The 72,089-nt window shown below is 48.5% G+C and overlaps 2 protein-coding genes and 2 pseudogenes across 3 annotated transcripts; 1 reads left to right on the top strand and 3 right to left on the bottom strand.

Moving 5' to 3' along the window:
- The first annotated feature begins 3,009 nt into the window (after nucleotides 1–3,009).
- Nucleotides 3,010–15,940, top strand: FAXC (failed axon connections homolog, metaxin like GST domain containing). Its single transcript, XM_078607033.1, has 8 exons — nucleotides 3,010–3,201; nucleotides 5,598–6,037; nucleotides 7,052–7,239; nucleotides 8,137–8,246; nucleotides 8,869–9,080; nucleotides 9,402–9,622; nucleotides 11,700–11,816; nucleotides 13,317–15,940. Exons 2-8 carry the CDS (start codon nucleotides 5,616–5,618, stop codon nucleotides 13,577–13,579), a joined length of 1,533 nt encoding a protein of 510 aa, XP_078463159.1. The 5' UTR covers nucleotides 3,010–3,201; nucleotides 5,598–5,615; the 3' UTR covers nucleotides 13,580–15,940.
- Nucleotides 15,941–20,688: 4,748 nt separating this feature from the next.
- On the bottom strand, nucleotides 20,689–21,726 carry LOC144727896 (trace amine-associated receptor 365 pseudogene; annotated as a pseudogene).
- Nucleotides 21,727–32,203: 10,477 nt separating this feature from the next.
- LOC144727897 (trace amine-associated receptor 365 pseudogene) lies at nucleotides 32,204–33,744 on the bottom strand (annotated as a pseudogene).
- Nucleotides 33,745–40,594: 6,850 nt separating this feature from the next.
- Nucleotides 40,595–44,754, bottom strand: SMIM8 (small integral membrane protein 8). Of its 2 annotated transcripts, none has more exons than XM_078607276.1 (3): nucleotides 44,639–44,754; nucleotides 42,442–42,617; nucleotides 40,595–41,780 (listed from the first exon to the last, which is right to left on the bottom strand). In XM_078607276.1, exons 2-3 carry the CDS (start codon nucleotides 42,607–42,609, stop codon nucleotides 41,640–41,642), a joined length of 309 nt encoding a protein of 102 aa, XP_078463402.1. In that variant the 5' UTR covers nucleotides 42,610–42,617; nucleotides 44,639–44,754; the 3' UTR covers nucleotides 40,595–41,639. The 2 variants fall into 2 exon arrangements, with proteins under 2 accessions (XP_078463402.1, XP_078463403.1); XM_078607277.1 differs by having other exon boundaries at nucleotides 44,615–44,695.
- Between the last annotated feature and the right edge of the window lie 27,335 nt (nucleotides 44,755–72,089).

Consider the following 72,089-nt stretch of genomic DNA (forward strand, 5'->3'; position numbering starts at 1 on the left):
AATTTTTCATTTGTGTATCAGGTATCCGCATTTGCCATGGTTTGTACAGTGGATGCGATTTACGGTGGACCATGAGCTTCGTGGAAGATAAAACCCAGGGATCATCTTCACTTCGAGATGACTGGTGTGCCGTGGTTTGCGTGTCTCTCTCTCCATGGTCGACATGCATTTTTTCTCTGGGTCCTCCGGTTTTTCCCTCCACATTTAGAATCAACATGCATTGAGATTACAGTATTTAAATTATTTTATTGCTATAAATGTCCACATAAGCCAATTTGCTGAGCTTTCATTTGTGGCCAGGTCGCTTCTGAAAAATAAGTTAATTACCTCAGTGGGCTTTACCTGGTAAGATAAAAAAAAAAGTAAGTTGTTTTTCTATATTTTCAAAATATTTGTTGACCTTTACTTTGCATTCTTGCGTTTTTGTATTGTTTCTTGTTGTTGTAATGTTCTCACCCCGTGCTCCTTTTGGACATCTGTGAAAAAGAGCTTCATAGTTCATCATATTCCTCCAGTACTGGGACTCCTCTACTTACGAACGAGGGTAAGTCGATTTGTTCGTAAATCAAACTTTACTCCTGTCGATTGCAAACACGTTGTATGGCATGTGCACTAAACAGAGGGAATGGCTATAAAAGTTGTATAATCTGTAGATATAGATGTCACTGGTTCCTCATGTTCTGTAGATGTAGACGCCACTGGTTCTTCACGTTCTGCAGGTGTAGATGCCACTGGTTTGTTTTATGTTCTACAGATGTAGATGCGACTGGTTCTTCACGTTCTGCAGATGTAGATACCACTGGTTATTCATGTTCTGCAAGATGTAGATTCCCCTGGTTCTTTATATTCTGCAGATGTATATGCCACTAGTTTTTCATGTGCTGCAGATATAGATGCCATTGGTTCTTCATGTTCTGCAGATGTAGGTAACACTGGTTCTTAATGTTCTGTAGATGTCACTGGTTTTTAATGTTCTGCAGATGTAGATGCCATTAGTTATTCACGTTCTGCAGATGTAGATGCCACTGGTTCTTAACGTTCTGCATATGTAGATGCCACTGGTTCTTCACGTTCTGCAGATGTAGATGCCACTGGTTCTTCACGTTCTACAGATATAGATGCCACTGGGTTTTCATGTACTGCAGATGTAGATGCCACTGGTTATTCAAGTTCTGCAGATGCCACTGGTTCTTCATGTTCTGCAGATGTAGATGTCACTGGTTCTTCACATTCTGCAGATATAGATGCCACTGATTCTTCATGTTCTGCAGATGTAGATGCCGCTAGTTTTTCATGTTCTGCAGATGTAGATGCCACTGGTTTTTCAAGTTCTGCAGATGTAGATGCCACTGGTTTTACCTGTTCTGCAGATGTAGATGCCACTGGTTTTTCATGTTCTGCAGATGTAGGTGCCACTGGTTCTTCATGTTCTGCAGATGTAGATGCCACTGGTTCTTCATGTTCTGCAGATGTAGATGCCACTGGGTTTTCATGTTCTGCAGATGTAGGTGCCACTAGTTCTTAATCTTCTGCAGATGTAGATGCCACTGGTTCATCACGTGGCATCTACATGCAATTAAGACTGCTTTATTCTAGATTTGAAGTTTTCGTGACTGCAAGGATCTATACTCTTTGGTTTTTTGGTAAAGTCACATAGGTGAAAAAAAAATCACCACGTTTCGATTGCAACACAAGCAATCATCATCAGGTGTGACAACCACAGCAAGAAAATTTTACTGAAGTAAACATTTTCTTGCTGTGGTAAAAATGTTCTTGCTGTGGCTGATGATGATTGCTTGTGTTGCAATCGAAACGTCGTGATGTTCTTCGTTCTACTACAAAGTTTCAAGTAGTTTTTAATAGTTATAATTACTTTGAATATTGTATAATTATGAGAGAATTTCAATGTAATATTCTGAACATTTTCAGTTTTAGTTCGACGTTGAATATTTTCAAGTTAATTTCATGCGAAATTTCAGCTTTCCAACACCTTTTTAAATAAATGTTTTCTCCTAAAACATCAGAGTGCAGCGCCACATTAAATACGCACTACAATGACAATAGTTTAATGCGAATTGAAGCATGTTTTATTTTCAAAATGGAAATATGTTTCTGGGGGGGGGGGGGGGTGCAGAGCTTTGTGACGTCATATTTGACGGGGTCTGACTTTTTGTGACGCCGCGTGACGAGTGGGGGGAGGGGTCAAAAAACGGCCAAAACCGCGTGACGTCTTTTATGGACGGCGATGTGTTTGTGTTTCTCCCTTGTGATGGCACTTTGTAGGATGAATGTTGAGATGTATAAGGGCACGCGGTGACCAATAAGGTCTGAATTTGTCTATAATAAGGGAGTCACTGATAAGGGGTTGACAGATTGTGTTACTGTAGTTGTGTTGGGCCGCCTTCCATGACAGTCCATTCAGTGCGGTGACGTCACACGAACGGCCTCGGCCGTTGCCGCGGCAACCGCGACGAAAGCGCGGGCGCGCGATCGCTCGCCCAGTGCCCCCTCACTCCCTCTCCCACCCCCCCCACCCTCGCCCCCAAACCCTATCCCCCAAACCCCCACACTCTTTCCACCCGCTCTCCTCCCACCCTCTCCCCCAACCCCCACCCTCTTTTCACCCCTCTCCCCCCCACCCTCTCCCCCCAAACCCCCACCCTCTTCCCCCCTTTCCCCCCACCCTCTCCCCCCCCACCCTCTCCCACCCTCTCTCCCCCACCCTCTCCCACCCTCTCTCCCCCACCCTCTCTCCCACCCTCTCTCCCACCTCTCCCCCCCACCCTCTCCCCACCCTCTCCCCCCCCCACCCTCTCCCACCTCTCCCCACCCTCTTCCACCTGAAGGGAAACTCGGCGCGCGCTCCCGGCCCCTGCAGATTCGTTCCTCCTGGCCCGCATTGCCCCCCCACCACCCCTCCCCCCACCCCCCCATCACCCCCCCATCACCCCTCCCCCCACCACCCCCACCCCTCCCCCCTCCTCCTTAACCCCCCCCACCCACCGCACGATAAACACAGTCGGGGCCTGGACATTGTCCCGGTTGTAATGGCAAAAAACAACAACATTCGATTCTAAATAATACACAACCTTCAGCTCACATTCACGAGCCGCGTCCATTGAATGAGCCATCGTGCTGGCGATGGGACTCGCTTAAGGATGCTTTAAAATAAAAGCTTAATAATTGAAGGCGCCCCAAACGGTAAGAATGTTTTATTTTTGTCGTCATAATTAACGTGAAGCATTTTGTTGCAACGTGACCCGCGCGCGATTTAAAGGGCGATTCTGTACCCGTACACGAAATCTGCACGTACGTTCTAATACACGTATATAAGATACATATAAACGATACGTGTATTGCACTATAACGGCATGTTTAATATTAAACGCGGTACCTCTGTGGGACCACGACATTGCCTGCTAATGCATCCGTGCGTTTATTACGTCAGCTGCGATACGAATGTGCGGCAGAGGCCCGTACTCGGCCTCGCCGCATGAACGTGCAATTTCCATCGGTCGGTTTCAGGGGACATCCGCAGTCCTCGATTCTTTTTTCTGCCTCTCCCAGCGAGGACGAAAATCCCCGGCGCAATCGCACGAACGTGAGAGTTTTCGCACAACGCGCGGATTTGGCTCGAGAGGGTTTCAGAGACGTGAAGCCGAGAGGGTGGTTGGTGGTGGTGGTGCCTGGGGTTCCAATTCCATGGTTGAAATCCGTGAGCTGGCGCATTTAATTTAGGCGGAAACGCTTCGTAAACACGTGCCAGGATGCTGATGCTGCTACAATTGGTGATGTCAACAGTCACCACATCCCATGTGGTGCAGGAGTGGCCCCCCTGACTTCATTGTGTGAAGGGGGCAGCGTTTATTTCTTCCAGTGTGGGACTTCCTCCTCGGTATCAGAAATGTTGACGTCACTACAGAGATCTGCATAGAATTGGGTTGGCTCAGAGGTCAGAGACGTGAAGCCGAGAGGGTGGGTGGTGGTGCCTGGGGTTCGAATTCTTCCATGGTTGCATTCCGTGAGCTGGCGCATTTAATTTAGGCAGAAACGCTTCGTAAACACGTGCCAGGATGCTGATGCTGCTACAATTGGTGATGTCAACAGTCACCACATCTCATCTGGTGCAGGATTGTCCCCCTGACTTCATCGTGTGTAGAGGGCAGCTTTTATTTCTTCCAGTGTGATACTTGGAACTTCCTTCCCTACAACACAATTTTAACACGTAGGCTTTCGCGACCAATATTATCTATAATACAGATTTCTTGGATTAGATCGCGTAAATATAGATATGCAAATTTTGTGGATTTAATCTCCAACACACCGGTGTGCTATACTAGTAACGAATTGGCATGTTCTGTTTACATGAAAAAACCTTACTTATTGGCTGTGTCGGGTGGCAGTGGGTTTAACGACACATATTAATCTTGATTTGAAGCTTTCGTGACCGCAGGAATCCATACTCTTTGGTTCTTTCGGTAAAGTCACGTAGGTATAAAATTAAATAAATCACGACGTTTCGGGCGCAAGACAAGCGCCCATCATCAGGTGGGAAATTATGGCCTGCTGCTGATGCAGACTTTAAAACAGTCTGCATCAGCAGTAGGCCACGTTTTCCTACCTGATGACGGACGCTTGTGTTGCGCCCGAAACGTCGTGATTTATTTTGCATTTATATTAGCAGAAAACCTGTATAATGGATACATCAGCATTATTTTCTTGGCCTTTGTTTGGCATTATGCTTATGGATTTATGCATCATTGGCATCATGCAAAAGCCATCAACATTTCCCGAACAAGTACATTGTGGTCCTCTTGCCCTAGGTCACCGAGTAAATGTGACACCCACTGGAGAGCATCAGCAATTGACAACTTCATACTGCTTGTGAAGGCTATTGAAGGCGATCTGCAATAAAATTATATATTTAGAAAGGCATACGATAGCAGAGCAAATTTGGAGAAATTAACTTGATCGTGAAGAGTAACGTCCAAGTTTGTTGATAGATGAACGTGTTGTCAAATCAGCGTGTGATACTTGATATGACTCGTGGTTCATTAACGCCGTCATTCATACATTAAAAAAGAGCAACAAAAATAAAACATTGCATCAACGGCATCGAGAGAGATGAATGCTTGTCATGGCTGTGCATTGAAAGATATTGGAACACGTGGCTTAGAGAACATGTAGTTTAAATTCATAATACACGCTGTTAATAAAAATAAGTGGGCTTGGGTAGGGCATTGCCGATGGTTGAGGATAATAATAGAATGGTAGTTAGGCATCCACTGAAGAAATGGGGTGGTGAAATCATCTCTCGTGCAGGAACTATACGGATGTCTACACTGCAGGACCGTGAGAGGTAACAACGGCTATGGGAGGACCACCATCCAGCAGTAAATTGCCAATGGCTGATAATTATTAAGAAGCACAGTTCACCCAGTGACTTAGAGTTAGATTCTCTGCCACGGCTAACAGTCATTGGCAATCGATATCTGAGGCGGCCCTCATTAAACACGCACTGACCAGCGTGGGGAAATATCATGAATCTCCAGCAAAACTTGACACCTTGGACTCCCCCCCCCCCCCCCTTTTTACAGGTGGAGGAGCGGCTCGCAATGATGTGGACCAATCAGTGCTCGCCGTGGCCTGTGGGCGGCGCCTGGCAACGGGCTTGGCTGACGTACGAATGGGGATGGAGCTCCTGGCAGGTACCGCCACTGCAGCCCTGCTTCCTCTCGCTGTTGGCCGGCGAGAAGATTGGTGGGGTCTGTCTGGCGGAGAGCGGCGGGTGCGGTGGAGTCGGCGGCGGCGGTGGCGGTGGAGGAGGCAGCGGTGGTGGAATTGGCGGAACGGGGTGCCCTGCCACCCAGGCCGGGTTCCTGTCGCTGCTGGCAGGCGGTGGCGGCGGAGACATTGGGGGCAGCCCCCCAGCTTGCACAGGAGACGTGAGCTGGTGCCGCAAAGCACTGTGGGTAGCGGGCGGGGCGCTGCTTGCCACGGCGGCGTTCATCATCCGCGAGGTGATCATATCTACCAGGTGAAGTATTATTTTGGTCTGTTGAAATTTGAATCTGTTATCCTACTATTGTGGTGGAAAGAGTCCTTCCCCCGCTGCGTACGGTGCGAAAGAAGTGCAACATACGTACAAAGGGTCAACACAGTGGACTTTCAATCCATAGGTTTCTGTTTCGATTACATCTCCCCGCTTGGCAGTTGCAACGATGGTGCAGTTTTTTTCAATCCACCCTTCCCCGCCGCCTCTGTGCACCCAGCGGTATAAATGGGTTTACCAGAGTCGATCAGCAAGGTCACGTGTGATGGGGTGGAATAGGAGGCCAAAGTATCCTCTGGAGGGACTGCCTCGGGCTTCTTCGTAATGGAGGCCCTTCCGCCAGCAGTGGAAAGAGCAAGGCATTACAGGCCTGAAATTTTACCATTTTACGCCCAGGACGTAGCTTATCCATAGCGCTCCGATTAGTATGGTTGGCTACGTAAGGTGCGAATGAAGTTCAACATACATACCATCATCGCTATCACGAGCAAGTCAAGTCAATTTATTTCTGCTTACATGTGTGGCGCCTTTCCAGCACAAATATACCACTCAAAGCGCCATCATCACGTGAACACTCGTAAACATTTGTTCATCCGTTTCTCAGTCCGCTTGTCCTGGTGAGGGTCGCGGCAGCAGCAAGTTGAGTAGGGCGGTCTAGACCTCCCTTTCCCTGGCGACAGACTCTAGCTCTTCCTGGGGAATTCCCAGGCGTTTCCAGGCCAGTTGAGCGACATAGTCCCACCAGCTTGTCCTGGGGTCTTTGCCCAGTGGGACGTGCCCGGTAGAGTTCCAGGGGGTGTCTATTGGGGGGCTTCCTTACCAGGTACCCGGACCACCTCAACTGGCTCCTCATAAACTACTCATTAACATAAAAATATTAAATTGTATACAATGAGAAAAAATTATATACACACCAGCAACAGTTGTTTTAAACATGAAGGCAAACTGTGACTGTGAGATGGCTGTGGATGTGCTGTGTGTGCGCGTGTTGGTTACCAGGTGCACCGTGGCTGACGATGCGAGCGGGGATGTCGTGATCCTGCACCAGCACGCTCGGCCCAAGGGCGGCGCCCCCAGTCTCTACCCCGCGTGCCTCACCGCCGAGACGCATCTGCGAATGGCACGGCTGCCCTACAAGGCGAGACCACGTTTCGCGCGTCCCAACTCGGACCCTTCGTTCGGGCGCTGTGCCGCATTGTGGCACATTGGCGTGGCTGTTGAGTGTGCAGGCCGGTGCCGTATCAGAATATTAATTTGCACTGGAAGAATCCGATGAGCTGTAAAGCTCTTTTACACAGATGTCTGATATCACAGATGTCTAGTACAGAGGCGGTGGTAGCTGAGTCGGCCCCCGCAGCGCACCCTCGGCCGAGGTGGACCCCGTTCCGAACGCGCGACCGAATAGTTTGAAACGAGGCAAGCGGTGGCGGCCAGTGGATAAGGTTTCTCATAGACGGTTTCAGCACCACAACAGCAGGAGCGGTGGCACATTGCCCCAGGCACCAACATATCGAGCCGCAGCTTCTGTGTGCAGGCCATGCAACTGAATCGGGACCCAATAGGCCGGAGGAGGCCTAGGTGACAGGCTATGAAGAGATTGGGGAATTGGACAGGCTGAGGTGGTGAGAGGTGGTGGGGGGGCGATTTAATTCCTTCCACCACAGATGTCCTTTCCAAATACGCGATGCCACTAAACCGTTGGTTGGCACGTGTGACAATTCACCCATCGAATCACGAGGGTAGGAGTCAGATTTGTATTCTGGAATCACTTGTTTTTTTGTTGTTGGCTCATTTGTGTTGTGTGTCTCGTGTATGCCGTCTTGTTTGTACTGCCTGGCCTGTTTGCGCTGCTTGTCTTGTTTGCACGGTGCTTAGCGTGCTCTTTTTGTCTCGCTTGTTTTGTCTCTCATCTGCACGGCCTCATTTGTGTTGCCCGTCCCGTTAGTTTTTTTTTCGCCAAAAGTAGCATTAGCATGTAATTAGCATGTAATTTGAATGAATTGTAACTTACTTGTTTCTACATGTATGATTCGATGCTTCTATCACGAGCGTAATCTGTTATAATGAATCGATGTATTGTTAAGTGCATATTAAATTGTATCATAATTTGTGCTCCTTTGATTCGTTTCTTGTTATTGGTGTGTGTAGATGTTTCGGCGCATATGGCTGCATGCAAGATGCCACGATTGTGCAGGTTATTATATTTTTTCTATTATTTACATCATCGTGATTACTACGTTTGAGAATTATGCTATTTTTGCATTTTTTTTATTGAAGTTTTGATTTTTACGTGAATGTTTGTGTTACTGCGGTGTGATGAAGATTCTCTGCCCTTGCCTACGTAATTGTGCGTGAGTTCTCGTGCGATGTATGGCGATGTGTTTGGCCCGTCATTGGAACTTAAATTCCTTTTAAGCCCCAAAAACGTTGAAAGTTTCCCTCTGCTTAAACTGGCATGTGTTTGTGTGTCTCTCTGTGGGTCTGACAATGTTGCTGTGTATTTCTGTCCATGAATGTGACCGTCTGTGTCCTTTTTTGTGTCTGTGTTGATTCCCCGTGTCCATCAGTCCATCCATCTGTCTCTCCAATCATGTCGGTCCACCCACGTGTCCATCTGTCCATTTGTGTGTCCGTTCTCCCCCGTGTATACGTGTTCATCTGTCCATGTATTTGTCCTTCCATCCCATGCATCCATCCATGTCCCCACGTGCCTATCGATGTCTCTGTGTATCTATCCACATACCCATTTGTCCATCTGCCCGCCCGTCTGTCTGTCCGTGCGTCCGTGCGGGGGCGGTTGCGCGCGCGTCCCCTAGGTGTGCAGTGACGCGTGGCTGCCCCCGCACGCTGTCTCACCATGGCTGGAGGTCCCGTGCAGACACGGGAAGACGCAAGCCGTGCAGGGCATCGAGGCCGTCCGAGACTTCATGGAGTCGCTCAGCGGTGACTCGGCAGTTCTGCCCGCCAGCGCTCACCAGTGCGGGGTGGCGCGCGCCGTCATCAAGATGCTGGAGGACCACACATACTGGTAGCGCAAGAGGGTCATTTTGTGTTTCGCCAAGTCCAATAAATTCCATGGGGTCCGCTGCTCAGAGTTTGTGCATCTACTCTCGTCGCATTCACTGACCTTACATACAGACCCGTGTACTTACGTACAGACTCTGTGTAAATATCAAGAAAGGGGAGCCAAAGGCGGACAGGCGCGGTGCCGATCGCACCACACCTTCTCGTGCGCCCTGCCGGCCTTTGTGGGTGCTCGCTAACAGCATTTGCCGCAGCAGCGGGTCCATGCGGTAGGCTACACGGTGGGGTGGAGGGAGCGGTGTCCGTCTTGTCTCCGTGCTCGCAGGGCGCTGTGCAGCGTGCAGTGGCTGGAGTGCGAGGAGACGATGCGCCGCCTGGTGCGCGTGACGGGGCCCTTCCCGCGCCTGCACGCGCGCCTGCGCTGCGGCCTCGTGTGCGCCGAGCTGCGGCGTGAGCTGGCGGCGCACGGGCTGGCGTGGGCCGCGCGCCCGCAGGAGGCGCATCGCGCCATCGAGAGCGATATCCGCGCCGTCGCCAACATCCTGGGTGAGACGCCGGATGCGTGAGTGTTGCGTGTCGGAGTCGGGGATCTTTATTTAGGCTGCGGGAGGAATCCGATGAGCTATGAAGCTTTTTTTTCTCGCAGATGTCCATTATGGGCACGGGGTCAGCAAGTTACAACAGCAAACGATACAAAAACACGACAGGAGTGCAAATTAAAGAAAACCGTAAGCAAGTCACTAAATATGAAGCAATAATAATACAAACATGTATTATACTAGCTTTCTTGCCCGTCCAAGGACAGGTGTCTATTGCAGTAAATCTGAAATATTCAATAGTAAAATTGTTCCGCTCATGATTATTAATGAGGGGGGGGGGGGGGGTTGCCCCATGTGGAGTGACGTCACCCGCTAATGTGCGTTAGTGTAAATTTCCACGCGGGCAAGAATATTAATGAAGGGGGGGGGGGGCTCTTGCAGTGACGTCACGTACGGATGTAGCACTGTGCTGCGTAGATTGATTTTTTTACCGTCACTTTCTGTAAAGAAACGTCATATTTGAAGCGACTGCATTATAAATTATTTAATTCGGCATTACCTTCCCTGCGGTAGTGTAAAAATCCACCGACTCATGAATATTAATGAGGGGGGGGTGGGCCTCATGTGGTGTGACGTCACGCGCGGGACAGACAGACACTTCTGGGTGATTATAGTAGGTAATACGTCCGATTTATCAAGATTGGGCAAGGTTGCAAAAATAACAACAAAACTGTCCCAGACCACACCAAGATAACACGTAGTGCCTCAATTAAATGGCACGTTAACATTGAACTATTGTGCGTGTCTAGTGGGGAGCGGTGACGCAACTGCACTACAAACCCGGTGACCCGAGTTCGATTGCCGCTCACGGCCAACACAAGTGACGATCATTTGAACCGGTCCTGGGCCTCCCCTAGGTCGACTCAGCCTCAAATGAGTACTTAGCGCGGTGTGTAAATATCAGCACAATTGCCACTGGAGAGACAAAGGCGGCCGGGCGTGGTGCTGGTTACTCACCCCCTCGTGTGCCGTGCCGGCCTTCATAGGTGCTCATTAACAGCATGTGTGTGTGTGTGGCTGTGTGGGTATGTGTGCTGAGCAGGTGTGAAGAACCTGACACCTGCTAAAGCACTGGGCAGGGATGATCTCCCATGTGAATTGCTGAGGGAGTTTGTGCGCACACTGCCTAACATGAAATTATTATAACTGCTCGAACCACTGGACAGGTTCTACACGTTAGGAAGGATGCCTTGGTGGTCCCCCTTTATAAAAAATGGTGACCGTACTAAATTATAAAATCTACTCGCGCATTTCCTTCCTCAGCCCGCTGGCCGGGAAAGGTTTTTGCCAAGGATTATTCCACATTGTCTGGGGAGTGGTGGCGTAGTATTTATCTTACTGCGCGGTGAACCCGTGATCTGAATTTGATTCCCAGCCATGGCCAACATCAAATATCAGAAGTTGACTTGGCCTCCCCAAGGCCAACTCAGCCTTAAATTAGTATCTTGCTTGCTTTATATACTTCAGCACTGGTGCTCACCCCACCTGCCCACCCAAACAGCTTCTTTAAGACTATATTTGTGACCTTTGTCTTTGTGCATGTGTGTGGATGTGTGTGTTCCCATCGACTCAGCCTTAAATAAGTACCTGGTGCGGTGTGTAAACATCACCACTCGGGAGACAAAGGCGGCCGGGCGTGGTGTTGGCCATCTACCCCTTCGTGTGCCGTTCCCGGCCTTCATAGGTGTTTGCTAACAGCACTTGCCCCAACAGTCTTTGAAGACTATACGGGGATCTTTGTCTTCGTATGTTCCCGTGACGTGTGTACATTCTGGCTCTGTCCCATGGCCTGCCAGCAAACCTTTGACCTATTGTTTTATTTGTATTAATTTTAATTTCATTTTTTACCTACGTGACTTTACCGAAAGAACTAAGAGTATGAATCCTTGCAGTCACGAAAGCTTCAAATCTAGAAACCTTTGACACTTCACGTGGCCTCAGTGCATCCAACCTAGCAGGAGCACTGTGGTGACGTCACCGCCACTTAGTGGCGAATGGCGGCTGCTGCTGTTGTACGTTCCCAGGAACGAAGCGCTACATGCTGGGTGACCGACCTGGCGCTACGGATGCCTGCGTCTTCGCTCACCTCTCCATCGCGCTGTGGCTGTTGCCTGGCTCGCGACCGCACCAGCTGCTCACCGGTGAGTAATGCTGCCGCGCGATATGCCTGCATTTTTTATTTTTTGTAATGCCCGGAAAATCCCTAGAGATGGAACATCTTGTATGCAAGGGTGTCCATGGCGATGCGACAATATGTGGTATAGTGTAAACCCCGGGTCCACACCTGAGCGATCAGTTGCGCAACTCGGTTGCATGCGACTTATTTGTTTATATGTGGACGTTTGTGCCTAGTTGGCGTACCGCAGGGGTCAGTCCTTGGATCCCTGTGGTACGTAAGAGGTCAATTTGAATCAACGAATCAATTAAAAATCCCAAGCGTGATTCTGCAGGTTGGGCTGCTCCGTTGAGAATTTTTCGTCTCAAACTATCATCGCGCACTACTTACCGCGCGGGCGTCTTCAACTCTCACGCTTGGATTATAACCACCTTGCAAAAAAGAAAACACTGGTGATAAGTAGCGTGCTTCTGCGGCTGTCTGGAACGCTCTTCTTTCGGATATTAGGAAGCCACTGGAGCTATCTTTGGAATTGCTTTTTCTGTTCGTTTTCTTGTCCTTTCCCTGCACCTCCCATTAGCACGCTTGGCTACGTACGATGCGAAAGAAGTTCAACGTACATACACACACGGGCGCTGCGTGGCGAGATGTTATCTCCCTCGCCTGGTATACAGGAGATTGAGGGCTTGATCCCAACCCTGACGCCTGTATATTTGGAGTTTGCATGTTCTCCCTGTGGTCGCGTGGATTTTTCTCCGGAACCTCCGGTTTTTCCCTCCGCATTTAGAAACGTGTTTAGAGTAGATGTCTGCAATACATTTCAGGTCGCTTCTGAAAAAGAGATATACAGCTGAGTGGGCCTTACCTTGTAATATAAAAACATCACATTTACCTCTATTTAAGTCTGAAACCGGAGGATTTCTCTTCAATGATGGCTGTCGCCTGATGAGGCTGGTTGTAATTACTGGCGAAACGTCGTACTCGAATTGTTAATGTTGTGGGTTTACTCTCCAACACAGCGGTGTGCTGAACTAGTAACGAATTGGCATGTATTGTTAACGTGACAAACATTGGCTGTGTCGGGTGGTGGCGGGGTTAACAACACATTTATATTCACGCGATCTAACACAAAAACCTCTATTTAAAGCTTTCGTGACTGCAGGGATTCATCTTCTTGGTTCTTTCGGTAAAGTCACGTAGAAGGGAAATAATAAAATAATAAAAATACAACATAATAAAATACAATTCTATGGTTCTTTCGGTAAAGTGACGTAGATAGAAAAAAATAACAATTAAATAATCAGGTGAGGACGGCTGCTTGTGTTGTGGCCGAAACGTCGTGAGAATTATATTTTATTATGTTATATTTTTATTATTTTATTATTTCCCTTCTACGTGACTTTACCGAAAGAACCAAGAAGACAAAAATCTCTATTATGGAAAACAGAAATCTATTTAGTTTATTTTTTAACGTACATCCATCGTTACTTTCCTGCGCCGTTCACTCTTTGCGTCTCCGTTGCAGAGGAACTGCCGAGCCTTGTGGCGTTCTGCCACCGCATGCGCAAGCGCTACTGGCCCGAGTGGCTCCCGGACGGTGACGATGGTGGCCCCGCGGGTTGGCGCAGGGCCGACGAGAACGGCAATCGGCGAGTGGCGACGGCGACCGAGGAGGACGAGGAGGAGGAGGAGTGCGACTTCCTGAGCAGCGAGGACCCGCTCAGCGAGGAGCCGAGCCTCAGCGGGGAGCCGTGCAGCGACACCTCGCTCCAGGTCGACTCAGAGTGATCGCGAGGAGTCTCGTCCGGTGATGGTAATCGCGGGAGTAATGCTTCGGCGGCAAAAAAAAAAAAAAACCTCTCAAAGCCAGGCCCGAGTCAGCCGGAATGTGGCGGTATGCTGGAAAGGTATACCCGAAAATAAATTAGTAAACCAAAAAATGGAATGTTGTCAGAATGGGGCGTCCACCAGGATAGGCAGCGATGAAGTCAGTTGGTGCGCAGGTGCTCGGCGAATGATTACATCGCACGACCATGAGAGGTGGCAGTGTTCTTGTGGAGGTTTTCATCCAGCAGTTGATTGTTCATGGCTGATGATGATGAAAGCTAAAATATCCGACTGGATCACTTTGCACGCTAATTAGTCCGTACGCTAATTATGACAAATTGTTCTGCAGTCAATCCACGTCCGTCAGCTTACCGCGTCCTAAAGCTCAGTGCCAATCATGTGTAGGAATTCTCAAATGCGCTTATCAGCGTTGGGAAATGTAACACGCTTCCCCCCCCACCACTGCAAGAAATGCAATTGACGTGCAATAGCGTACGGGTAATTCTAAAGCGATTAAACTTATCTGTAGATTGGCATTCGTTGAGCCCACGCCCTTGGATGCCACGTGGTCTGGTATGCACTCTCTCGCTCTTAAAAAGTAACAAAAAATAATTGAATAAATTTTTCAAGCCTGTCACAAAATCTCTTCATACTTCCACATCCAGTGAGCTTCAGCTTTCTCTCTTTGCTACGTGCCGATGGTAAGCGACTCGGATAGAGAACTGTTATGAGAAAAAAATGTAAATATGATATTGTAAATCTTTGGTTAATTTTTAATTAAATGCGTCAGGTGTAAATTACACGTGTAAATGTAATTTTTGCGTTGACAATGATGTGGTTTAGTTCACATTTTTGTCAGTGTGTCTCGAGCGTCCGCCGTAACTGGAAAGGTTCTCCCCAAAAATGAGTCCGGCTTCGAGAGGTTTTGCGTTAATCGTGGTGAGAGGTGAGGTGTGATATGATGTGGCCGGGGTGGCCGCTCAGGGAGTGGGGGTTCATAATAGCCGTGTCGGAGAGACTTGAGCTGAAAACGCCAATGTCTTTGGGTTTGAATCCAGGTTTCAGCCGCCCCAACTATGATCAAATCGGGCTCTAGAGAGAGTGTCCAAGGGATGCGTCTCCCGATTTTGGCATCATCCTAAGAAAAAAAAATCGCACCTAGGTACAAGAATTGTCGAGACGAGTTTCAGATTAATCTGTAAAGGGAATGTTACGTAAGCCTCCACCACCCGACACAGCCAATTAGTAAGGGATTTGTCACGTAAACAAACGCCAATCAGTTACTACTTTAGCTCACCGTGTGTGTTTGAGAGTAAATCCACAACATTTACAATTTGAGTACTCGAGAGTAACTCCACACCGTTGGGCTGAAGTAGTAAACTAATTGGCGTGTGTCTACGTGACAAATCCCTTACTAATCGGCTGTGTCGGGTGGTGGAGGGATACGACACATTTATACTTACGTGATCTAACCCAAAAACCTTTGTTATGAATAATATTGGTCGCGAAAGCCTACGTGCTACACTGAAAAAGGGAGTTAACATCGTCAATTATGTCAATGTCGCTTCGACTGTTTTCCTCGGTGGGGGGGGGGGGGGAATGGTGGCGCCTGGTGTTGTAAGGTCGGAGGCGCACGAGTCGATAACCAAGTCTAAATGATCATCCTTGTCGATCCAAAGTTTTCATTGAAAAGCTGAGAAATGGTAAATCCGAAGTGTTTTAACGTGAAACGCTTTCCTTTAGTATCATACATTGATCTTCTTGGCCTGGTGACCAGCAACTGCACAACAAAAAGCTTATTCGCAATAACTTTTCCCTTAATTCAACTAAACCTACAGCACCAAGAACGTTTTCAGGTTTTTACATATATATTGAATGAACGTTCTACAAAGCATATGATCGGTGTTCCCTAAATCAGGATAAAGAGACCTGGTTTGTAGTGAATTGAAGTGAAAGTAGTCCTATGACACCATCTTCAGGGCCTGTTTCTAGACACAGGACGGTGCACTGCTTGCTGTGAGCATTTCATAAGGGAATGTCTTCTTCATTTGGCATAGCACATGGCACAACTTTCATACAATTGGGCAATTAGGCCAAACAATATTTGGGGAAAAGCCTTCAGTGGCTGGGTTGCTCAGACGACTTAGAATGGTCGTGTTAAAAGACCATCAGCCAGCACCATGGAAATCTTATTCTTCTTATTCTTGGTTCTTTCGGTAAAGTCACGTAGAAGGGAAATAATAAAATAATATAAATATAAAACAATAAAAATTATCACGACGTTTCGACTGCAACACAGGCAATCATCATCAGGTGTGAAATCCACAGCAAGAAAATTTAAAATAATTAAAAATAATTATTTAAAAAAATCTTGCTGTGGATTTCACACCTGATGATGATTGCTTGTGTTGCAGTCGAAACGTCGTGAGAATTTTTTATCGTCTTATATTTATATTATTTTATTATTTCCCTTCTACGTGACTTTACCGAAAGAACCAAGAATATGAATCCCTGCAGTCACGAAAGCTTTAAATCAGAATCTTATTCTTCTGTTTACATTTCACTGTTGTCTCACTGTGATGTGCATTGCCTTATCGTGTACATGTACAGCCCCTTCGTTAATCCACTGCTGGATGAGTGCCTCGCCACGCCGTGCAGGTAGTGGTAGAAGTTTGGTTTTGTTGCACTCCGTGCTTTCACTGCCACGCTATTAGAGACGCCGGGTAATTCTCGATAACGGATCGCGAACGTCGCTTGCGTCGTGATGTCTTGTGGAGTGGCCGGAGTGGCTCAGGAGTAGAGCGCTGAGCCGGAGCCGCTGGGAATCCTGGGTTCCAATGCGGGTTTCAGCCGCCTTTGACTCAGCCGGGTTTCTCAAGTGTAGCCAGTTGATGATCTCAACCCAGTTACCAATGACTGCGCGAATAAATCTGTCACATTGAATTTAGTTTTGCGCTTAATTTGGCAGAATTCCCGAGCATTGTGCGATGAACATTTCTTTTCAAGTGACAGGGTTGGGTGGGAAAGTGCTGCCCTCTGCTGTGTGTGGAACAGAAGTCACTTGAAGGGATCTCTGGGAGAGTTCCAGTGCTCTGCACGAGACCCGAATGGATTCTTTCGTGGTCGTGACATGGCCCCCGATAGCACATTCGCAAACGTTTTTATACTATGTTATAAAAAAAAGTTTGACTGGCTGGCATGCGTGCGGGCAGCCAAGTGCACGGTGATGACGGCACAACGCACACCTGTGTTATGGCGTCACCTGCATTCCAGCACTTGCGTCATGCTGTCGTCAAGCCTCCCGATCCCACCCACTCTCCACCATGCCCAAATGCATGGGCAGTGCTAGTTTATCTAAAACTAATATTTAGTTGTGGGCTATTATATACTTTTTTATGTCTACTGTCTTGCAACTTATTTTTATTATTATTTTTTATCAACCATTGGGCCTTTTTTGCTTGTTAATTTATTACCACATTGCCATGGAAATTAATTATGGGTACTGAATTTCCTGTTTGCCTGGATGTACTTTCAGAATGCATCATGATACTGCTGCTGTCAGTGATGACGATCGTCCTGCTTGTAATGATGATGCTGGTGATGATTATACCGTCTTGATTGGAATCGAACGAGTCAACCCCCCCCTCCTCCCCGCAATTCCAGTTGTCTTAATTTCAAGAATCAAATCCTTTTTCTCTCGTTGGTACTCTCTCGTTTATATTTACGTTCATATTGTCTGGTTCCGCCTTAATTCACTGCATTATCCCAAAGTAACAATTTAAAAATGTATACATGTAATTTATAACCCTTTACCAATCTGTTGCTAGATGAAGACCCGTCCATGCCGTATGTACATAACTTTGCTCCGTATTTCAGACCGAAACAGCAAGATTTTTCCACAAATTTGATGCTGTCGCCTGATGATGCTAGTTGTAATTACTGGCGAAACGTGCTATTCGAATTGTAAATGTTGTGGACTTACTCTCCAACACACCGGTGTGCTGTACTCATAACGAATTGGCATGAAGGTGTCAGTTTTTGTACCAGTTGAAAGGGTAAAAACCGATTACTATATTTTGCCCACTGGTAAAGGAGGTCTCATAGTGGAATGTTTTGTTAACGTGACAAACCTTGGTAATTGGCTGTGTCGGGTGGTGGCGGGTTTAACCACACATTTATATTTACGCTAACTGACCCAAAAAAACTCTTATGGATAATATTGGTCGTGAAAGCCTACGTGTTAAATTGATATTGCACTTCTTTCGCACCGTACGTAGCCAACCGTGCTGTTCGGAGGTGCGGGTCATGGTGGGGGGAGGTTATATCTGTTGATCTTGGGGGTTATTTGACCGTACTTCACCACGCCAGTCAGTACAGATTGGTTGAATGGGGGGCCCAAAATCAGTTCAGATAGCATTGACCACTGTTGGCCGTAGCTGAGGATCAAACTCGCACATTGTGCTATGAATGCCAACCTGGACACAGCGTTCAAGCTACTATCCTGCCACTCCCCGGCTTATCGTAAAGATGTATTTGAAGTAAAATTTATATAATCCCAAAAAATATGCAGACGTTCTCATTACATGACAGTTAAATTCACCGGTCATACCTTACTGATGAGACAACGAGAAGTTGAATCGGGTCGACAGTTTGCCTGCTTTAAAAAAAAAATATATACTGCTGGATAACATTGATGAAGAGGATGCTGTACCGGCCGATGCGCATATCTGTTGCCTGTCTGTGAAATATTATATATATAACGGATGTTGTTGAGTGCTTTACAACAAAAAAAACCCACCATGAAATGAGTTTATCAAGTTGGGAAAACAAACTGTTATTTTTGTTTACTTTATTTCACAACGATATAAACGTCGACGTAAACAATCATTTATCCATGTCCGTCACATTTTGTACTGTTTCTGAAACGGGGGCTGGCGGGGGGCGGTGGGGGTGAGAAAATGTAACTATAAAACGCATTTTAGGATAAGGAAGGTGGCTGAATGACTCAGAGGTCAGATGCTGTTAGCTGGCACCACTGAGAACCTGGGTTCGAATCCGGGTTCCAGGCGCCCCGTGATTAATTCGTACTCTCAGGTGTGGCACGTCGGTCATCTCAACCCGGTCGCCAAAATGACTGATGGAAAAAATAACCGCATCGCGTTAAATTTGTATTCGCACCAAAATCGACTAAATTGCAGCTCTGTGAATTTAAAATATCGGTCTGACTCAGGCAGGAAGGTTGCACTGCTCTGTGAGAGTCCAGAATGGATATACTTCGTCTTGTGCCATGACACCAATAGCACAATCGGGATGAAACTGGGGAAAAGCGAATTATATTTTTTAAATAAAGCACTCAATGGTGAACATCAGCAAAGCAGAACCACATCTGTGAAAAAGAGCTTCATACTCTTAGGTTTTTTCGGTAAAGTCACGTAGGTAAAAATAAATAATAAAAATAATAGAAATAATAATACAACTAAAATAATAAATCACGACGTTTCGGAGGCAACACAAGTCTCCGTCATCAGGTGGGATCGTCACAGCGTGATTTATTATTTTATTTCTACTATTATTTCTATTATTTGTATGATTTATTTTTACCTACGTGACTTTACCGAAAAAACCTAAGAGTATGAATCCTTGCAGTCACGAAAGCTTCATATATAGATAAAAGAGCTTCATAGCTCATCGGATTTCTCCAGCATAAATGCACATTCTCATTCTAAAGATTCTGAAATGATGGGTGAGAAATCGAACTGATCAAGTAAAATACCACAGCATCGAGTCGTTAAGATTCAGACTTCAAATATTTATTTGCATTTATTTCTAACATCACCTGATACATGTAGAAATATGTTCGGCGCAAACAGGATTTCAAATTGAGCCTGTGCAACTTAGTGCCCATTTAGAAGTGTGAGCCTGGGCAGGGCTGGGCACGTCGCTACGAGAGACGTCGCGACTAATGAGGGAGCGACAGTCAAGGGAGGGAACACGTCCAAGAGGTGACGAGATGTTAACTACCTCGCCTGGTATACAGGAGGCTGTGGGTTCAATCCCGAGCCTGACACTCGTATATTTGGAGGGCACGTCGCTACGAGAGACGTCGCGACTAATGAGGGAGCGACAGTCAAGGGAGGGAACACGTCCAAGAGGTGACGAGATGTTAACTACCTCGCCTGGTATACAGGAGGTCGTGGGTTCAATCCCGAGCCTGACACTCGTATATTTGGAGGGCACGTCGCTACGAGAGACGTCGCGACTAATGAGGGAGCGACAGTCAAGGGAGGGAACACGTCCAAGATGTAACGAGATGTTAACTACCTCGCCTGGTATACAGGAGGTCGTGGGTTCAATCCCGAGCCTGACACTCGTATATTTGGAGGGCACGTCGCTACGAGAGACGTCGCGACTAATGAGGGAGCAACAGTCAAGGGAGGGAACACGTCCAAGAGGTGACGAGATGTTAACTACCTCGCCTGGTATACAGGAGGCTGTGGGTTCAATCCCGAGCCTGACACTCGTATATTTGGAGGGCACGTCGCTACGAGAGACGTCGCGACTAATGAGGGAGCGACAGTCAAGGGAGGGAACACGTCCAAGAGGTGACGAGATGTTAACTACCTCGCCTGGTATACAGGAGGCTGTGGGTTCAATCCCGAGCCTGACACTCGTATATTTGGAGTTTACGGTGTCTCTCTCTCTGTGGTCACGTGGATATTTCTCTGGGTCCTCCGGTTTTTCCCTCCGCATTTAGAATCGACGTGCGTTATCGAATATTTGGCTACTGCTATACATTCCCACGTGATAAGCCACTTCGTTGAGCTATCAATTGTGGCCAGGTCGCATCTGATAAAGAGCTACATAGCTCAGTGGGCCTTTATCTGGTAACATTTAAAATAGTTTCTCGTTTAGTTTTTAGTGTACTGGCGCCAGGTGTACCAGTGCTCGGTGAATTGGTACATCGCATCACCGTCATCGATGGCAAAGGATTGGTAAGACCTTCATCCAGCAGTCGATAGGTCATAGCTTATGATGATGATTATGGTGGAGTCCTCTACAAACTATACAAATTAATTACGATCATTTGTTGCCTTGTTGAGGAAATTTAAGTCGGTGTGTCGTGCTCCGGGCGCAAATATTTTGCAACTCAGCATCATCTTGAACGCGTTGCGGAAGTGCAGATTGAAGAACGCGTACAGCAGCGGGTTGAAAGCGGAGCTGATGTAACCGGCCCAGAGGGCCACCCTGTACGCAGACATCGTGTTCTTGACGGCCATGGACGACAGGACGATGAGGTAGTACGGGAGCCACGAAAGGAGGAAGAAGAATATGATGACCCCTAGAGTTTTCGTGGCGTTGTGCTCCCGTTTGATCACCTGGCGCGCCGTCTCTTCCACCTTGTAGGCCACCGATCTGATCTTCCTCATCTGATTGCGCGCGATCATGTAGATTTTGGCGTAGACGCACACGATGACCAGGAGAGAGGCGAAGTAGGGACAGTAGCCGACGACGAACATGATGCCCATATGCACGTAGAAGAGGCAGTTGTCCGCGCAGGATTTCCTCGCAACCGTCTGCTCCGAAAGCGCGGAGCTCAAGCTGAGCAGGATGGGCGACGAGAAGACGGCCGAGCCGAGCCAGCAGAAGCCAATGATCGCCGCCAACGATCTGTTGGTCATCCTGGTCGCGTAGTGCATTGGATCGCTGACGGCCACGTACCTTTGGAGCGCGATGCTGCCCAGGTGAAGCATGGAGCAGTTGGTGAGCATGTAGTCGACGAAGAAGTGCACATTGCAGAACACGTCGCCGTAGAACCAGCAGTTGAACATTTCCTTGGTCATGGCCATCGGCATGATGAGCAGGCCGATGAGGAAGTCGGTGATGGCCAAGGACAGCGCGAGGACGTTGGTGGACGTCTGGAGCTGCTTGAAGAAGGCGATGGTGCTCATGATGAGCAGGTTGCCCAGGACAGTGGCCACCACGAAAAAGGAGATGATGGCCAGGCTTGCGGAGAGAGCGGGCAGGGACATGGTGGGACCCGTACAGTTGAAGGCGTCCAAGTAGTGGATGCAACCAGCGCTGGCGTGCGTGTCCGTGAGGTTGGCCATGCCGCGTGATGTTAAAGGAGAGGGCTTTGACAAAGTTACGTGGGGGTAGGGGGGTCACAAAAGGCTGTTAAGTCGTCTGGTGCTAGTGGTCCAGGGGCACGAGTTCACGGATGATATCAGTCTGCTGGTGGTGGACTTGTGTCCTCTCCTTGACGGACATTAATTTTGTAAATACATCAAAAATGCACGAATTTGTTTTTGAAACTGTAATTGTTGTTTTTCGAATCCGCAACCTTCCACCCGTTCGTCACAGTGGTGGTGGCAGGCGACTTAGGATTATTCTGGAGTGGTGTCTGAAGTGTTGTTAAAATTGTAAGTGATTGCCTAATCGTTAATGGGGGTATTGTAAATGGTTGATAAGCGTGAGTTGAACGTGCTTGGGATTTCCCGTGGTGAAGGCTCTAACCCCCGAGCGAGTCCGGTTTCGAGTGGTTTCGCCTTCCACACGCAATTGACCTCTTCAGTCACGGAGAAGCATCGGAAGCCCAATTTGGTGTTGATTAAAATTAAAATTGGTTTACTGCGTGATTGTTCATCGCCCTCTTAAACTCTACGTAGTCGAGCAATGATGGGTTCTGTCTGGGACAACATTTGTCGTCGTCGATCTGCCAATAGAAAGTAGAAATCAGCGTCAAATGAATCGATCGTCGCTTCCGATTAGCACGTTTGGTTACATACGGTGCGAAAGAAGTTCAGCATACATCAGCAGCAGCAGAAACGACCTATTCGCTTCTGGATGAAAGTCTCAGTGGAAACTGATGCAGTTCAACCTCGCAAACGAAGACATTAATAAATGCTCCCGTGAACGTATTAAATTAAAAAAATATGATAGGCACAAATACATTGAGATTGCACGAACTCCCCAGGGGGTATACACTGGATTAAGAACCACTGGTATAGTGTAGTGTATAGTAGTGTAGTGTATAGTGTAGTTTATTGATAGCTTAGTTTATTGTATAGCGTAGTGTATAGTGGTGTAGTGTATAGTGTAGTTTATTGTATAGTGTAATGTATAGTAGTGTATAGTGTAGTGCATAATAGTGTAGTGTATAATGTAGTGTATTGTATAGCATAGTGTATAGTGTAATGCATAGTAGCGTAGTCTATAGCGGAGTATATAGTGTAATGTATAGTAGTGTAGTGTATAGTGTAGTTTATTTTATAGCGTAGTGTAGTGTATAGTGTAGTGTATAGTAGTGTCGTGTATAGTGTAGTGCAGCCTTGCACCCATTTGGTTCTCAGCTAATAAAACATGTCCAATGTTAATAACTACAGCGGGGTTTGATGAAGCAACGTAGTTGTACTTATGTGCCCGTGCTTAATTTGTGCTTTCGATTATTTACTTTCTAAAATAAAAAATCTGGCCACTTATCGCACACCCAGAAAGGGCATCTCGCACCCCAGGTTAAGAACCACTGCTCTACAGGAAATTATTGAATGCGTCAGCAAATGAAGACACATTGTTTTGTGCACAGGTACAGTTAAAAAAAAAGTCTCCAACACATTAGCTAAACAGACAACACCGTGGCCTTCGAAATAAATAATGGTGTAAGAGGCGACGTTTCGGGCAATGGCTCTCCCCCCCCCCCCCCCCCCACAGCAATGGCTCTTCCCCCCCCTCACAGTACACAAATAAGTGAACCGCGAATAAGAAGACCGCAAAGTGGGTGGGCCGAAGATGAAGACACACGAAACAACTGTCAAGGACGAAAACAACAATAACAACAATTATAAACAACTCAGTTATATGAGCAAATCCTCTTTCTTGATTTGAAGCTTTCGTGACTGCAGGAATCCATGCTCTTTGGTTCTTTCGGTAAAGTCACGTGGGTAGAAAAATTTAACAAAACAAAAATAATAAATCACGACGTTTCGATCGCAACACAAGCGGTCGTCCTCGGGCGGGGGAAAAAATCAGCAATTCCACGGCGGAAAAACTAATCCAGCAGTTCTAAAAATAATTTAGCAGTTCCACTGCGGAAAAAAAAATCCAGCAGTTCCACTACTGACTATTTTCTTCTGCCCGAGGGCGACCGCTTGTGCTGCGATCGAAACGTCGTGATTTATTATTTATATTTTGTTTTAATTTTCTACCTACGTGACTTTACCGAAAGAACCAAAGAGTATAAATCCTCTTTCGCAAACGATGCATCGGGGTTGAACGAGAACACATCTCGGGGCAACGCCGATGGAGCTCGCTGACAGATCTTTGTCTGGTCTCCGCATTGGCCCTCCGTCACGATCCGTGCTTCTCACGCACACCGCAGGAAGTTCTAAATAATAAACCCTGGGCAACTCCAAACAGGTGAGGGGCCATCGTTGCTCGATCCACACTCGCTGGCCCCAGCGGGTCAAGTTCAAGTTCATTTATTAGGTATAGCCCTGTGAGCCATTCGGCTTGTGAATCGGGTGCAACCGCAACAAACAAAAAACAAGGGGGCCCCCCCAAGACTCATAGCTTTGGCCACCAGATAATATAATTTCATGTTGTAGAGCGTAATTCATGCAATTTCATCCCTCAATGGCGCACGCATAATTAGCCCAAGTCCCTTACGCAGATGATAGAAAAAAACAGCACGCCACTGCTTAGCAAATTAAAAGGCAAAAAAAATGAAATAAATAACGAGAGAAAAAACATTGACGTAACAAGAAAAGTGATCATCGCAGATGGAGGGGGGCAAGCAGTGACACTCCTGGTCATATCTCGGACGTTGAGTGGCTTCACTTCCAGATGTTCAATGAGGGCCAAACTGTGAGAATTCTCCAGGCTGGTCCAGATGTTCAGTAACTGCTAATATTCTATGGTTAAATTTCGATTTAAAGCTTTCGTGACTGCAGGGATTCATCTTCTTGGTTCTTTCGGTAAAGTCACGTAGAAGGGAAATAATAAAATAATAAAAATACAACATAATAAAATACAATTCTATGGTTCTTTCGGTAAAGTGACGTAGATAGAAAAAAATAACAATTAAATAATCAAAATAAAGTTAATATTATTTATTGTTATTTTTTCTATCTACGTGACTTTACCGAAAGAAGCATCGATTATTAATTCTTGCAGTCACGAAAGTTTTAAGTCAAAATTTGACTGCTAATATTTGTAACAAATTTAGCATATTCATTTATGTTTTAAATACAAACTTTTTTTGCGTGTAAATTGAGAGTTAAGTGTGGGTCACAAGACATCGGGACCAGCACGTACAACGCATCTCCCGTGGAGTGCAACGCTAAAGCCGATAAAAAGCCCATCGTGTGGTTTATACTTATTATTACACAAAGGTCCCCCGTGTAGCCTTAACAGACTGTTGGGGCAAGTGCTGTAAGCGAGCACCTCGCAGAGGCCGGCACTGTGGCACACGAGGGGGGTGCGTGGGTGGCCAACACCACGCCCAGCCGCCTTTGTCTCCCCACTGCCGAGGCTTATCACGCCGCAACGGGTGCTCGTTTAAGGCTGAGTCGACCTAGGGGAGGCCCGTGGTCGGTTGCGAATGTCGGTGATGGCCGTGAGCGGGAATCGAACTGGGGTCGCAGGCTTCAGTAGTGACCAGCGGCGCTCACCAACTGCGCCACCGCTCCCAAGATGAATACTAACACTATGTAAGTAATGTGACACGACGTTTGTTCCTGGGAAGTAAGTGTTATTGCCTAATTGCTTATGCCTCTAAAGTACAGAGAATGGCTATTCCCCACAAGCTTTGCTTTTGTGACTAGGACTTTGTGTGCAGGAATGACACAGATGCACACGTTTTCTCATTGAAAATAGGTACATTTCAAAATATCACTGTCCTGGTCACAAAAGCAACGTTTCTGGGGAATAAAAGCCATTTTCTGTACTTTTGAGGCATAAGCAATTAGAAATAACATACTCATGTTTTGTCGGTAAAGTCACGTAGGAATAAAAAAATAATATAATAAAAAAATAACTAATAATAGAAATAAAATCATAAATCACGACGTTTCGGAGGCACAGCAAAATAACTGTAGTGACTATAGTTATTTTGCTGTGCCTTTTTACACCTGATGAAGGAAGCTTGTGTTGCCTCCGAAACGTCGTGATTTATTATTTTATTTATATAATATAGGGTTTTTAATTGTATTTATTTATTTTTACCTACGTGCCTTTACCGAAAAAAACCTAAGAGTATGAATCCTTTCAGTCACGAAAGCTTCAAATCTAGAATAGAAAATAACACTACCCAGGAACAAAACATTTTTTTATTACACAGTGTTATTCATTATTTTAATTCATTATAATCGCACGCAGCAAGTTGACTTTTCGTAACTCACCTTATAACGACGGCAATGTGTCAACAAGCATTGCTTATGTGTTGTGGTTTCATTTTTAATTTGGAGCGAGACAACTGCGTGAAGGAGGCGATTGAAGTCTGCTAATTTACTTTTTGGTTCATTCGTTAAAGTCACGTAGAAAAAAAAAATCGGCTAATTTACTTTGTCACTCGATGCGCGTGCGTTGTATTACACAACAACAACACACAACTCAAAACAAGACAATGTAACCGCTTTACAAATTCCGTGCAAACCAATTGACGCGTGAGTGTAATCATAAATTATTCACATCCTTATAACGTACCGTTATTATTAGTCGAGTTCCAGAATTGGAAAAATAAAATAAACAAACGCGATGCAGACCCCTGTGAGTAATTGCAGAGTCGCACAATTTCAAGTCCGCAAGGCCGGCTGGCATCTTCAACATTTTTATACTCCAGCTCACGCCCACGTTTGGAGGTGGTGGGGTTGTCTTGGGAGTTGAAATGTTGATTTTAAAAAAAACACGTGTCGCCATCGTCGCCCAAGGGCTCCCCGAGGTGTCAAGACGAGAGGTGACGACACTTTCCTCTTCGTCTCTGGGTGACCAGCCCCCCCCGCCGCCGCCGCCACCCCTAGGGTGCGTAAGCGACTTTGAACTTTGTTACCACGGTGCCACGAGTCGCACCAACCCACCCACAATGACTCCGTGCATAACGCCACACTCCCCAACCACAAGGACACCGTGTAGCCTGCAAACAGACTGCTGGGGCAAGTGCCGTCAGCGAGTAGCAGGCATTGATGCGTGGCCGGCACTGTGGCACACGAGGGGATGGGTGGGCCAGTACTCGCTCCCCGACCGCCTTTGTCTCCCCAGTGGCGATGTTTACAAAGACTGTCGGGGCAAGTGCTATTAGCGAGCTCCTCGTGAAGGGCGACACGGCACACCAGGCGATTTAGGTGGCCAACATCACGCCCGGCCGCCTTTGTCTCCCCAGTGGCGATGTTTACAAAGATCCCCCTTATAGCCTTAACAGACTGTCGGGGCAAGTTTCTGTTAGCGAGCTCCTCGTGAAGGACGACACTGCACACCAGGCGGTTTAGGTGGCCAACACCACGCCCGGCCGCCTTTGTCTCCCCAGTGGCGATGTTCACACGCCGCACCCAGGGTACCCATTTTGAGGCCGAGTCGACGTAGTGGGAGGACCAGGATCGGTTCAGATCACCGTCACTGGTGTTGGCCGCGAGCGGGAATCGAACTCGGGTCGGCGGGTTCGTAGCGCAGCGTAGCGCTCACCACTACGTTACACAAGGGCGAAGATTCCCCGTATAGCCGACATCGCCTGTTGGCCCAAGTGCTGTTAGCGAGCTTCTAATTGCGATCCATGAGCGCAAAGACAAAGATCCCCCGTGTAGCCGTAACGGACTTTTGGGCCAAGTGCTGTTAGCGAGCTTCTAATTGCGATCCATGCGCGCAAAGACAAAGATCCCCCGTGTAGCCGTAACGGACTTTTGGGCCAAGTGCTGTTAGCGAGCTTCTAATTGCGATCCATGAGCGCAAAGACAAAGATCCCCCGTGTAGCCGTAACGGACTTTTGGGCCAAGTGCTGTTAGCGAGCTTCTAATTGCGATCCATGAGCGCAAAGACAAAGATCCCCCGTGTAGCCGTAACGGACTTTTGGGCCAAGTGCTGTTAGCGAGCTTCTAATTGCGATCCATGCGCGCAAAGACAAAGATCCCCCGTGTAGCCGCAACGGACTTTTGAGCCAAGTGATGTTGGCAAGCATCTAATTGCTACCCGCACGTACACACATCTAAACACACGCGCGCACGCACGCCCTGTCACGAGATGCCCCCCCCCGCCCCCCCCCGTGGTTTGATGTCCTCGGGGTGTTCCACCAATTAGCCGTGATGCGCCTGCTTCACGCCTACAGCAAGGGCCCCCCCCCCAAGTGCCCCCCCCTAGGAGCTCTGGGGGGCTTCGTGTGAACACCCGTCCAACACCCACTCGTCACGCGGAGCATAACTTTTTAACTGCATCAACAGCCGTCCACAGCTCACAGATCGAGTGGCCAGAGAGGTCAAAGCAATCGGCGAATAAGAAGACCGCACAGTGGGTGGGGTCGAAGATGAAGGACACGCGAAACAACCGTCGAACACGAAAATAACAACAACAGCAGCAGCAACAACAATAAAACAACTCAGTTGTATGAGTACATTCGCTTTCACAAAAATGCATCGGGGTTGAACGAGAGCGCAACTCGGGGAACGCCGATGGAGCGTCCTTTCACCGCCTCGACGTGCACACATTCACACACAGAACACGCCTCGACATGCATACATTCACACACAACACACGCCTCGACATGCACACATTCACACACATATGTAATAAAGGTCGTGGAAGCGACTTCTGGAATCCGGTCTTTATTTCTCTTTCGTTCACAACACTCCCATCTTACTCCTTCACGCTGCTGACAGACAGCGTGAGAGGGATAGCGAGAGAGAGAGACACGCGTGGCCACGTGGCAGCCTGGACCCGGCTCCAGCGTGGCCTCACTCTCCGTTCGTTCCAGATCTGACCACGTGTTGTTCGTCTCCACCCCTTTTAATACCCGGGTCACGTGGTACCTTTCCACCAATCCTGGTTAACCTCTATGGAATCTTCTAGACTCCATCTTACGCTCCCGGGACCACGCCCCTGACTTGTCCCCCCATTGGCTGTAGCTAAAGCCAGCAGAACCAATCATCTACTTGCAGCTGTCACCTTCCCATTACGTCAGGGCCACGCCCCTAGACTTCCCCCCATTGGCTATGGGCCAGGACCGGCAGAGCCAATCATCGTAACGAGGTGTGATCCATCAGCAACCCGGATATATCCTCACATTACACATGACACGCCTGGACATGCACACATTCACATACAAAACACGCCTCGACGTGCACACATTCACACACAAAACAACAAAGACCCCCTCCCCGTGTAGCCTGCAACAGACTGTTGGGGCACGTGCGGTTAGCGAGTAACACCTATGAAGGCCGGAACGGCACCACGCCCAACCGCCATTGTCTCCCCAGTGGCGATGTTTAACTACACACCGCACCAGGTACTCACTTGAGGCTGAATCGACGTAGTTGGAGGCCCAGGACCTGTTCAGATAATAATCGTCGCTGGTGTTAGCTGTGAGCGTGAATGGAACTCGGGTCGCCAGGTTCGTAGCGCAGCATAGTGCGCACACCACACGCGCACGCCACACGCGCACACCACACCACACGCACACAACACGCACACCACACGCACACCACACAACAACAACCGCCATTCGCCACTAAGTGGCGGTGACGTCACCACGATGCTTGTGCCAGGCCATGTGCACCTTGAGGCAACGTGAGGCGCCGAACGCCCGCTGGCAGGAGGTCACGGGGCTGATCCAGGTGCCACACCACACGCACACATCACACCACACACACCACACGCACACACCACACGCACACCACACCACACACACCACATGCACACACCACACGCACACCACACCACACACACCACACGCACACACCACACGCACACCACACACACCACACACCACACGCACACACCACACGCACACACCACACCGACCGTCATAGGCGCCAGATCGCTACCACGGCTGCTGTCCTTACGACCAACGCCATAAATGGATCCGTGTGGGTGGGTGGATGAATGGATCGATGGATGGATCGATGGTGAATGATCTGCGATCCCCACTCATTCCTTTTTCCTTGTCTAAATGCGCACCGTTCCGCAACCCTTCGCTGATATTCGCGCAATATGTGTGTGTGTATAGTATATATGGTATATTATACAACAATACCATTAAACAACATTCCATGCTTCGGGTTTCCTGGCTGGCTGCTGGCTGGGAGTCTCTACAACCCCAAGGATGACTCTGTTGTTCATGGCCGCTGCAGGTGGTGGCCACCAATACTGGCTACACGCGGGTTTCCGTTGTAACAAATTAACGTTGAATTGAGCTGTAATGGTTGAAGAAGAAGTTCCGCATATTTTTGGCTTGAAAGGCATTTTTTACAACTTAGAAGACCACTATGAATTGTACTAAGAAGAAGAGCCATTGCCAGAAACGTCGCCCGTTAAATATTTTTCCTTTTGGATTAAACCATTTTGGAGTTCTAAGTGCGGTGTTGAATGCATAGCACCTTGCTTCGTGATAGCCTTGTGCTGTGAGAATGACGCGGACATCAAATGTGTCCATGGTTCTATCGTGTCATTCAAGGAGACGGAATGATGCAACCCTAAGCAAGAAGTGAAGGAGTTGATATTTGCTTTATTGGTAAAAAAAAACAAATCAACAGCGAGACAGTGGATGAATTACAGACGCACCCGTAGAACCAAGGAATCATTCTCGCAATGTGTTAAACACGTGGCGACTCGGAAAGAGGTCAGAGTGTGACAGTGGTGAGTTGAGACGGGGCCGGTTGGTGCAGAGGTCAGAGAGAACCGAGCTGAGCTGGCGTCGTTGAGAACCTGAGTTCGAATCCAGGCAGCCGCCCGCGATGAAATTGGATTTTGAAGTCGAGCGAGTTGATGATTATCTCAGCCCGGTCACCACGGACTTGACGTAGAGACTAACAGACTCACAGAGAGAGAGAGAGACCCACGCGCGCTTGCGTGACTCAACAGAGGAGAGCTGAGCAGCGGCAAAAGCCCCATGACCCCGGCAAGAGACCTGTTGCCTTCGGAACACTAAGAAGAAGGCGATCCGGAGATCTCAGGGACATCGTTGGAGTATAACCATGGATCAGGGGAGGGACGGGATGGAGTGGTGGGGCACGGGGAGGGACGAGGAAGGGGGTGGGCAATAGAGAAGGCTTTAGGAGAGGAACGGAAGGAGGTTAAGTAGGGGCAGTGTTGAGTCTATGGGCAGTGTTGAGTCGATGGGTAGTGTTGAGTCTATGGGCAGTGTTGAGTCTATGGGGAGTGTTGAGTCTATGGGTAGTGTTGAGTCTGAGTCTACTGGCAGTGTTGAGTCTATGGGCAGTGTTGAGTCTACGGGCAGTGTTGAGTCTATGGGCAGTGTTGAGTCTATGGGCAGTGTTGAGTCTATGGGGAGTGTTGAGTCTATGAGCAGTGTTGAGTCTATGGGCAGTGTTGAGTCTATGGGGAGTGTTGAGTCTATGGGTAGTGTTGAGTCTGAGTCTACTGGCAGTGTTGAGTCTATGGGCAGTGTTGAGTCTACGGGCAGTGTTGAGTCTATGGGCAGTGTTGAGTCTATGGGCAGTGTTGAGTCGATGGGTAGTGTTGAGTCTATGGGTAGTGTTGAGTCTACGGGCAGTGTTGATTCTATGGGCAGTGTTGAGTCGATGGGTAGTGTTGAGTCTACGGGCAGTGTTGAGTCTATGGGCAGTGTTGAGTCTACGGGCAGTGTTGAGTCTATGGGGAATGTTGAGTCTATGGGCAGTGTTGAGTCTACTGGCAGTGTTGAGTCTATGGACAGTGTTGAGTCTACTGGCTGTGTTGAGTCTATGGGCAGTGTTGAGTCTATGGGCAGTGTTGAGTCTATGGTGCAGTGTTGATTCTATGGGCAGTGTTGAGTCTGTGGGCAGTGTTGAGTCTACGGGCAGTGTTGCGTCTATGGGCAGTGTTGATTCTACGGGCAGTGTTGATTCTACGGGCAGTGTTGAGTCTATGGGCAGTGTTGAGTCTATGGTCGGTGTTGAGTCGATGGGCGGTGTTGAGTCTACGGGCAGTGTTGAGTCTACTGGCAGTGTTGAGTCTCGTAAACCAATCGTGTTTGTTTGGCACCCGTGACTTTGCTGATGAGCCCTGCAAAGGTCGAAACCGGTCCAAAGTTTTTGGTCGTTTATGCAAATTCTCCTGGCTGATGCAAGTCTGGAAGGCCACTGTGCTGATGGATTTACTCAACCCACCTGGATAGCGGATATTTATTTCTGGTGTAGACCTCCCCGTATATCAATCAAAATTTTATTATAATAATATTTAGTTTTCATACAGCCTAACATATATGCAACGACGTCGCATGGCGTTGTGCAATCGGCATCACACGGAACTGCTTTCCCACCGTACGTTGCAAAACCGTCCATCATCACCGCCTGATGATGGACGCTTGTGTTGCGCCCGAAACGTCGTCATTCATTTCATTTTTAAACCTACGTGACTTTACCGAAAGACCAAAAAAGAGTACTATCCGAGTCACTTCAACCGACCGGAGAGATCCGTATCCCTGGCACCTTCGCCGAACACCTTGAGGCGAAACATGAGCCGGAATGCGTTTCGAAAGGGCCGATTGAAGGCGGCGTAGAGGATGGGGTTGAACGCGGAGCTGATGTAGCCGATCCAGAGCGCCACGCGGTAAGCGAGCAGCGTGTCGGTGAGCGCCAGCGAGGCGAGCACGATCACGTAGTAGGGCAGCCAGGAGATGAGGAAGAAGCCGATGATGACGCCTAACGTCTTGGTGGCGCTGTGCTCTCGTTTCATGGTCCTCAACTTGACGAGAGCCTCGGCGTTGTCATTATCGGTCCTGTGGCCTCCTCCTCCTCCTCCCCCACCTTGCTGAGCCCGTATCTTGATGACCTGCGCGCGAGCGATGCGGTATATCTTGCCGTAGATGCACACGATGACGACGAGCGAGACGAAGTACGGGCAGTAGCCGATGACCACCATGATGCCAATGTTGATGTCGAAGACGCAGTCGTTGGGGCACGAGATGCGCTCGATGGTGCCCACCGAGAGGGTGGGGCTGAGGCTCAGCAGGATGGGTGACGAGGAGACGGCGGAGCCCAGCCAGCAGGTCACGAGCATCACCACCAGTGTCCTCCTGGTCACCCGGGACTCGTAGCGCAGGGGGTCGCTGATGGCCACGTACCTGTTGAGGGCGATGCTGCACAGGTGCAGGATGGAGCAGTTGGTGAAGGCGAAGTCGAGGAAGTAGTGCACGTTGCAGTAGAGGCGCGCGTAGAACCAGCAGTTGTAGATGACCTTGGTGACGGCGAGGGGCATGATGACGAGCCCCACGAGGAAGTCGGAGATGGCGAGCGAGAGGGCGAGCACGTTGGGGAACGACTGCAGCTGCCTGAAGAAGGCGATGGACGAGATGATGAGCAGGTTGCCCAGGATGGTGGCCAGGGTGAAGAAGGCGAGGGTGGCGAGCAACAGCGCACGGTAGTTCTCGGGCAGCGAGGGCCCCGTGCAGTTGAAGCTACGGAAGTTCACGCACGCGCTGCGGGCGGAGGGTGCACTCGTGTGGTTCATGGTGGGAAGGAACAATCAAGGGGGTGCGTGCTCGAAGCTGATGGCAGGGGGCCTCCGCTCGAGAGAGAGAGAGAGAAGCTCTGGAGAGAAGCCCTCGAGAGACACCTACAAAGACGCTCACACGCTGGTCGAGACGTCTTGGAAATAGTTGCGAGCACCCACACTTGACCAGACAGCACGCGACCGAACTGCCGATCTCGGAAGATGTATTTGGACGACGATGACGGTGTTTCTATTTCGTGGAATGACGAGTTTGTGGAATAACTGGTCAATAATGCTTTGGGGGGTTGGCAAAACAAAAATGCCGGACTAAATGTGCGTCTTTATTTTATAACGGGTGGAGTTGTTGCAGTGCGAGATATGCTTGTGACGTTGAGATTTTTTTTTAAAGGCCGAGTTGACCTAGGTGAGGCACGGGACGGGTTGATGTTATCTGGTAACGCTGCTGGGCGTCTTGGCCGGGAGTCGAACCAGGGTCCGGCGCAGTGCGTGAGCCTCTGAAACACAAACGCGCACACACACACACACGCGCGCGTGCATGTGTGCACAAATACAACAAAAAATCCCCCATATAGCCTTGACAGACTGGTGGAACAAGTGCTGTTCGCTAGCGCCGATGAAGTCCAGAACGGCACACGAGTGGATGGGAGGCCAGCACCACGCCCGACCGCCTTTGTCTTCCCAGTGCTGATGTTAATATACTGCACCAGGTACTCAATTTAGGAGTGGGTCAAAATGGGTGGCCGGGCTTGTAGCGCATTGCGCTAACCACTGCGCCACCGCTCCCCGCACACGCATACGCAAGTCATCTATGTGAATCATGAATGTTGACTTAAAGCTTTCGTGACTGCAGGAATTCATATTCTTTCGGTAAAGTCACGTTATTTCCTTTGAACCTACCTACGTGACTTTACCGAAAGACTCAAGAATAATCGTGAATGTGTTTGCATATTCACGCCAACTTGTTTCAATTTGCGGTGGAGGAGCGGTGGCGCCGTGGTTAGCGCACCGCGCTATGAATGGAGCAACCGAGTTAGATTCCTGGCCACTCCTTGGGCGCTTCCCGGTTTCGCTGGTTTGCGCTGACGAGCGTGGAGAAGTATGGTCAAAGATCTCCACGGCCTGCACCGCGTGAAAAGATCTGAATACAGCAGTGGATTGATAACAAGCTGGACATGATTTTACAATAATAATCATTATTATTATGAAATATTACGAACAAATCATAATTCGTTATTTCATTTTCAAAATTATGAATTTACGATTGACACTGCGTGTGCGGGATAGGAGGAGGAGGAGGAGCGGTGGCGCAGTGGTTGACTCACTAAGCGACGAACCCAGAGATCTGTGTTTCATTCACTGTCGATGATGGGGGCTGTTTGACCATACTTCACCGTACTGGTCAGCGCTGTTTGGTTGGAGAGAGTGCCCAAGACGGGTACAGAATATCACTCGTCACTGATGTCAGCCGTGGCTGGGAATCGAACTGCGGTGCGCCAACTCCTGCGCCACGGCTCCACCATTCGCAAAATATCTCCCCGATCGAGAAATCTGGCGGCGTTCATCTCCTACGGCGGCCACGAACCAGTGGTGGAAATTCCACGTTATCGCAGCAAGAGCGTGTCTACGGAGAGGATAAACACTACTTACCGAGTCCAGCAAATATCATCACCCACATGCTCAATCTACTGCTGGATGAAAGTCTGCGCTCACGGCCGATATCTCTCGCAATCGCGCGACGCAGCAATCAATGTAGCTGCTGCACGCGAGATGAATTCATCGTTCCATCTACTCGGCGGACGTGCTTTCGGAAGCGTTCCATTATTCCTTGGCTGCTACTCCTTAATTATAATTTAGATGTGAAGTTTTCGTGACTGCAGGTTCTTTCGGTAAAGTCACGTAGGTAGAAAAAATACAATTTAATTTATTTTATTCCTTAATTATACTTTGGCAATCGCCGGTTTTAGCCGCGACGCGTCCTTTCCCAAGCCTCGCTCACTTTAATTACCAGTGTAATTGTCGTCTTTAAACCGCGCGCGTGTTCTCTAACCCACGTGCTACTCTCTCTGTCTCTCAGTGCCATTCTAAGCGTGCGTCCCCATCTCCGTGTTTGACCGCAAAGTTCTTATTTCATTGAGTATGACTAAAATGTATCTATATTTATCGCGAGTCAAGAAAACATGTTTACCTTGAATAATCTCTTCTTGGTTCTTTCGGTAAAGTCACGTAGATAGAGACAGACTCTGTCTCCTCGACAGACCTGTTCTTCACCTGAAGACGGCTACTTGCGTTGTGGCCGAAACGTCGTGAGAATTATTTTATTATGTTTTATTTTTATTATTTTATTAATTTCTTTCTACGTGACATTACCGAAAGAACCAAGAAGATGAATCCCTGCAGTCACGAAAGCTTTAAATCGAAATTGAATGATCTCGTCAAGGAACATACCCCATCACGCGACCTCCGGTCATCCTTGCCACCAGCGGCTTCTGTCTGCTAAGCCATCGAACAAAGGCGGCGGTCACCGCATCTCGCGCTTTCAGACGCGCTTCTGCGGCCGTCTGGAACGCTCTTCCTTCCGATGTTCGGAAGCCACTGGAGCCATTGCACTTTTGTATATAGATTGAAAACTCATTTGTCTCGAACTTCTTTTTGTGTTCCGTGCGTTGTCCTTCCCCCGCATCTCCGATCGGCGCGGTTGGCAACGCACGGTGCGAAATAAGTTCAACGCACATACAATTCGGATCAAATTGGATTTCAGATGAAAATAGCATTCCCCCACATTGACAACGTGCACGGTAAAACGTCACGGTTAGGACGACGTACTATGGCATACGGATCAGAGGCGTGGACACACTCGCGAATGGGGATGGAACAATGCTGGGAAGTGCGCAAATTTTGCGTGGGGAGAGAAAGAGAGGAACACGCGGATCGAAGGGCATCAGAGGACATGACACGGATGAAATACGAACGTCTTGCTGTTGATGAAAGTAAGCGTGGAGATGGAGCGATGGAGTCAGCCGCCGGTGTGCTGTGATGTCACATCACTGGTATGGTGATATGCGATGGCGCGACGGCTCGGAAGAGACCTTCATCAAGCATTGGATCGATAATACTTGCTGCTGCTGATGATGATGATGATGATGAAAATTAATGAAAATGTCGATTCTTTTTGTGGTTGTTGATTTGTTGAAATTGGAGTCGTGCACTCTTCTCGTTTTCATTCGAGTTTTAACTTAACACGTGTTCAGCCGGTCACAAGATAACAGATGCACCATTGTAGCAGTTGCTTACGTTTAAGAGCGCGTGTAAGATTGTGTGTTGGCTAATAAAACGCAACACACTTGATGGATTGTAAGACGTGCACTTCAATAAAGTTACATGAATCTGGTCTCACGCAGACTGTTGGGGGGGCAAGTGCCGTTAGCGAATAGCAGCACCTACGAAGGCCGGCACGGCACACGAGGGGGTGTGAGTGGCCAGCAACCACGCCCGGCCGCCTTTGTCTCTCCAATGATGACGTTTGCACAACGCGCCAGGCTGCGTTGACCTAGAAAAGACCCAAGACCGGTTTCAGATGGCTGCATGGTGTTGGCCGTCGGGTTGCCGGGTTCGTAGCGCAATGCGCTAACCACTGCGCCACCACTCCCCCCCCGCACACACAACACAGCTACTGGATTATAAGATGCACTGCGAAGATTTTTTTTCAAATACAGGCGGGTTAAAGATGCGCCTTAGAATCATAATAATGCGGTAAGAACTGAAATGTTAAAGGGTTACAATTGGCTTCTAAAGCACAACAACACCAGTATGATGCCATGCATGCATTTTAGATAGACTCATGTTGTTTTACATATGTGTGCTATATATATGTGTGTGTAGATCACACGGAATGCGGAATAATCAACGTAAGTTCTCAAATAACCCTCCAGGAGCTCAGGGCGTGCGAGAAGGCTTCATCCAGCAGTGTATAGACAAAAAGGGCTGTACACTCCATACACATAGTCAATGTGCATGCATGTTGAATCATATATTTCATTATTGACAACTTGCAGCTCAGCACACGGCAGATGCCTGCGCAGCGCGACTCACGACCTCCTCTTGATACCAAGAGCCAGGATGGTCATCGTGTCTATGCGCCGCTTCTCGGTGGCAGCCCCAACAGTCTGGAACGATATCCCTCTGCACATTCGCAGCATCACCTCAATCGCCTCCTTCAAGAGACACTTAAAAACTCACCTCTACAATCACGGCGCTTTCGAGCGACTCTGAGCTTGGCTCCGCGCCTCTGAGTTGCGGCCACTACGTCTGCAAATTTGCGCGCGTTACAAATTGAACTATTATTATTATATAGTGTGCGGGGCATACATGTTAAACAATGCGTGTATCGAATGCGAGATGGTCAAGTGGAGAGCGTTGTATCAGATTCACACGGAACTTCACCGCTCGTTGAAGTCTTTACAAAAAGCAGCAAAAGTCAAAGCGCGCTTTGAGACCCGTTAATTGCATTTAGTGATTCATGTTTAAGCCCATTGCCAAATAATCCACTGCTGGTCATTGCCCGAACCGTCGCCTGTTATATTACGTTCCCTTTTTTTTAATGCCGCCGCGGTGTTGTTATTGACGAGTGTGTTGAGTTTGCTGTTATTGTTGTTGTTAGTTGTGCTTGTGCACTAATCTCCATCGCGACAGCAGCAGCATCGCCGACACATTTTGTGGACATCTCCGCTTGCGAATGCATGCGAAGGGATTCAGTCGCACGCAACCGTTGTTGGCTCGGGTGTTTATTTTCATTTTCTTACCCGCTCACCTCACGGCATCCGAGAGTCGAGGTGTCTCTCGCAAGAGAGATGAGCTGACTCGCCCCTCCGAAAATCTCGCCTCCGTTGACGGACGATCTTGAGTTTGCGTCTTTTGTTCGGGGTCCTCGGCCTCGAGCAACGTTGCGATGAGAGGGGAGTTTATATATGCGCGCTCTCGTCTCCCCGCGCGCATCAATAAAGTCTCAGGTGAGAACCCATCACTTGAAGCGAGGAGGAGGGGAGGAGGAGGAGGTCAATTAGTCGATGGGATGCGCGCACGGTGCGCTCCCTCCGCGCTCCGCTCGAAGAGAGGCGAGTGACCGATAGAATCCCACCGATGGTACTCGTCAGAATTTTCCACGACCATCAGCGGGTTTCATTTGCGTATCTGCTCATTTGTCTATTTGTTGTTTTATATATTTTTTTCAAAACTATTTTTGTAATTATTATAAGTACAGTCCGCTTCGTAAAAGTTGTTGGTTTTGGTTGACGAAAAGAAAAGTGTGGATTTTTTTTTTAATATCGACGGCGTAGAGATTCGACTGTCGGTTTGTTGAATGGTGACCCGCCCAATACCGGACATCTGTGAAGCAAAAGAGCTTCATAGCTCATCGGATTTATCAAGACTAAATTAAGATTTTTCGATTTAAAGCTTTCGTGACTGCAGGGATTCATCTTCTTGGTTCTTTCGGTAAAGTCACGTAGAAGGAAAATAATAAAATGATAAAAATAATAAAACATAATAAAATAATTCTCACGACGTTGATGCTGCTAATCCTGCATAATGCACGGGCATAATATGACTTTGAAACCCCCCGCCCACCTCATACGCATTCCACAAGTAGTACTAATCACATATCTGCATTTCCCATAAATATGCTAAATTCCTCTTGATATGCAAATTATTTTGTCAAGGCGCTCTCCCCCTTCCAACCCAGCTTAAATATACGCTCCAAGCGTGATGGTGTTTCATTCAGACGCTGTCTCCCCGACAGACCTGGTCTTCACCTGAGGATTGTGGCCGAAACGTCGTGAGAATGATTTCATTTTATTTTATTGTTTTATAATGTATTATTATTTTATTATTTCCCTTCTACGTGACTTTACCAAAAGAACCAAGAAGATAAATTAAGATTCTGAATGGAATTGGCCGAACACATGCAAACTTGTGCCCGGTTATCAATGAAGTGATACAAATCTGCACAATACACAGCCAAGATCCACCCGCCCCCCCGTATAGCCTTAACACACTTTTTGGGGCAAGTGCTGTTAGCGGGCAACTATGAAGGCCGGCAAGGCACAGGAAGGGGCTGGGTGGCCCAGCATCACTGTGGTCTCGCCACAAAATACTTTTAAGAGCAGAGATATAAAAAACAAGACCGAAGATTGAATGAACAGAAGTGTGGTAAAACGATTGCGACAATGAAAACATTTCATCGGAGACCACGGCGCAAAAAACGAAGATGTCGGGTCAATTCATGGGGGCGTGACACGGATAACAAAAAGTGGGTTGATGATTGGCAATTCAATATTGGTTCTACCTTAACATTGTCTAAACTGATATTATTTTATTGTTTCCCTTCTACGTGACTTTACCGAAAGATCCGAAAATATGAATCCCTGCAGTCACGAAAGCTTTAAATCATTGATATTGGTTATGTCTGCCGATTGTGTAAAGTGTACGTGGGCCTGGGTTATCTCAGTCAGTCGACCCGTGGCACCTGCGTCTGCCCCGTGACCTCCTGCCAGCGGGCGTTCGACACTTCACGTGGCCTCAGCACGCACGTGGCCTGGCACAAGCGTCGTGGTGACGTCACCGCCACTTAGTGGCGAATGGCGGTTGTTGTGGTGAGAGAGCCTTGTACGCACGTATGCTGAACTTCTTTTGCACCGTACGTAGCCAACCGAGGTGCAATTGTGCTGCTCGTGTAAGGGGCAACTACATCCGATGAACTCTTGAACCCTACAACTGTCGGATTCAGAGCAATAAGGAAGCCCACACCTCCATAATAACTCTCAACGTCCCCCTCTCTGATAGGCGTATCCACTACAAAGATTCATAATCAAAGTTTTTGGGTTTAGATCGCGTTATTTATACATGTGTCGTGACCCTCCACCACCCGACATGGCCAATCAGTAAAAAAGTGTCACGTTGACAAAAGACAAATAGTTCACTCCTTTAGCCCACCGGTGTGTTGAAGCGTGAAACCACAACATTTACAATTTGAGTACGACGTTTCGCTGGTAATTGCATCCAGTATCATCGGGCAATTCGCCAGAATGGTGAGGCTCTGCTCTGTCTCCCGTTCTTATATAGAGCAGCAGGAGGGTGACGTCATCATTAACTCATCAGGTGCAACGATTTGAGGGGGGGTTATTGTAATTGTATACTAGATTAGTAATCAGGCAGTTGTTACGATGCGAGTTGTAGATTAGTAAGCATTTGGAATGTGTTTTACGAAGATGTGAACTTCAGAGGCTAATCCTCGTCAAGCTTAATAAGGCAAGTCCAACAATGGGCAGGATGAAATACGTTTTGAGCATTTTTAAATGCGATTATTACAATAACATAACATGGCAATAACTGCTGGCAAGTTGTGAGTCAACACGTGTGGTTTGTAACCCTGGATTAAAAAGATCACTTGAATCAATAACAATGGAATGGTTAAACTAAACTCTCCTTAAATACTCACAAAAGATTACAAAACGCTAGATAACCGTCATGTTCATTGTATTATGAACAGCAGTACGCACGTACTATTTTAAATCGCCTGTCCACACACACACACACACGCACGCACGCATCAGAATCGTGCACCGAGTATTATTAATGTCCAACTTTGACCAAACCATCCGGAAAGCAACCCGATCCCATCAGACCTTGGAAGCTAAGCGGGTTTAAGCCTGGATAGTGCTTGGAAGCATGTGCCCACGACGCATAACAAGTGGGCTGCTCAGCTACACTGTGAGAAGCAGATATCAGTGCCACAAAACAATCTACTGTTGTCCTTTACTTCTATGTCACCCTGCACGGATAATCTCCTCGTCTCCACAAAGCCTCGCCCGCAATCACCGGCGTGGTGAAGTATGGTGGAATATCTCTCACGACCCACACAGTGTAGGGAGGACCCCTTATCCAGCAGTGGATTGACAAAAGGGCCTGACGTGTACACGTACATTGTGTCTAATTGCGATCGCATCACAAGGAACGGCGCACAGCAACGGTGGGCATGTTCTTTGGGTCTTTCGGTCAAGTCACGCAGACCGCTTGTGTTGCCATCGGAACGTCGTAGTTTTTTGTTATTTTCTTTGAACCTATCTACGTGACTTTACCGATAGACCCAAAAGAATATGAATCCCTGCAGTCATTAAAGCTTTAAGTCAAGATTTAACAGTGGGCATGTGTTATTTTATACAGGTTAAATAGACATTAATTTAGAGGCAGAAGAAAAAAAAAAGGTCTAGCGCGCCTGTAATTTGAACAGGGGCAGGGAGTCAACAGCACAGAGGGCTGTGGGAAGCACAGTTCCAAACAGTGGGGGCAAAACATCTCCTCGTTGTTGTGGAAGAATCCATCAGTCCCATCGCGTTCTTCTCCTCCCGGGGTTGATCTGCTGCTCCTCCGCTTGCGAGTTTGCGTACTCGGCGCGCATGTACGCCAGGTACGCGACGCACATGGACAGCGTGACGAGCCCAAACGCCATCACGTAGCGGTTCTGTCCGGCGATGGGGTGGAGGGATGGGGAGAAGAGGAAAGAGGTAAGAGGTTACACGATGAGCTTGGTGTGCAGCACACGTGCAAAATCGAGCGCTTTGGAGGTGAGAGGTAGGTGGATTGCGCAGACTGCCTGCACATGGCTGCGCTACCAAGGCACACGTGGGATTCATTTCTCACTCGAAATTATCCGGAAAACTGCTCGGACCTCGGTTGGAGTTGGGATTATTGGAGCAATGCACTAGCATGGGAGTACAAGGTGCACATATCCATAACACAACTATTGCTGTAGCATATATTCCTATAAACTCGAAGAATAGGTTAATACAAATGAAGCAGTATCAAGAGGACAAAATAATCAGAGATGGCTGTGGCATGCCAAAATAATTCCCGGAACAGCATTTCGGACTACTCCGGCTGAAATTAAGCCATGCTGGTACATTATTAATAGGCGGCTGCATACATTATTTTCATCATTAACCATAATCATTCCACAAAAAAGTGCAATGATTCAATTAATGTCATGACTTATGTTGAATGTATTAACTCGCATGGTAATGGTTAATGCATTGAAAAGTGCATTGAATGTGGATGGGGAAAGGTTTGACAGCAAAACGGAAAACATCGTCTGAACGAGGCTGGCTGCATTACAGCCCGCTTACCGGCTTTATGAAGAGCTCTGGGTTAATGGCTCGGAAGAGCGTCGTGGTTTGCACCCCGCGAAGACCCGGCACTCGCGAAAACCTGTCGCTTTTCGTCTTTGCCTCGGGTTCAGCTTTGTCGGCCTTTCCGGTTTGAGCGTCGCTGCCGGGCGGCTGAGTGGCAGACATCGTCTCAGCTGTGGGAACACGGAGCAAAATGTTAAACACGAGGCATTGGTGGAGCAGCGGTGGGCACAGTGGTGAACACGTGGCACTACGGACCTGGCAAGCTAAGTTTGATTCCTGGCTTAAATTAGTAATAATTTTTGTCAGAACCGGTCCTGCTGCTTCCCCCTCTTACTGACTTGCCCTGACCAGCATGGTGAAGTATGGTAAATAAAACACATAATTAACATTGCATGAGGACTTCATCCATTGGTAGATTAAGAGTGGCTGCAAATTGAAATGTATTCTTTGAAAATATATATATGCCCGTTGGTACTGTAAAACATCGTGCCAGCTATTTCTTCCTGAGAGAATGCAAGCTTGCTCTTCATTACAAGATGGTGTTTCATCTCAATGAGCTGGTACCTTGTTCAAATAAAGATAACTTTATACTGGTAGGAACCTCCTGGTTCCACCAGCCCACAGGGGATTATTGTGTCCGTCTGTCGTGCAGGGAGGGGTTGGGTGGGGAGGGAGGGGCTGGGTGGGGAGGGGAGGGTGGAGAGGGGCTGAGTGGGGAGGGTGGGGCTGGGTGGGGAGGGGAGGGTGGAGAGGGGCTGGGTGGGGAGGGTGGGGAGGGGCTGGGTGGGGAGGGTGGGGCTGGGTTTTTGGTGGAAGGGGTGGAGCTGGGTGGGGAGGGGCTGGTCACCCCGTGGTGCCCTTATAAAACTCAACGTTTAACCTACTCACGCCGGCTTGTGCCCACCCTAACAGTCGGCCATATTTGCGGAATACACCACGCCGCCTTTGACCCTGGCCATTTAACGAGCAACCCAACGTTCCTACCAGCTCCCTCCGCAGGAATGAGTTGTTAACAGGTACTCTGATGGAAGAGTGACCTGGGTCAATGAGTACAAGCTTAACCTACAATACCAAGGGTCTACTGCGACAAATCAGGACTTCAGTATATACACGACTGCTATGAGATGGATCAGAAACGTGGCCGTTGGCATAGCAAATGGAACACAAGCTGAACAGTGCTCAAAGAAGCGGAGGTGTACGCTTGCAATGAGAGACAGCAATAGGAACACATGAATGAGGGAATATGCACAAGTTTGAGACATCATATTGACTGTTGAGAAAAGTTGGCAGACGACTAAACTAAAATAAGCTTTTACATTTTACCAGGTCAAGGCCACTGAGCTATATACCTATTTTTCAGAAGCGATCTGGCTATCACAAAGTATAGCTTGACGATGTGGCTAATTATGTGAATATGTATTGCAGCCAAATACTCTAAACGCATGATTCTAAATGTGGAGGGCAAAAAACCGGGGGAACTGGAGAAAAATCCACGCGACCACGGAGTGAGAGACATGCAAACTCGAAATATACAGCAGCAGGCGTCAGGGTCGGGATCGAACCCACGCCCTCCTGCACACCAGGCGAGGTAGTTAACATATCCTAGCCACCGTGATGATGATGAGAGAGAGAGAGAGACACGCAAACTCCAAATATACAGCAGCAGGCGTCAGGGTCGGGGTCCAACCCACGACCTCCTGCACACCAGGCGAGGTAGTTAACATCTCCTAGCCACCGTGATGATGAGAGAGGGAGAGACACGCAAACTCCAAATATACAGCAGCAGGCGTCAGGGTCGGGATCCAACCCACGACCTCCTGCACACCAGGTGAGGTAGTTAACATCTCCTAGCCACCGTGATGATGATGAGAGACGCAAACTCCAAATATACAGCAGGCGTCGTCAGTGTCGTGATTTTACCGAAAGAACCAAATAGTTTGTATGAGAACTTTGACACACAACCACAATCCCGACCCCCATCACGCGGCCATTCGCGAGCCGAGGCCTAGCGCCAGGCTTCCCGCAGGAAATCCAAGCAAACGAGCGCGAGACCGATGAATACCGCACGCATTGCGATTTATTCAGACATTCAAACATTGTAGAGACGGCGCGAGTTTTATAACATTGGCGGACTATTATAAACACGCGGCAATGATGTGAACGTTACTCGCGTGACGAGAAAGCAGCTCACACAGATCAGAGGGACCTTGACTCCAAAGAGTGACTGCCCGAGTAGTGGAATCGATTCATAAAAGGCTGATAACGATCCGACTAGAATCGATTTTCTAATGCATCTTAGATTCCAACGGTATCAATTCACCGACGAAGGGAATCGATTCACTAATCACCGGCAAAACCAATGAATCGATTCTATCTGCTGTTGGTCTTCACTAGAGGCCGCCTAGGAGGGTATTTGGCCTACTCCTCCAATCTGGTTCAGTAAGTCTGGGGAGGGTTACCCACACCAGGATTGTCGCGAAACTACGATATATCGTAGAGTACGCGATATATCGTAGTAGAGTCACGATATATCGTGTAGCACACGATATATCGTAGAGCACACGATATATCGTAGTAGAGTCACGATATATCGTGGAGTACACGATATATCGTAGTAGAGATTACGATTTATCGTAGAGCACACGATATATTGTAGAGTACACGATATATCGTAGAGTACACGATATATCGTAGTAGAGTATACAATTCTAGGTATTTCTATGTATAGATATTGCAGAGTATACAATATATCGTAGAGTATACGATATATCGTAGTATTTGCGGAATACACCACGCCGCCGTTGACCCTGGCCATTGACCGAGCAACCCAACGTTCCTACCAGCTCCCTCCGCAGGAGGAATGTGTTACTGGGACTCCTCTACTTACGAACGAGTTCGGTTCCAGCGGAATGTTCGTAAGTCGGGTTGTTCGTAAGTCCAACTTTACTCCCGTCGATTCCAAACACGTAAATATTGATATAATCTCGTGAGAAATTAATCCCTGCGCAAAACGAACTCATTCACAGTAGAGGGAGCCACCATCCTAGTGGAACTAACGTTATTTGCTGTCGCAAAAAAAACACCCACGGCGAAATGTTCAAGTGCACATATCTACACAGAATGCAACTCAACACGATCGTAAACAACACCGTGTCCTTACAAGGAAAACGATACGCAAGGCGACGTTTCGGCAAACGGTCCTTCTTCATGGCACATCGAGAGGCCAGAGATAAAGAGAGATGAGAGTTTGGAAGCGGCTCTTTACACTTTGGGGCCTGATGACAATTTAAGTATTCATTTCTACTCTGCCTTCTCTGACCTCTCTATGAATGGTAGTTGTTTAATTCTAGATTTGAAGCTTTCGTGACTGCAAGGATTCATACTCTTTGTTTTTTTCGGTAAAGTCGCGTAGGTTAAAATAAAATAAATAAATTAAATCACGATCGATACAGCAATTTTATTGATACAGCAATTTTATTGATACAACAATTTTGCTGTGACGGTTTCACTTGAGGACGGAAGCTTGTGTTGCCTCCAAAACGTCGTGATTTAATGTATTTGTTTTCTTTTAACCTACGTGACTTTACCGAAAAAACCAAAGAGTAATGGTAGTTGTGCTTGTGCACCGCTGCCAACGCAGCAATAGCATCACCACCACCACCACCACTAAATCATCTGTATTCGTACAATGTATAGATTATTTAAGGTGTTATCGGCCAATCAATGAGTGTTTATACGTGGGAGAAAAATGGAGCACGCGCAGAAAACCCACGCCTACGAGTTGGGAACGGATGGGGGGGGGTCAACGTTTTGCTGTGCCGCTTTCTCCTGGCGATCCAGGGGTCATGGGCTCATCATCGACGCTCACGGGGAAGGGAGTTTCACAACATCTGTGCGTGACCCACCGACCCTAGCTGCCGGCTCCACAGTCCTGGATTGCAGACCACGTTGCAGAGCCAGCACCGCCCGGCTAAATGTTACACATGTTGAGCAATCACATTCTAAAATATGCCACGGTGTGCGTGTGCGTGTGCATGGTGCATATGTGGTGTGTTGCGGTTACGAAAGTCCTGAGCGCGCTACGCTACGAAGCCGGCGACGCGAGTTCGACTCCCGCTCACGGCCACCAATACCAGTGACGATTATCTGAGCCGGTCCTGGGCCTCCCCTCGGTCGACTCAGCCTCAAATGAGTGCCTGGTGTGGTGTGTAAGTTTCGACACAGGGTGAGACAAAGCTGGCCGGGCGTGGTGCCGGCAACCCACCCCTTCGTGTGCCGTTCAGGCCGACGGCAGCGTGCACTTGCCCCAACAGTCTGTTGAGGCTATACGGGGTATCTTTGTCTTTGTGCACTTGAGTTTGCGCGTGTGTGTGCGTCCATGGTGTGTGTTTGTGTGTGTCGCCATATATAAAGAGAGATGAGAGTGGGGAGCGGTAGTGCAGCGGTTAGCGCGCTGCACTATGAACCTGGCGACCCGGGTTCGATTCCCGCTCATGGCCAACACCGCCAGTGACGATTATCTGATACCGGTCTTGGGCATCCCCTAGGTCGACTCAGCCTGAAATGAGTACCCGGTGCGGTGTGTAAACATCGCCACTGGGGAGACAAAGGCGCTCGGGCGTGGTGCTGGCCACCCACCCCCTCGTGTGCCGTTCCGGCCTTCATAGGTGCTCGCTAACAGCACTTGCCCCTACAGTCTGTTAAGGCTATACGGGGGATCTTTATCTTTGTCACCATATATATGAAGCGTTCAGGGTGTGTGTGTGTGAGACCATGTGTGTGTAATTATGTGGGCGTGTCCGGGCACGTGGTTGGGTGGATTAAATTCCGTATAACAATCCCCAATCTGTTTAGGGGAAAGCACATCTCGTAAACATATACTCCCAAGTAAACAGGCAGCTCACACATGTGCAATAACTCACGCAGACAAAGATCCCCCGTATAGCCTTAACAGGCTGTTGGGGTAAGGGCGGTCATCGAGTGGCACCTATGAAGGACGGTACGAGGTGGTGGCTGGCCAGCACCACACCCGACCGCCGTTGTCTCCTGAGTGGCGATGTACTAATTTGAAGCTGAGTGGACCTAGGGGAGGACCAGGACCGGTTCAGATAATCGTCACTGGTGGTGGCCGTGAGCGGTAATCGACCTCGCGTTGTCGCGTTCGTAGTGCAGCGTGCTAACCGCTACGCTACCGCTTTCCCACACAATAACACACACACACGTACTCAATTAGAGGGATATTTCTGGACATGTCCACACATCAGTTTCTCAGTGGCCAAGGTCATTAATTTAGTAACTCAGTCTCGCAAGTTGGGGGGGGCAGCTGTTGAAGCGAATCAGACCAGAGTTTCAAACGTTCAAACAAGGTTCCAGTGCTTGATCATGAAAAGTAAAGAATAAAAAATAATGATGAAAATAAAACATGATAAAATAATACAATAATATTATATAATAATATTCTACGTGACTTTACCGAAAGAACCAAGAAGATGAATCCCTGCAGTCACGAAAGCTTTAAATCGAAATAAAAAAAAACAATGTATCCCCAAAAAAATCAATGTTTTGAACCAGTGTACGACATACTCTTTAGTTCTTTCGGTAAAGTCACGTGGGTAGAAAAAACAATAGATCCCGACGTGACTTTACCGAAAGAACCAAAGAGTATGGATTCCTGCAGTCACGAAAGCTTCAAATCAGTGTACTACACCCGCATTAAGGTGTGTGGCTACCACGGCAGATCTCGCCTAGCTCTCTGAAGCAAAGCAGGGGTGAGCCTGGTTAGTAATTGTCTGGGTGGTGGCCACCAAGGCTTGCCAGGTGGTGTAGGAGTGGTGCTGCTTGGAGGTCAGATTATGGACAGCGCTGGGTCGTCCAAAGAGGGGGGGGGTGCAAATGTCCACTGTGCCCCCCCCGACGCCTTCAAACTACACCGTAAGTATTACATTAGACACCGTGACGTCGATGATTGCCCCCCCCCCCCCAAAGCGCAGGGCCCGGGACGGTCGCCTCGATTCGTCATGTCACCCCTCGGGGCGGCTCTGGTTCAGTGTGACCCTCTCCCCTCGAACGCGTGGCGGGTTTTCTCCGGGCTCTTCGGTTTCCACCGACGCGAGGTCAACCTCCTCGTGAAAGGAATTCGTGGCCAAACATTGCAAATGTAGCGAGTGAGGCTTTTCCTGGGTATTTAAGTGGAATCGTTAGGTGGGGAGTGGTGGCGCAGCAGTTAGCACGCTGCACTACTTGTATGAAACCCGCCTTCCTAAATTCGAATTGCTGGCCACTGCGAACATCAGTGCGGAGGGACTCCCACTCCACCAACCCACACTGGCCAGCGTGGTGAAGTATGGTCGAAACAACCCTTCGCACCCGACGCGGTCAGGGTCCAAACTCGAACGCTACCCGAAAAAAAAGAATATTCGAATTTACGTGGTAATGTAAACTATTTTTAATTTTACCAGCTAAGGGCCACCGAGCTTTATAACTCTTCTTCAGACCTGGCGATCACAAATGATAGCTTAACGACGTGGCTTATCACGTGGACATTTATAGCAGCCAAATACTTCAAACGCGTGACGTTAATTCTAAACGCGGAGGGAAAACCCGGAGGACCTGGACAAAAATCCACGCGACCACGTGGAGAGCATGCAAACTCCAAATATATACAGTCGGCGTCAGGGTTGGGATCGAACCCACGCCCTCTTGTATACCCGGCGAGGTAGTTAACATCTCCTAGCCACCATGGCCCCCTACTGGCAGGCTTATGCCCCAGGTCACTCTGAAACTCTCATCCTGTGTGGGTAGGCCTTCATATACAGGCAGTGGATCGACAAATGGGTGAAAAATGATGAAGCATGAATCGCAGGCTTGTTCCGAGGCTCGTGAAAAGGGGATGTGTGGTAAGTGGGTGATTAATATCTGACTAGGGAATGATGATGATGATGAAATAAGTTCAAGTGTAGGTCCGAGGTGGATTTTAAAAATCGCAGATTTGGTGAGAGGTGGTGGTTTCTGCTTGCGGAGGACTTCATCCAGCAGTGGATTGACCAAGGGCTGTACATTAACAACGTAACAATTTACTTCTACATTTAAAAAAAACTCAGGATTTATTTGTGTTAAATGGGTTTAACCTTTCCTTCAGTTCGTTACTTAAACACTTCTGTGTTGTTTGGAAAAGTTTAGCTTAGCACCGTGCATGGCACGCTGTAAAAATATATAAATATATTCTTTAAAAGCGATCCTGATGCTAAAAGAAATCCGTCTGCCTTCACCTGGGTCAAGATGCCATGGACGTACATGGGCAGAGTTGCTCTGCCAAACTCGCTCTGACCATTTTTGAGCAAAAAATTCCTCTCAATTCACGTCACACGGCGTTACTTATTTTGTGCAAAGACAAAGATCCCCCGTCTAGCCTTGGCGGACTTTTGGGGGCAAGTGCTGTTGGCGAGCACCGCCCATGAAGGTCAGTCGGCACGGAACACGAGGGAGGGGGGGGGGTGGTGGTGGCTGGGCCGTACCCACGCCCGACCGCCTTTGTCTCCCCCAGTGGCGATATTTACACACCGCTACCAGGTACTCATTCGAGACTGAGCCGACCTAGGGGATGCCCCAGGACCGGTTTAGAACTGCGTCACTGCTGTTGGTGGCCTTGAGCGGGAATGGAACTCGACTCAGCGCCGGGATTCGGAGCGCAAAAGGCGCTAACCGCTGCGCCACCGCTCCCTACACACGCGCGCGCGCGTCGCGTGCACGCTAATGCGGAGCCTGTGTGTGCGTGTGCGGTGTGTGTTAAAGCGAGACCATATATATATATTTTTAAAAACGTTTTATAAGCAAAAAACGTTGCAATTACCCGAACGCTCCTGACACATTTCGCGGCTCCGCATTACGTCTGGGCTTTACGAAAGCGGGAGTATATAGTACGGCAACAATAATGATGATAACAATAGAGTACTATGCATTAGATGGTGGTGTATAAGCGAGTCCCTTTTGGTCAATCCTCCGCCCTACGACGGCTGGCTCCACGCCGTTATCGGGGAGCGGGGGGGCGGGTGTTGTTGTTGACCATACTTCACCACGCTGGTTAGAGGCGCTGGTGCTTGTTGAGGGGGCCTGTTCATTGGTGGTGCCCCCCTCAGTGGCGATCGGCCACGTGGCGCAGGTAGTGGAGCGAGAGGGCCTCAGACGTGGGAAGGTGAAGAGTTCAATTCCTGATTTGGTGGGGTCAGGGGGTTGACACTCAACCGATCGTAGCCCACCCGGGGTTCGTACAATGAACACTGCTTTTGCGCGGGGAACGTCAACAGACGTTGCCCCTGTGGATAAACTCGGCCCTGCCATAGGAACGTGGAATTGTCACCACTGGCTCATGGCTGTCAACGGGATAGGAGCGCCGTCGCAATGTTTATTCGAGCAGGACATCACTTTTCTGTTGTTATATCGAACCGATGTTATCCGTGGCCGCGAATCAATCTGAAGTTAATTTACACTATGAGATCTCCTTTACCAGTGGCAAAATATAGTAATAGGTTTTTACCCTTTTAACTGGTACAAAATCTGACACCTTTATACAAGGCATCATGTTTGCAATAACCTCAACACAATAAGTCAAAATGCAAACAAAAAGAAACAACTCTGATGATGATAATGATATGCACTGTCCTTGAAGTTGATTGGTCCACACCCGAGACATCTTTCTTTAGAGCCTAGTCTTGTATAAAGGTGTCAGATTTTGTACCAGTTAAAAGGGTAAAAACCTATTACCAATCTGAAGTTGCCGGGTTCATAGTGCGGTGCGCTAACTGCTGCGCCGCCGCTCCCCACACCAGGCACGCACGCACACACAGAGGCGCACTTACACAAACACACGTTTTTTCTTTTTTAGCATTCACCAAACATGTGAGTTCGAGTTAATGGCTTCCAGATTTTAACTGTTAACCCTTTCCCTGCAGTGTACAGTTCGTCACCTCGATCCCTCGCTGCGTGGGCCGGCCAGGGTCGTGCGATGGACGGACCGGCACCCGTCATGGGAACGTGGAATGCTCACTGCGGTTGTTTGAGCAGCGAGACACTTTGACTCCTCTCATTCGCAAACGTAACTTCTGACACCCGCGCGGTTATCAACGGATGAATACGGCTCATCATAATCATCATCATCATCATCCACTGCTGGATGCCACGATCCACCTAGCACCTGCGCACCAGCTGATTCCATCGCTCCGTCTCCGCGGTGGGCGTCCTCATCGCCGCGTTCCCGGCGTGTGCTGCCATTGCGTCATGAGGCTCCACCACTGCCCATCGTCCCGTCGCGTCATCATCACGTGCCCCGGTCGTTACGGATAATGGGCAGGTTCCTGCCATCGTAATTGGGAATTTCCACTTGCAAAAAATCCCCGAGCTCACCAAAGTGATGGCAGTAGAGACATTTGATTCTTGAAGACATCCGTTGCGGAGAAGCGATTGTCATCCGTCTCGCAAGCTAGATGGAACCTTTTTTTCTATTCACCCGGGTTCCACTGGACGTGTGTGAAACTCTCCGGACATTCGTGACAAAGAGCTTCATAGCTCGTCGGATTCCTCCAGCATGAATGGAGATTCCGATTCCCGATGCAAACCACACGGAGCTAAGCAGCTCGTTCGTGAGACACCCTGGTCGATGTAGGACGAGCCTCCTTAATAAGAGTTGACGGACTGAGTGAGGCTTCCACAGGGAAATGCAGGGCAGTATTGTACTACTACTACCGTATTCTCCTGGATTATAGGATGTTCTGGAAAGTAAGACGCACCCCCGAACCCATGTCAATGTCTTCGTGTAGATCTGGTCGCACACGCACATACATACTGACCGGATTTTTAGACCTCCCCGCCCCCAACACCACCGCCCTCCCATCAACGTTTGATTTAAATTACGAAGGGAAAATCTTTTCGAGCATCTTCTAATTCCGGAGAATATGGTACATTCTTGATTTGAAGCTTTCGTGACTTTTACTCTTTGGTTCTTTCGGGAAAGTCACGTACATTAGGACGCTGTCTTTCCGACAGCCCTGTTCTTCACCTGAGGACGGCTGCTTGCGTTGTGGCCGAAACGTCGTGAGAATTTGATCTTATTATGTTTTATTTTGATCATTTTATTATTTCCTTTCTACGTGACTTTACCGAAAAAACCAAGAATATAAAGGCACCTACTTCGGAAGTTTTTTTTTCTTGCTGTGGTTGTCCCACCTGATGACGATTGCTTGTGTTGCGATCGAAACGTCGTGATCTATTATTTTTCTACCCACGTGACTTTACCGAAAGAACCAAAGATTGCGGTACTTTGTTCGGCGTACTCGGGGAAAGTTGCGGCGAAAATGGGAAAAATAATAGAAGCCCTCGGAACACTGCCGTTGGACAGTTTGACCATCCCACTGTGACCGATCTTTGCGGGTTTCTCCGTCCTGCCCCGGCAAACATCACCCTGACGTGAGCGATAAACGCGTCGGTAAATGATCACCGAAAATCCGGCGAAACAAAGCTGCGTTTTCGAAGAACGGTGCCAATTTGACCCTGAAACTATTAGCCCTGGGCAAACCTCGTCATCATTATTAACATCCGTCTAACACGTAGGAGGCTTTCGCGACCAGTATTATTCATAATAAAGGCTTTTGGGTTAGATCGCGTAAGTGTAAATATGTCGCAAACCCTCCACCACCCGACAGGACGACTAGCGCGGTGAAGTACGGTCAAACCACCCTGAACCCCCCCCCACGCCCGCCTCTAACCCTCACTGTGACCAACGCTTACGCAATGGTGCGGACTGCGTTCTCCAAGCTGTGTGCTGCTCCCGGGACGATTGCTCGGAGTAAGGGAAGAGAGGGAGGAGGAGGGGGAGACGCATTCTGACTCTTGCAAAGGCTTCATCTTCTTGGTTCTTTCGGTAAAGTCACGTAGAAGGGAAATAATAAAAATAAAACATAATAAAATACAATTCTCACGACGTTTCGGCCACAACGCAAGCAGCCGTCCTCAGGTGAAGAACAGGTCTGTCGGAAAGACAGCGTTGCATCCAATTCGCGTTGTGGAAACCCCACGGCGTTATGGCAGAGCAGACTGGACGTCGTGCAAACGGGGTGAAAAGGAGATTGAGCCGTGTTGTTTAATCGCTGGTGGCTGAACCCCAGATTCGAGACCGAGGTCTCGGCATTCATACCCCCCCCCCTGAGCCATCCAGCCAGCCTCGATTAAGATTCCTAAGGAGGGATATCAACCGAGATGGACAATGGGCTGAGAGTCAAACCCAATTACGGGACTATCATTGTCCCGTCATCAGCAGCAGCAGCAGCAGCAGCAACTTATCATAGCCAATTAAGATTGCATGCGATATGGTTCTGTGTCTCAGAGGAATTTTCATAATGGCTTTGTCACGGCACTGAACCAAGTCCGGCCGCCCGTGGTTAAAGAGGGCGCTTTGTTAAGTTCAGTGGGTTCATGACCTCAGCCTGGTCACCAATAATTTCAATGAATAAGCAAGTCAATACATGACAATAGGTTTTCCAGTAGTAGGTTTTAACCCTTTTAAACTGGTACAAAACTGACACCTTTATACAAGGCATCATGTTTGCAATAACCACAACACAAGTAGTCAAAAATGCAAACGAAAAGAAACAACTCTGATGATGATAATGATATGCACTGTCCTTGAAGTTGATTGGTCCACACCCGAGACGGCTTTCTTTAGAGCCTAGTCCCCATTGGTGTTGGACCAGATGACACCAGAAGGCATACAACTCAAACACAGTGCAATATCAGAGTATTGAGAGCTCGGGGTAAGCATGTATACTATGAGACCTCTTTTACCAGTGGCAAAATATAGTAGTAGGTTTTAACCCTTTTAAACTGGTACAAAACTGACACCTTTATACAAGGCATCAAAGGTGTCAGTTTTGTACCAGTTTAAAAGGGTAAAAACCTACTACTATATTTTGCCACTGGTAAAAGAGGTCTCATAGAATAGGTTTTCCACTTTTTTTCTGGCAACACAACAGGAAGCAGTCAATACACCAGTGAATATATCTGTCCCTCCATATATATAGAAGAAAAAAGTATTTTCATACTCTTCATGTGAACCACGAGGCCCCCCCTGGGAGTGCATACTTTACTTTCAGAAGCATCGCTTCAACGCGTATAACCACGGGACCCGTTTGGAACATTCAGCGTTTCATCAGTAGCGTCAGGCTTTGCCTTCAATCAATGGTGGGCGAGCTGCCAACATGTCGCAGGCAAGGAATCATGTCGTTAAAATAATGGGTCCAAGATGAAACGTTTAAATTTCGATTTAAAGCTTTCGTGACTGCAGACGCTGTCTTTCCGACAGACCTGTTCTTCACCTGAGGACGGCTGCTTGCGTTGTGGCCGAAACGTCGTGAGAATTATTTTATTATGTTTTATTTTTATTATTTTATTATGAATCTTCTTGGCCGAAACGTCGTGAGAATTATTTTATTATGTTTTATTTTAATTATTTTATTATTAATCTTCTTGGTTCTTTCGGTAAAGTCACGTAGAAGGGAAATAATAAAATAATAAAAATAAAACATAATAAAATAAGTCAGACGCTCTCTTTCCGACAGACCTGTTCTTCACCTGAGGACGGCTGCTTGCGTTGTGGCCGAAACGTCGTGAGAATTATTTTATCATGTTTTATTTGTATTATTTCATTATTTCCCTTCTACGTGATGACTTTACCGAAAGAACCAAGAAGATGAGACGTTAGTCGTGATTTTTTCCTACGGCCAGAAAACGGTGACGGCTCGTGACATGTCCCACGAGGTGGGGGACGCGTACGTACGAGCGAGTAGTGGATCACCCCGTGTGACGGAGACTTCACGGTACTGCTGCATAGTATTTCGTTATTTAAAAAAAAAAGCTAAAGAAACACGTTCCTTCAGAGTGGGCAGGTAGGAACTTGGTTGGACAGCGCATTCGTGCACGACAGACAAATAATCCCTGGTGGGCAGTGTGGAACCTGTTGTTCCTACCTGTATAAGTGTAGTGTGTCGTGTCGTGTATAGTGTAGTGTGTAGGTGTTTTAATGAAGAAAAACCTCGTCGTGTGATTGACCTCCCCGTGAAAGTGATAACAGGACCCTGCGGGGTGGGCTGGTAGGAACGAATAACCAAAGAATATAAACATAATATATTATTACACTTGTTAAGCCAGGAAAGCCCCACTGAGTCAAAAGGTTTTTGTAGGGTCCTGCCAAGTGTTTGCAGTAGGGGTCGATGTTGATACACGGACGGACGGACGGACGGACGGACGGACGATATAATCTATTGGTGGTCTGGTCCACTTCGTTCCTACCAGTATAACTGTGTTATCTACCGACGCTAGGCATTCACAAACAATACGACAACACAACAACAAAGCACTCAAATGCTGTCCCCATGACCCTCAAGCCCACCACCTCCACGCGACCCCTCTGACGCTGCCAAAAGCCGTCAGCTGCTATAGTTGCAGAGTGCGACCCAGCGTTGTGACATCGTCTCATTACAGCCACGGGCGCCTCTTTAACCGCCCTAAATCTTTATCATCATCATCATCATTATAAAGTAGCCGTAGATCAATCCACAGCTGGATGAAGGCCTCCTGGCACAGAGCCATCGCCATCTCTCACGGTGGCTGTCATGCGTAACGACCCACGACCGATACTCAAAATCTCGAAACGCGATCTACGATTTCGTCGTGCCCAAAGCTTCCCACATAACTGGTCTCCTGCCATAATTTGCCACTAAAGCCACCCCACGCTTCAACAAATCACATCCCGGTGTTGTTCCTTTGCGGGCCAGACAGCCGCTGATTTTTTTTGTTTGCGATTTAAAAAAATGGAAAATAAATATAACGGCCGGTTGACCTCGTGGTTTCCGGCACGTACGGTGCGAAAGAAGTTCAACGTGCATACACACACACACACACTAGGTCAGGGTTAAGGAGTTTGTAACGAGCACTCGGCTTCCAGTCCCTGTGAGTGACCTCGGCCGCTCACCCCTCCAGGGCAGTGCTCATTGTGAGTGGGTTTTACACATCGCCTGACGATGATGGTTGTAATTACCGGCGAAACGTCGTACTCGAAGTGTAAACGCTGTTGTGGGTTTACTCTCCAACACACCGGTGTACTGTACTAGCAACGAATTTGGCACGTTTTGTTCACGTGACAAACCTTACTAATTGGCTGTCTCGAGTGGTAGCGGGTTTAATGACACATTTACGAAATCTAATCCCCCCCAAAAAATATCCCTCGATTATGAAGTGTAATAGTGATTAAATATTGATGTGAGGGGCATTCAATTTGCGCACACCACACAGATCTGATCGTGTCAGCCAATCAGTGAGTTGACTAAATGTTTGTACACAAACACAACGTGCATGTGTACAGTCAATGACCATGTTTGGTCTTGCGCAGTGCACTGCGGTCTCTAATGACGTTCTTGTAGAAATCTCTGTGTGAGTCTATGAGTCTCTATATGAGTCTATGGGTCTCTAGTGTGAATATGTAGATCTCTGTGTGAGTCTATGAGTCTCTATATGAGTCTATGGGTGTATATGTGAGTCTATGGGTCTCTAGTGTGAATCTATGGGTGTATAGTGAGTCTATGGGTCTCAGTGTGAATGTATAGATCTCTGTGTGAGTCTATGGGTGTATATGTGAGTCTATGGGTCTCAATGTGAATTTGTATATCTCTGTGTGAGTCTATGGGTGTCTATGTGAGTCTATGGGTCTCAGTGTGAATTTATAGATCTCTGTGTGAGTCTATGGGTCTATATGTGAGTCTATGGGTCTCAGTGTGAATCTATAGATCTCTGTGTGAGTCTATGGGTTTTTCTGCGAGTCTATGGATTTCCCGCAGAGACACAGAGAAGCACACAACTTACACGCATCTCAATCATCCAAGACCACAAGCACAACAACAACAGCTGCAACCGGATCTCACTCAAATAGGGCACAGACAAAGTGAAATGGAATGTTGTAAAAAGTTGAACATAATTTTTTTAACCTCTCTTTTTTGGCCACACACAAAAAAGACCAATATCCCCCTTATAGCCCCAACATACTGTTGGGGCAAGTGCTGTTAGCGAGCAGCACCTATGAAGACAGCCACGACACACGACGGGGTGGGTGACCAGCACCACACCTAGCCACCTTTGCCTCCCAAGTGACGACTTTTACACACGGCACCAGGCCCTCGCTTCCGGCTGAGTCGACCTAGGGGAGGCCCAGGACCGGTTCAAATAACCGTCACTCGTGTTGACCACACACGCGCACACACACACACACAAATATCTCCCGAATAGCCTTTAACAGACTGTTGGGGCAAGTGCCGTTAGCGATCACCTATTAAGGCTGGAACGGTACGGTACAAAGATCAAAGATCCCCCGTATAGCCTTAACAGACTGTAGGGGCAAGTGCTGTTAGCAAGCACCTATGAAGGCCGGAACGGTACACGAACGAGGGGGTGGGTGGCCAGCACCACGCCCGACCGCCTTTGTCTCCCCAGTAGCGATGTTTACACACCGCACCAGGTACTCATTTAAGGCTGAGTCGACCTAGGGGAGGCCCAGGACCGGTTCAGATAATCGTCACTGGTGTTAGCCGTGAGCGGGAATCGAACCCGGGTCACCAGGTTCATAGCGCAGCGCGCTAACCGCTACACTACCGCTCCCCAAGTGCCGTTAGCGATCACCTATTAAGGCTGGAACGGTACGGTACACGCACACACACCACAAGCACGCAGCTCTCTCTCTCTATACACGCCCTGCAGAATCCTGGCCGTGTCGCATGTCTCCTTCTGTGGAGAAAAGATGCCACCGTTGTGGAATGCTGAAAACGTTTTTTTTGGCTGTTGCACCTCCTTCACGAAGCACCGCCGTTTTGCTGTCCGAGGCACGAGGCAATGGTTTTCGGCGTGTAAGTTTTCTGGAATTAGTGATGTTAACATGATTTTAATATTATAATAATAGTAATAGTAGGGTTCTAGATTTTTTTTACTTGATTACAGCAAGCGTGCTGTGACGGTTCCACCTGAAGACGGAAGCTTGTGTTGCCTCCGAAACGTCGTGATTTTTATTTTATTTTTATTTTACTTTAATTAATTTTGATTTTTTTTACCTACGTGACTTTACCGAAAAGACCTAAGAATATAATAGTAGGGTTTTTCCCCTTTTTTTCTGGCAACAAAACTGAAAACCTTTTAACAAGGATTCATGTCTGAATTAAACACAATACTTGCAGTCAAAATAAAAAAGCATACTATGATAATATATGCATTGTCCTTGAAACTGATTGGTCCACACCAAGGGACTGCTTTCTTTACATTATTTTGTTTTATGGAAGTCGCTGCGTGCTTGTTGATTTCGTAACGTCACAGGCAGTTGCACTTTGGTCTTCGGTTGATAGATGGTGCTGGTGGTGGTGATAGCGTTGATGGTGGTGACAGTGATGATGGTCTCTCAATGAGTGGTGGCGCCCTGCGCTACGAAACCGGCGACCCGAGTTCAGTGACGATTATCTGAACAGGTCCTGGGCCTCCTCTAGGTCGACTCAGCCTCAAATGAGTACCTGGTGCGGCGTGTAAGAACATCGCCACTGGGGAGACAAAGGCGGTCGCAAGTGATGCTTGCCACCCCACCCCCTCGTGTGCCGTGCCGGCCTTCATAGGTGCTACTCGCTAACAGCACTTGCCCCAAACAGTCTGTTGAGGCTATAGGGGGGATCTTTGTCTTTGCTTCTCAATGAGTGGTGGCGCAGCGGTTAGCGCTTGCCCCACACAAGTCTGCTCAGGCTAAACGGGGGATATATTTGCCTTCCTACGTATGGTGTGTTTACGTGTGCTTGCTGTTCCCACTCTGTGCACCATTCGAACGTCCATATTTGGTCGCGAGAAAGCCACAGTCTCTGCGTTGAACTCTCCTCTTCTGCCTCGCTCGCTCTCTCTCGTGTGGAAATGTCGGGGTCTGTGCCACGCGTGGTCGTGGAGTATTTTTTTGGAGTCGATGTCTCCCACGCGTCCGATTGCCCGCGTGTGTTTTTTCGTGTGCGGGTGGAGGGGCGGGGGGGAGCGGTGGCGCAGTGGTTAGCGCGTTGAACTTCGAACCCTGCCGAACCCAAGTTCGATTCCCGGCTGGCCAACAGCAGTGACGGTGATCTGAACCGGTCCTGGGCCTCCCGTATGTATGTACCGTATTATGGACTTTTTTCGCACCGTACGTAGCCGCCCATGCTAATCGGAGGCGCGCGGGGAAAGGACAACAAACTCAACACAAAAAAGCAGCTCTAAAGAAATGAGTGTTCAACCTAGATTATTTAAAAGCGCATAGTTCCTCTGAATTCCTAACATCGGAAGGAAGAGCGTTCCAGACGGCCGCAGAAGCGCGTCTGAAAGCGCCGCGCGATGCGGTGACCTCCGTCTTTGTTCGACGGTTCGCCAAAAGCCGCTGCTGCTGCTGCTGCGAGGAGTGCACGTGGTGTAGCTTCACCCTCCTTGACGAGATCAGAAAGGTATCGTGGTTCATTTGTGCCGAGCACTTCGTGTGCGTAATGAGCGCGGCCTTGAAATGCGTTCGTTCGGCAACCGGGAGGCAATGCAGCTCGGCGAGCAACGGACGGACACGGTCAGATCTTGCAGGTACCCGTCACGACACGTGGCAACGAATGATTTTTTTTTCACGCTTAAAGCTTGCTAAAGTTTTTTTTTTGTTTTGCCAGACGTCCCGTAGAGTCGCGAGTTGCAATGATCGAGCCTTGTCGATACAACGCGACACGCCACCGTGTTAGCTATTGTCACGGATCGATAGCGGCGACGGTGGAACGTGTCGTAGAGCCTCTGATACATTCTAGATTTGAAGCTTTCGTGACTGCAAGGATTCATATTGTTAGGTTTTGTCGGTAAAGTCACGTAGGTAAAAAATAAAATTAAAAGTTACTTAAAGTAATAATGGAAATAGAATAATGAATCACGACGTTTCGGAGGCAACACAAGTCTCCGTCATCAGGTGGGACCGTCACAACAAAAATTACTGCAACCACTTGATGCAGTATAATTTTATTTCCATTTTTTCTTTTATTAACTTTTAATTTAATTTTTTCCCTAGTCACTTTACCGAAAAAACCTAACAGTATGAATCCTCTGATAAATATATATATTTAAAAAAAAATTGCATTGGCGGCAACACGCTGGCAGGAAAACACAGAGAGGGCCCGGCGAGAGACGTGGGAGATGATGGGAGTCGCATCCGGCTCCCGTTCTCTCTCTCTCGCGCTCTTTCTTGCCCGAGAACGCCGACAAAGATCCCGCAATTAGCTCTGTGCCGTGACGAGGAGGGGAAGGGAATTGTCTTACTCTCTGAGGGACCGAATCTTGAGGTTGTTTTTTGGTTTTTTAATTCTTCAAAGAAGATTCATAGGAATATGTCCGTTTCGGTCGCCCGGTTCTCAATCTGCTTGTCCCGGTGAGGGTTGCGGTGGCAGCGTGTTGAGTAGGGCGCTCCAGACCTCCCTTTTCCTACTACACTACGAAACACTACTATACACTATACACTATTATACACTACACTATACACTATTATACACTACACTATACACTACACTACTATACACTACACTATACACTACTATACACTACACTATACACTACTATACACTACACTATACAACTATTATACACTACACTATACACTACTATACATGGACTCTGGCTCTCCCTGGGGAATTCCCACGCGTTCCCAGTGAAGTCGTAGGGCGGTCCAGACCTCCCTTTTCCTACTACACTACGAAACACTACTACACTATACACTATTATACACTACACTATACACTACTATACACTACATTATCCACTACTATACACTACATTATACACTACTATACTATACACTACTATACACTACTACACTATACACTACGTTATACACTACTATACAATACTACACTATACACTAATATACACTACACTATACACTACACTATACACTACACTAAACACTACTATACACTACAACACTATACACTACACTATACACTACTATACACTACACTATACACTACTATACACTACACTATACACTACACTATACACTACTACACTATTATACACTACACTATACACTACTACACTATACACTACTACAATATTATACACTACTATACACTACACTATACACTACTATACACTACACTATACATTACTATACACTACTACACTATACACTACACTATATACTACTATACACTATACACTACTATAAACTACACTACTATACACTACTACACTATACACTACTATACACTACGAAACACTACTACACTATACACTACTATACACTACTATACACCAGAGGTGTGGACTCGAGTCATGTGACTTGGACTCGAGTCAGACTCGAGTCATGAATTTGATGACTTGCGACTCGACTTGGACTTGCATAACAATGACTTTGTCCCACCTCTGCTATACACTACGCTATACACTATTATACACTACACTATACACTACTATACACTACTACACTATTATACACTACACTATACACTACTATACATGGACTCTGGCTCTCCCTGGGGGCGTTCCCAGTGAAGCCGAGCGATGTCGTCTCGCCAGGCTGCCCTGGTGCTGCCGGCCACGTGATTCAGCATCAAGCGGTCCAGCCACGTTACTCGATCCACCACTCGCTGATTCACCGCTCCAAATCAAGGGTGGCACAGTCGGGTTTTTTTACAATCGGGTTTGATTGTCTTTTTATATGAAACCCGATCATCTGAGATTGGGAGAAATCCGGTTGAATTGGTTCTAATTGCAGAACCGCACTTCGCCAACTTCTCAACGATGGGCTTCATCCATTCCAAGCGAAGGAACTCACTGGCGCCCACGATTGTGGAGGAGAAGCTCGTGTTCATCACGACCAACCTGCCCACCGCATTCTACGACTACCCCGTGTCCGACGGCCCCCCCCCGAGTACGATAGCAGCACCGACGACAAAGCAGCCTAAGCCTTGGATCAGAGTTTCGTATTCATTAAACCAGCTTTTAATTCCCCGAAATCGGGTTTAATTGTATTAAAGAAAAAAACCCGATGCCTGCCGCTGGAAACATCGGGTTTTTTCCACCCATGCTCCAAATCACTCGCATCACCGGCGGGCAGTCCCCTCCGTGTCGCTCTGTTATCGCTGCTGCTGCTGCTACCGTGGTCGTCACTGTTCCCACGAACTGCGCTCACTGATTCATCCACCCAGAACCGGCCCTAGACCTTTGGGGGCCCTAAGCAAAATTTGGTTGGAGGCCCCTTTGATGTATGATTTTTTTCACCCACTAGCTAGCAGTGACTCTAGGGGCCCTCTGCTGGCCACGGGGCCCTTTGCAATTGCAAGGGTCGCTTAGTGGCTGGGCCGGTTCTGCATCCACCCGTGTTCACTGTGGAGGACTCGGGCTGCCAGACTGACTGCTGTTCCGTCTCGCCCGCACCGCTAATCGCCTGGGTTTGATTTCGCGACCTCGGGGATTTGACCTTTGGCGAAATCGAACTCGGTTCGTTCGCTTGGTGGCAGCAGTAAGTTGGCCACTACGCGTGCTATAGCTCCTCCCCACACACGTGAACACACACACACACACTCTCTCTTACTCTCTCGCACATACACACTCTAACCCCACACACGTGAACACACACACACACTCTCTCTTACTCTCTCGCACATACACACTCTAACCCCACACACGTGAAGACACACACACACGCTCTCTCGCACACACACACTCACACCACTCTAACCCCACACACGTGAAGACACACACACACACTCTCTCGCACACACACACTCACACCACTCTAACCCCACACACGTGAAGACACACACACACTCTCTCGCACACACACACACACCACTCTAACCCCACACACGTGAAGACACACACACACACTCTCTCGCACACATACACACCACTCTAACCCCACACACGTGAAGACACACACACACACTCTCTCGCACACACACACACACCACTCTAGCCCCACACACGTGAAGACACACACACACACTCTCTCGCACACACACACACACCACTCTAACCCCACACACGTGAAGACACACACACACACTCTCTCGCACACACACACACCACTCTAACCCCACACACGTGAAGACACACACACACACTCTCTCGCACACACACACTCACACCACTCTAACCCCACACACGTGAAGACACACACACACACACTCTCTCGCACACACACACACCACTCTAACCCCACACACGTGAAGACACACACACACACTCTCTCGCACACACACACTCACACCACTCTAACCCCACACACGTGAAGACACACACACACACTCTCTCGCACACACACACACACCACTCTAACCCCACACACGTGAAGACACACACACACTCTCTCTCGCACACACACACTCACACCACTCTAACCCCACACACGTGAAGACACACACACGCACTCTCTCGCACACACACACACACCACTCTAACCCCACACACGTGAAGACACACACACACTCTCTCTCGCACACACACACTCACACCACTCTAACCCCACACACGTGAAGACACACACACACTCTCTCGCACACACACACACATACCACTCCAACCCCACACACGGAAAGACACACACACACACTCTCTCGCACACACACACACACCACTCTAACCCCACACACGTGAAGACACACACACACTCTCTCGCACACACACACACACCACTCTAACCCCACACACGTGAAGACACACACACACACTCTCTCGCACACACACACCACTCTAACCCCACACACGTGAAGACACACACACACTCTCTCGCACACACACACACACACCACTCTAACCCCACACACGTGAAGACACACACACACACTCCCTCGCACACACACACACCACTCACACCACTCTAACCCCACACACGTGAAGACACACACACACACACTCTCGCACACACACACTCACACCACTCTAACCCCACACACGTGAAGACACACACACACACTCCCTCGCACACACACACACCACTCACACCACTCTAACCCCACACACGTGAAGACACACACACACACTCTCTCGCACACACACACTCACACCACTCTAACCCCACACACGTGAAGACACACACACACACTCTCTCGCACACACACACACCACTCTAACCCCACACACGTGAAGACACACACACACACTCTCTCGCACACACACACTCACACCACTCTAACCCCACACACGTGAAGACACACACACACACTCTCTCGCACACACGCTCACACCACTCTAACCCCACACACGTGAAGACACACACTCTCTCGCACACACACACACCACTCTAACCCCACACACGTGAAGACACACACACACACTCTCTCGCACACACACACTCACACCACTCTAACCCCACACACGTGAAGACACACACACACACTCTCTCGCACACACACACTCACACCACTCTAACCCCACACACGTGAAGACACACACACACTCTCTCGCACACACACACACACCACTCTAACCCCACACACGTGAAGACACACACACACACTCTCTCGCACACACACACACACCACTCTAACCCCACACACGTGAAGACACACACACACACTCTCTCGCTCACACACACACTCTTACTCTCTCGCACACACTCACACCACTCTAACCCCACTCCCCCCAACCATCCACCAACAAAGACAAAGATCCCCCGGACACACCGTACAGACTGTTGGGGCAAGTGCTGTTCAGCGAGCGAGCACCTATGAAGGCCGGCACTGTGGCACACGAGGGGGTTGGGTGGCCAACGATCCAGCCCGCCCGCCCGCCTTTGTCTCCCCAGTGCTAGCGATGTTTACCGGAACATTATTTGCCCGTGACCAGAAACGAGTTGAAATGTTGCCGAGGCGAATGAACGTGGCTTGGAATCGAACTCACGCGGGCTCCTTGGGGGGGGTCGTTTATTGTTGAGGTTCAGGAGGAGGAGGGGGAGGGGGCGGTGTGATCCTCGTACGCGAAAGCGGGGGGGCAGACACACATACACACACACACAGACACACACACACACAGACAACAACAACAACAACCGCCGCCATTCGACACTAAGTGGCGGTGACGTCACCACGACCCTTGTGCCAGGCCGTGTGCACCTTGAGGCTGCCACGTGAAGTGTCAAACGCCCGCTGGCAGGAGGTCACGGCCCGTAACCTTTGTCTGTCACACACAGACAAAGGTTACGGGCCTGTTTGGGGGGGGCAAGTGCCGATAACGAGTCGCAGCAGCACCCATGAAGGCCGGCACCGTGGTACACAAGCAAGGGGGTGGGGGGGGGCAGCATCACTCCCGGGGCCGCCTTTGTCTCCCCGGTTGGCGATGATTACTACACACCGCGCAAGGGACTCATTTAAGGCTGAGTCGACCTAGGGGAGGCCCAGGACCGGTTCAGATACATCCTTGAGCGGGAATCGAATTCGGGTTCACGGCGCCGTTTCCTGGTGCGGTGCGTATGGTACACCAGCTGCACAGTGGCTCAGAGGAAAGCGCTCCAGAGGGTCATCAACACAGCCCAAAAGATCGCCGGCTGCCATCTCCCCACACTGGAAGAACTACACAGTTCACGTTGCATCAAAAAAGCACAGATCATTCTAAAGGACTCTTCACACCCTGGACACTCACTGTTTGAGCTGTTGCCATCAGGCAGACGATTCAGATCAGTCAAAACAAGGACAAACAGATTCAAACAGAGCTTTTATCCTACAGTGATCACCACACTCAATAATGCTAATTAATTATTAAGTAATAGTGTTTACAATTGACTGTGAAATAGAGATGTGCAATGACAAAATGCAACCTTATGTGGGTATGTGGGTATACTTGGGCTGTTTTTATATATAGTATAAATTGATTATCTTTCATTTAATTTTATTTTTATTTTCTTGTTTTATTTAATTTAAATTTATGAATGATGCCCTGACTGGTGAGCATTTTAAATTTCGTTGTACTGGTGACAATGACAATAAACGATCTATCTATCTATCTAAACGCTGCGCTTGCTCTTCACACGCACAAAGATAAAGATCCACCGTATAGCCTTCGACAGACTGTTGGGGCAAGGGCTGTTAGCGAGTAGCAGCACCTGATGAAGGCAGGCACTGTGGTACACGAGAGGGTGGGTGGGCCACGCACACAGACACACACACACAGACAAAGACACACACACACACAGACACACAGACAGGCACACACGCACACAGACACACACACATACAGACACACACAAAGACACACACACAGACACACACACACATACAGACACACAAATACACAGACACACATACAGACACACACAGACACACACACACAGACACACACACATACAGACACACACACACATACAGACACACACAGACACAGACACACACATACAGACACACACAGACACACACGCACTTCCTGCCGTTACGCTTTTTCTCCCCAGCAGGCCAGGATTATCTTGCCGCAAAGTCTCGCAGCCACAACTCTCACTCCACCCAGAAACGCTTTTCCCCTCTCAGTCTCCCCCCCCCCATCCTTCCTAGAACAAACACACGGCACGCACTTTAATATTCGATGCCTTTTAGTAACCGGTGGTGGGGGAGGGTGGAAGATGTGCACATCTCTTACGCACACACACAGACACGCGTTCGTGTGCGTGTACGTGCGTGCGTTTGTGAGTGTGGCGTGGTGCCACCCACCCACTTGCCCCAATAGTACGTTACAGGCTATACGGGGGATCTTTGTCTTTGTATCCGTGTGTCTGTGTGCGTGGAAATCCACCCCCTCGCGTGCCACGGTGCCGGCCTTCGTAGGTGCTGCTACTCGCTAACGGCACTTGCCCCAATCGTATGCTACAGGCTATACGGAGGATCTTTGTCTGTGTGTGTCTGTGTGTGTCTATGTGTGTGTAGCCCACCCACCCCCTCGTGTGCCACAGTGCCTGCCTTCATTAGGTGCTGCTACTCGCTAACGGCACTTGCCCCAATCGCATGTTACAGGCTATACGGGGGAAGGGGGTTCTTTGTCTTTGTACACACACACACAAATGACAAAGATCCCCAGTGTAGCCTCTACAGAACTGTGGAGGCAAGTGCTCTTAGCAAGTACCTATGGGGGAGCAGGTAAAGGGCACGATACAAGTAGTGGTGGTCGTCACCACCACGCTAGGCCGCCTTTGTATCCCCAGTGCTGGTGTTTACACGCAGCACCGGGTAATCATTTTTTTAAGGCTGAGTCTACCTAGGGGGAATCGAACTCGGGTCGTCCGGTTGGTTACAGCAGTGCGTTAACCACTGCACTATCGCTCTGCACCACGCACGTGAAGACACTCCCTCACCCACTCTCTCTCTCTCTTACTCTCTCACTCACACCACTCTCCTCCACCTATCCACCCACAAAGATCCCCCGTGTAGCCTTGACAGGCTGTTGGAGCAAGTGCTGTGAGCGCTGGCCGCCATCCACCCACCACAATCACACCACTAACCACTCCCCTACACCCACCCACCCACACGCATCATCATCATCATCAGCAGCAGGAGCAGACTCATAACGGGCTGAGTGGAAGACCTCCTGACTCACTTCAGCAAAACTTTCCTCTCTCACGCGCCGCCACGCTGCACACACAACCACACACACACAACCATACACATACAACCACACACACACAACCACACACACACACAACCACACACACAACCACACAACACACACAACCATACACACATACAACCACACACACACACAACCACACACACAACCACACACAACCACACACACACAACCACACACACAACCACACACACAACCACACACACACACAACCACACAACACACACACACAACCACACACACAACTACACACAACCACACACACAACCACACACACACAACCACACACACAACCACACACACACACAACCACACACACACACAACCACACACACACACAACCACACACACACAACCACACACACAACACACACACACAACCACACACACACACAACCACACACACACACAACCACACACACACACACAACCACACACACACACAACCACACAACACACACACACAACCACACACAACCACACACACACACAACCACACACACAACCACACACACACAACCACACACACAACCACACACACACACAACCACACACACAACCACACACACAACCACACACACAACCACACACACACAACCACACACACAACCACACACAACCACACACACACAACCACACACACACAAACACACACAACACGCACACACAACACACACACGCGCAGTTCCACATCGCGCGCTATATAGAAACACAGTTCATCCACAACGTGCATATAAGACGAACGCATCATAGTAATAACATATGAACTTACACACACAATGTCAGCGCTACGCATTCACGCGTGAAGCAGATTCGCAGGCAGATCGAGAGAGGCGACAACGGCGATGCCGCTGTGGAGGCCACGGGCGAGGTCAGATGCGCTCTTCACGGTGAGTTCTGCTTTGTATCTTGGAATCTTTCCCTCACTTGATACAGCCAAATCTAGCCGTGACGGTTCCCACCTGATGACGGAGACTTGCGTTGCCTCCGAAACGTCGTGATTTTTATTATTTTATTTCTATTATTACTTTCAGTAATTTTTAATTTTTTTACCTACGTGACTTTACCGAAAAGAACGTAAGAGTATGCATCCTCGCGGTCACGAAAGCTTCACATCTAGAAAGAGTTCTGCTTTGCTTTCATTAGTCGAGTCGCCAATCAACAGGGGCCCTCCCACGTCGCGACTCGCCGTCGCTGGAATTGGGCGGACAGACCGCCGTGTTGTCATCTTCATATTCGAGTTTGCCGTAAACGATACCACATAGACGATCTCCGTGTGTGCGTGTGTGTGTCTTCAATGTGCGGTGGGGAGCGGTAGTGTAGCGGTTAGCGCGCTGCGCTATGAACTTGACAACCCGGGTTCGATTCCCGTTCGCGGCCAACACCCAGTGACGATTATCTGAACCGGTCCTGGGCCTCTCCTGGGTCGACTCCGCCTGAAATGAGTACCTGGTGCGGTGCGTAAAAACATCGCCACCGGGGAGACAAAGGCGGCCGAGCGTGGTGCTGATCACCCAACCCCTCATGTGCCGTTCTGGCCTTCGTATAGGTGCTACTCGCTAACAGCACTTGCCCCAACAGTCTGCTGCAGGCTATACGGGGGATCTTTGTCTTTGTTCAGTGGGCATGGCCACACACACGTGTCGGCTCTGTTCACGGACTGACTGTGACCGTCACTTGTCAGGACCCACCACCGCACTCTCTTGTTCACCCACGAGGTTGCCTTGCGGAACCCTGAAAATATCGAGAATTCATTTTTATTGAATTGTTATTTTTTATTTGCTGACAGTCCCCGGAGTCCATGGTGGTTGATGATATTTCACTTTACATTTAAAAAAAAAAGTTACATTCATACCACGCGGGCGTGTTTGCGATCAAGCCGTTATGATAAATAACGTAAGACACATTAAATATATATATATACATTTAATATTCATGAATTGTATCTTATTTGCAAGCGCGTGGTAATGATGCATTCGATGTGCAATGCTGCGGCATATGTTGTGCAATGCGAGCAATTTCAGGCTTTGCACCTCTCCCGGACCTCTATGGTACCCACATTGCACAAACAAAGGCAAAGATACCCCGTGTAGTCTTGAACAGACGGCTGGGGCAAGTGCTGTCAGCGAGCACCTATTAAGGTCGGCACGGCACACGAAGGCGGGTGGGTGGACCAACAGCACCACGCCCGGCCGCCTTTGTCTCTCCAGTGGCCAAGTTTACTACACACTGCACTGGGTCACGGTGTGTAGTAGCTGCCCCCCAAAAATATATCGCTTCACCATTTTTTGATATCTTGCTGGTATAACTTATCCAATAGTTACGCACAGACTGATAGCGTCTACATTCGGTTAGTTGGTATATTTTTACCGGCTAAGATATGTGGCTCAGAAACAGTGGGGGACCCACAGTGGAGCAATTGATGAAAACGCAATCCAATTCCCAATTGTGAGTTCAGAAAATGTGGCGCTTTATTGATTTTGAACAGAGATTGTACGTTGACGTGTTGTTTTTTCTTTCATCTATATTATTTGTATTGCCATAAATGCAGGGCCACATTTAAACATCTGGGCGTTAGAAAACCTTGGCATTGTCGTCCTTTCTCCGAACCTCCTCTTAGCACGATTGGCAACGTACAGGGTGCGACAGACGGCCAGCGTACAAGTACGTGCATACAAACGTTGTCAAAGGAGACGATGGAACGACGTCTTAAAGGTGCGCAAATGCACGCCGAGAGGGACGCCTGATTGAAGTTGCACAGAGAGGCACGGTGAGGGAGGAGCACGTGGATTTGGAGGAGACACGCACGCGCACGTGTGAGGCGTCACAGCGACGAGTTAAGGCGATGTAGCGTCGAGTGGTCTTGGCTGGGCAGGACCACGTGGCTAAGAATGGATGCTGGCCCGTGGTCGAGACTAATGGAGGAGTCGCAGGGAAATGAGGGAGAAATCAGGCGAGATCTGGAAGGAACTCCACTGCGGGTGATGGAGCAATGAAATGATCTGTGATCTGTGTTTTCGTCGCACGGTCTGGAACGCTGCTCTGGGAATTTGTTTAAGCGCCCCCTGCCATCCATGTCAATGATCTAGAAAGAAATTAGCGTCCAATCTCGATTTAAAATAACATTACTCTGTCCAGTGACTTCCTGGAAGAACGTTCCAGACGGCCGCTGCAGCGCATCGCGTGACCGTGGGAGATGATGGCCACTGGGGCAGGCCTTCATCCAGCAGTGGATCGGTCACGGCTGATAATGATAATTCAGACGCTGTCTTTCCGACAGACCTGTTCTTCACCTGAGGACGCTGTCTTTCCGACAGACCTGTTCTTCACCTGAGGACGGCTGCTCGCGTTGTGGCCGAAACGTCGTGAGAATTATTTTATTATGTTTTATTTTTATTATTTTATTGTTTCCCTTCTACGTGACTTTACCGAAAGAACCAAGAAGATGAATCCCTGCAGTCACGAAAGCTTTAAATCGAAAAATGATAATGATAACTTATGAAGGCAGCGTTGATGATGAAGGTGGAAAGTTTTTCGTTTTGCGAAGTGGCTTTTCTTGCCCGTGTGATTAATTGAACACAGATGCGCCTAGGTTTGTGAACGCGTAGCCTTCTGCCAGCATCGCTGCGTGCGAGCAAATTCCTGCGTGTGTATGTGAGCGTGAGCATGCACCTAGCCTGGCACGAGAGCGGAAGTGGTGGCGTCACTGCCACTCAGTGACGAATATGATGCGGCTGTTGTTCGCGTGCTTCAATGGGAGTGGTGGCGCAGCGGTTAGCGCTACTTTGCGCTACGAACCCGGCCACCCGAGTTCGATTCCCGCTCACGGCCAACACCGGTGGCGATTATCAGAACCGGTCCTGGGCCTCCAATACGTCTACTCAGCCTAAAATGAGTACCTGGTGCGATGTGTCAACATCGCCACTGGGGAGACAAAGGCGGTCGGGCGTGGTGCTGGCCACCCACCCCCTTGTGCACCGTTCCGG

The sequence above is a fragment of the Lampetra planeri genome, chromosome 27 (genome assembly GCF_965212315.1).
Source record: "Lampetra planeri chromosome 27, kcLamPlan1.2.h2, whole genome shotgun sequence".
Classification (NCBI taxonomy): Eukaryota; Metazoa; Chordata; class Hyperoartia; order Petromyzontiformes; family Petromyzontidae; genus Lampetra; species Lampetra planeri.

What these genes read in the sequence shown, in the direction of transcription:
- FAXC (XM_078607033.1), top strand. Translation starts at nt 5,616, where the DNA reads ATGATGTGGACCAATCAGTGCTCGCCGTGGCCTGTGGGCGGCGCCTGG. An exon ending in GGACCCTTCGTTCGGGCGCT is followed by an intron (nt 7,240 to 8,136) that starts GTGCCGCATTGT and finishes TGTATTGTTAAG; the next exon opens with TGCATATTAAATTGTATCAT. An exon ending in AAGATGCCACGATTGTGCAG is followed by an intron (nt 8,247 to 8,868) that starts GTTATTATATTT and finishes CGCGTCCCCTAG; the next exon opens with GTGTGCAGTGACGCGTGGCT.
- SMIM8 (XM_078607276.1), bottom strand. Translation starts at nt 42,609, where the DNA reads ATGTCTGCCACTCAGCCGCCCGGCAGCGACGCTCAAACCGGAAAGGCC. An exon ending in CAGAGCTCTTCATAAAGCCG is followed by an intron (nt 41,781 to 42,441) that starts GTAAGCGGGCTG and finishes ATCGCCGGACAG; the next exon opens with AACCGCTACGTGATGGCGTT.